Source organism: Numenius arquata, chromosome 1 (genome assembly GCF_964106895.1).
Source record: "Numenius arquata chromosome 1, bNumArq3.hap1.1, whole genome shotgun sequence".
NCBI lineage: Eukaryota > Metazoa > Chordata > Aves > Charadriiformes > Scolopacidae > Numenius > Numenius arquata.
The window spans coordinates 75,185,957-75,246,904 of NC_133576.1; the positions used below are offsets into that span (position 1 = coordinate 75,185,957).

General features: G+C 41.3%; 1 protein-coding gene across 1 annotated transcript; it reads left to right on the forward strand.

Annotated features, from left to right (window-relative positions):
- The first annotated feature begins 20,632 nt into the window (after positions 1-20,632).
- On the forward strand, positions 20,633-60,666 carry GRTP1 (growth hormone regulated TBC protein 1). The gene is made up of 8 exons (XM_074151737.1): positions 20,633-20,803; positions 23,098-23,249; positions 29,839-29,997; positions 38,217-38,341; positions 41,576-41,672; positions 57,638-57,810; positions 57,933-58,118; positions 60,164-60,666. Exons 1-8 carry the CDS (start codon positions 20,766-20,768, stop codon positions 60,251-60,253), a joined length of 1,020 nt encoding a protein of 339 aa, XP_074007838.1. The 5' UTR covers positions 20,633-20,765; the 3' UTR covers positions 60,254-60,666.
- Positions 60,667-60,948: the final 282 nt, after the last annotated feature.

The window sequence follows — 60,948 nt, forward strand, 5'->3', positions numbered from 1 at the left end:
GGGTGATTTGGATAGCCAAGCATGGCCCCGAACAAACTGCATAGTGGTCCCTTTCCTGCAGTTGAAGACGTGGCCATCATCTCCATCAGCCCCATTCATCCTCCCCCATTTCTGACTGAAGGACAAACCTCTGCCTTTGGTCCCCAAACTCAGCACTAGGTCAACTGCCCTGGGATGTGTCTCACTCTCCCTCCACGTCCTGCAGCAACACAGCCCTCGACTGAGGCACCTGAAGCCAAGTGGGATAAACCCGGGCCTCAGAGTCCCAGCTTTGTAAAGAGACTGCCACTTTCTCTAAAAGTTTCATAAAGCGAATATGATGCCCGTATTTCTCAGGCTTCAGGCACCGAGAGAGCTCAGAGGGAGCAGGGGAAGGGCCGAGAGCTCCCTCTCCCTCCTCAGCTCAGAAGGGGCTGCTAAACTGTGCTGGATGAGCCTTGTCTCTACGAAACTGTATACTGATTTCTTTTTTTTTTTATTTAATTGAAAGAGGGCGTATAAAGCATAGCTACTCTCAGCAAAAAGAGCCCAAGCCCTGAGAAGGTTTAGCCACTGGAATAACTCAGGCCAGTGCTATACCATGAGACACGACCGGTCCACATCAAAATGAGGAAATGTGTCACTACTTTTCTCCAGTCCTCAAAACCAGGAAGAAACAGTTGAGTTGTCCCAATAGTGCTGTCTGATTCCAAATTGTTCAAATGCAACTAAAAAAAAAATTAATGACTGCACAATTGTGGCTCTGAACTGTGAAATAACTTAGTAATTGATCAGCATCTTCTAGAGTTGTGTCTTGGACAACCTTTAACACATTGCACATTGAAAAAAAGATAGAGAACAAGACCTTAAATTGTACGATTTGTCTCAGATTTTTCCCTTTGTTCTTTTTTGGATGTCAGTGGAGCTGGTAATAGAAGAAAGCACTGAAGAGAATAGAAAAGATCTCAGATTAAAATGCAACTCCCCTCCCCCCCCCCCCCCCCCATTTTAGTTTCTTCATTTCCAGCTGCAGCCAGCAGATCCCAGCACACAGGGATTATTCAGCACTTGGGTAAAGCATCCCTCCCTGCCCTGAGATGCCGCAGATGAAATCTCTGGGCTACTGACAGTGGAAACGCTCCACCTAATGGCTGAATTTGTAAAGCAGGTTGCAAGGAAGCAGTGATGAAGGCAGAGTAGAAGTGGAAATAGTGGTGGGAATAGTAAGGAAATTTAGGGAACCACTTCTTCTCTTATTCCTGAACCTGTAATAATCCATAATCCAAAAATCCTTTTGGGCATAATCCAAAAGGAGCTTGTCTGTGTGACCAGAGTAACTTTACAAGTAAGGATCCTTACGGATTTTGGGTTGAGGGGTTGCTCGGGAACACTAAAGGAAATCTGTGTCACCTGTTACCTGAGAAAGAAGCACAGGGGTATTATCAGCTGTCAGCAGAAACAATTTTCTACTTCATTCACTATGTGGTTTCCAGAATGCATCATGTTCTCTAAGCTTTATTTCTCTTCTTCATTTCCATGAGCATCTTTTTATAGAAGGAAGCACTTTTCACTCCTTGATGAGAACTTTCAACACAGAAAAAAAAGTCTTGCTGGGTGTCTGCTTTCCTGCCAAGACTTTTTGTACACTGAATAGCCAAGGAATTACTGAATTATTTTGTACATTGAATAACCAAAAACAGTAGGTCAATATTTTACCTCTTACAACCTGAAGGACCTGAAACTTGTTTGGGAATGGCTACACACCTCCTGTTACTGTACTTGGTTTGCCCTTAACGTGCCTTCAGTTGCTTGTACTCTACCGAGCTGCAGGTGCGACAACTTTGTAAAATGGTGGGATTTTCACTTGGCAAGCAAAAGTTACAGCAGGCTTTCAATGATGCTTGTCATGCAACAGCAGAAAAGTACTGCCAGAGGGAAAACTTCCAGAGAAAATAAAGCCATAGAAATCTATACTGCGCTGAACTGGTTATCCTCAAAAAGCCGCCAAATAGGTGTTAGGTCCTATATTCAAAAAAATGGCTACTGACTGAATATCCAACATGACACACTTTATCAAAGGATCTGATTTGGGGGGGAAGTGCTCAGCACTTGCTCTCAGAAAATCAAGCTTCTTTAATAAGGTGCCTTGTGTGATGCAACCAAAGCCCCTTCTAAAAAAAAAATTACTCAGATTTCCAAAATACAGGAGAGTGTTAGAGCCACCTACTTGCCCCTGCATCTACAAAAAAAAATAAAAGGCTCTGGACAGAAGAACTGGCATGCAAGGACCAGCCAGCTCACCGCAGCCCTGTGGGTGAATGCAGCCGGAGCAGGTTGCTTTCACCACAAGGAATTGCAACCACTTTCTGCAGACCATACACCTTTTTGGCCTGCACCACAGCAGTTGCTAAGCCAGTCACTCCGACCCTTGCAAGGAGGTGAGAGAGATTTTTTATGGTTGAAAGGAACCTAAAAAGAAGGCAAGTCCTTCCCATTGCTGTGCTCCCCAAGGATTCTGGAAGGAATCAAAGCAAGAAAGGTCTCAGACAATGCAGAGCCAGTCCATCCTTACCAAGAAACAACCATGTTTAATGGAGTTAGGCCATCAGAGTGAAATGCTTGTGTCCCTTGGGATTTGTACCAATGCAATGGACTACCCAAAGGCAGCTCTGGATTGCTATCCCCAGTTACTGAGATTTCTCATTCTTCTGAAGAATGGGAACAGTGTAGGCAGCGGTGATTCAAGCGTTCAAACAAGGTCCCACCAAACGTGTCGCAGCTCTCACTATCTCCAGGCTCTGGGAAACTTATCGCAGAAGAACAGACATCCCCAAAAGACATCTTCTTTATTAACTCATTTAAATTACACCCATCATGTAACAAGAAAGTCTGTACCATTTTCATACCACACAGATTTCTTAATAAAACTGTTTTCCTTCTTAGATGGGTTACTTATTTGTACCACTGAGTCTTACTTGTGTGTTGAGAAGATGAAAATAATAAAAGAATACAAAATAATGATCTTGTAATCATTATGTCATTATCAAGGAAGGAGCATGAGAAACAAAGACAAACAGTGCCTGTAACTATCTCATCAGTATGCAAACTGTTTTCCTTATGCCCAAGAGAGCTGACACATGCTGAGTTTCATGGGACAGCTGGGAATAGGTAGAGAACGCGGAGCATTAATTATGCAAATGCTGTGGCTTTGAAAAGAGCACAACAAGCTGCATTTTCTCCAGCTCACTCCTGGCTGCTGTGTCCCTGACGGCTCCTCAAACTCGGGCAAAAAGTGGGCTGCGTGCCAGGGAGGTGACTCCAACTACCCAAATCAGAGCAGTGACGGGCTAAGGAGCAGGTTGTTGGGATAACCTCCTCCTCCCATGCTGCCCACAGAGTCAGGGTGGCCAGCCAGGGTGGCCAGCCAGGGCTGTATGACCTGACATGACTTCCTTGCTTTTGCTTGGTGATGGGAGTGATTAAATGCACACCTGTAACAAACCTGGCGCCGTGGCAGGGCTGGATCAGGTTTGGCTGTCCGTGATTCAAGGCTGGCAGTAGAAGCCAATATCCTGGTGACCACATTAGTGCTTTAGAGCTGCAGAAAGGCCTCAGGCAGCTACTCCTTCATATATAACCTTTAAGCAAAACAGCATTACTGTTGAGATTGCTGGATGCTGTCCCTTCCAGAACATGAAACTCTGGTAAGACTGATCCTTGGAAAACGTGGAAATACGGTTACACCCAGAGCAGTTCTGGGTGACCTGCAAGAACTCAAGCCTTGCCTACTGCAAACCTGGGGCTAGCTTGTGAGGAGAAAACCCTGGGGAGACCCCCCAGCTCTTGCCTGAGCTGGACCTTTCCTCTGCTCCTGCAAATGCTAGTGACAGGAAGAGAGGGATCTTGCTGAGGCTTCACCCTGCCCCATCTGAAGAAGTTTTGGAGGAGCCAAGTTCAGTTCAGTTCCTCTCCATCACAAACTGTCTGTGCAACTGTTGGCACTTCATCCATCTGTGCATCCCCCCTGCAAAACAGAGGACAGGCAGCGGGGAGCTCGGGTGCCAGCCGTGGCCAGGTTCCAGCAAGCACCCAGCCTAAAACCAGCAGCACCGGGAAACCAGGACAGAGGCTGTGCACCCACATTTGCCATTGTCTTGTGCATCTTCTTCCAAAATCACCACTGCTGATCCTCACCTCCCCTTCGGTTCTTCCAGTGTCTATTCTCCAGGGCACATGTGTAGGTGAGATGGCCACTGAGCAAAAGCGTGGTGGAGAGTGGGCAGAGCTGGGATGGGAGACAACCCATGCGAGCAGGTTATCAGACTGATCCCATACACAGGTAACGTTTCTTCAGCTCTATATTTAGTCAAGTTGCAACTCTCCTGTCATTACTCAAACTGATGCTAGCAGATGCTGGGGGACTTCTGATGTTCCTTTGGCATTTCTCGTCACCAGCTCATAAAACCCATATTTGAAAAAGGCACAAAGGGTGCGTGTAAATTGTGTGGTAGCAAAATTCCCAGCAGGAGCGAGCATGAAGCTGAATGTCACTAAGAATTAGAAGAAATAGACTTGTACAAATGCCGCATGGAAGCAAGCACTTAAGCACAGGTTGTTCCTAAGAAAATACAATGAAAACGCAGGTAAGTCTTGATTACCCCCCACCCCCAGTACAGTAAGACTTTCTGACATCAAAACAGTCAGCTTCTTTCTGTGCCTTTCTTCTCCATTTGTGTAATGGGAATGAGCGATTTTTCCCCTCGCCTTGGTGCTTGTCTTTGTACACGTGATATGTAAGTCTTTGGGTCGTGGAAGTCTGCAACAGGTATATGTATGTAGATGTACCACCTATCTGAGTGCACCAAGAGCTCACCTGAAGTTTCCAGGCAATGTGAAAACTCAGACTGAAGATTAAGTTTGTTGGTTTTGGTTAATTTCAGTCCCTCTTTTTCAGATTTCAGCTGAAAGCCACAGAAATATAGCACAGACACAAGCTCTGGGTGCTCCCTTTCAAACAAGCAAACACCGAGGCTTAGTTTCGTATTAAAAAATTGGCTCATTGACTTTTTAAACTATCTTTTTAAAATAAGCAGCCACTGCTCTCCAATGTACACCACTAGCACCCAACTCTAGGCAAACAGAAATGCAAAATCAGGTCTTTCTTTATGCTTTCTCCTTTAGAAGCCCAGGTTTAAATGAAAAATCAGCTGTTTGCAAATCTCAAGGACTGAACTACAATAAGCTCCCACTTCCTAGGGGCTGAAGCACAGCTCAGCTTCACTTCTGAAGGCCATAAAATCATGACAACCTCCATGGAGATCATTGAAATTCCTCTTTGAGTGCCCTGCTACTGATGAGGGATTCTAAGAGCATGTTAAGTCAACCAGCAGTGACAGGACCCCAAAGCTTTAACAGGTTCGCTGGGCAACCCCTCACCCGGTGGCTGCCTTCCTTGTAACCCTATGGCAGCAGAGCAGCTTCCTCCACAGCAGAAGCTCCAGGTGGGACAAGACCACCACCAAACCCCTGATAAGAGCCAGAGGAGGCCGTGGCAGACAGGCTTGGGGCTCACCCACAGTTGCTAGGACTAGTGGGGCCAAATGTGCAGTAAATTATGGGCAGGAGGCATAGCAGTAACAAGGTGCTGCTGTTTCTCATTAGCATGCTGCATGATGCTATTTAGGACATGGTTTACAGGGCTGGCACAGGCAGGGCTACAGATTCTCTGGTTCCTCTGTGGTGCTTACAAACCCTTCTGTTGCTTGGGGAGCTGGAGTGTGTTTTCTTTTTGGCAGTTTGACATAGCTTTTATTCAAAATGGGGGTAAAACAGAGGTTGCCTCAGTTTTCTCTTGATTTTTTTTTTTAAAGGGCTGAACGGAATCAATATAAAAATGAAATATTTCCTTTTGGTTTTGACTTTTTGCTGTTGATTGGAGGCAACTGTGATTCATGAAGCCACTGAAATAAGGTAGCATTTCTGCTTAAAATTTATTTCAAATAGAAAAATGCATTCCAATAACATTCCTCCAGCCCGATAAAGAAAGCTCGAACTTCCTGAAACACCGTGGTTTGGTATCTTTCAAAAATAAAACATGTTCTTGTGGAAAAAAATGTGCTTAAGAAACAGTATGTTCCAATCAAAACCATGATTCATGGGGAAAACATTGCTGATTTCTAGCACCAGAGGGAGGGTGTTAAGGCCTGGGCTGGGAAACCAAAAGGGGCAGGAGCCCTGCAGCTCATTCTCTCCTTGCAGCTGAGTTGCAGACCAGGCTTGAGGAGACTGCCAGCAAGGGTAGAAGCCACCTGTTGCAGAAGAGCATCAAGTCTATTTTATTTATTTATTACAGTTTTTAAACAATCCTCTGGGATAAGATTAAGCTCCATGGGCAGATACTCTAAACTTCTTTGAGACAACTTCCAAAGGGCAATTGCTTTTTGGTAACTGGTGCACAAAAGAAGAGGAAATCCTAAAACCACTGTAAGCAAGGTGTCCCTGCGCTTGTGGGGCTGTTTTGTTCCCCGGTCCTTGTGAGTGGTCCTGCTGACCTGCAGATGGCGAGTTTGCCTTTTGGAGACATGGCTGTTTGCTGACAAGATGAGGAAAAGCCTTGCAGCTTTAAGGGAATCTGAAAAATACCGTCTGAAGATGATAGCTAAAGGTTAACTCTTCACCCTCCCTAATGCCTCTCCCATAATACTTAATTTTGTGTGCATCACCAGCCGTTTACTAGGCATGAGGATAGTGCCCTGAAGATGCTTTGTATCAGTACTTTGGCTCATCATTAAACGTTATTATTTGCAATGGAAATAGAGAACTTCACCACCCGCTTTAGCAGCAGCCACAGTACAAAATCATTAAGACTGCTCTTCCAGGAGGCAAAGTAAAGGTATATGATCATGCTATAATTTTCTTGTCCCTGCCACAGTCTTTAGTAACACACAGACATGAATCAAGAGATACCTGTATTGGCTGATTGACTCCAAAGGTCCCACAGCAAGGTCCAAGACTAAAACTCAAGCAATGACTTGCAGCGTTACTGATCTGCACCACCATGAGCCAAATTCTCCAAGGAGGTCACAAATTTTGAGTCTGGGCCCCACTGAATCATCACATACTTTTAGGAAAATATGTTTTCCATATCTGTTTTTCAAAATCCATATCTGTGCTTTAAACTCACCTCACCTGGACTCCTTCACCAATTCACAAAAGCGAAAATATGAATACTTCACAAAAGTAAAAATATGATGTTGAAAAGAGTACTTTTAATAGGCACATGAATACATGTTTTTCCCTGACTGCCCACATGGAAACTCCACTAAGTTCATCCCGTGACACAGACATTTCCTATTGCTGGCTTCCTTCTCTTCCTTTCCACTTTCCTACCTTTCCTCTTACATTTCTGTCCTGTCCAAGGGCTACAAAATGAGGCTACAATGTGAATCATGTATTTCCAAGAAACATAGAGAACTTGCTTTTGGGTCAAATTTTCCATTTATTTTTCAATAAAGAGTTCTGAGTGCTCCCGAGAGCCGCATGAGTAGGAATGTCTTTCCAACATGCAGCTGTTCATTAATTCCTGGGAAAACCCTAAAACAAACAGAGTTTTTTCAGTAACATAGTAATCTGTCCATTCTGAAGCTTCACTGTTATTTTGTTAAATAAAGCACTCACAGCCATTCCAAAAAAAAAAAAAATTTCAATGCTCTATTTTGATCAGCTACACAAATGCGCACACATACCGCATTCTGGCTGCAAATCTCAAATTTGGTAACAATTTAGTGTCCAAATAACTAAAACATTGTGGGGGGTGGGTGAATTTTTCCACCCCTCCTGTTTTCCAGTGTGGTACCCACTCTTCCCTGGATAGTTTGGGTTTTTTGCTGTGCTACCACCCCAGGCTGCAGAAGGAGCCCTGCGGGGAGGAAGGTAGGATCCTCTGCATCTTGGAACCCTGGGCAGCACAAAGGGCAGGCAGCTGCTGCTGCTGCCAGTATTGGAGTACTGTGTCCAGCTCTGGAGTCCTCAACACAGGAAGGACACAGATCTGTTGGACCAGGTCCAGTGGAGGGCCACGAAAATGATCAGAGGGATGGAGCACCTCTCCTATGAAGACAGGCTGAGAGAGCTGGGGTTGTTCAGCCCGGAGAAGAGAAGGCTCGGGGGAGACCTTATAGTGGCCTTCCAGTACCTAAAGGGGGCCTACAGGAGAGATGGGGAGGGACTCTTTGTCAGGAAATGTAGTGATAGGATGAGGCGTAATGGTTTTAAATTGGAAGAGGGGAGATTTAGATTGGATACCAGAAAGAAATTCTTTACTGTGAGGGTGGTGAGGCACTGGAACAGGTTGCCCAGGGAAGTTGTGGATGCCCCATGCCTGGAAGTGTTTAAGGCCAGGCTGGATGGGGCTTTGAGCAACCTGGTCTGGTGGGAGGTGTCCCTGCCCATGGCAGGGGGGTTGGAACTAGATGATCGTTAAGGTCCCTTCCAACTCTAACAGTTCTATGATTCTATTGCTACAAAGCAGGTAGCAGCAGCCCCTCTGACATTTCTGGCATTGCAGAAGGACACTGTCTCAGCTATTGGACCATAAACACACAGCAAACAAGCCAAGCCTGTTATATTTGCACCAGGGCTGCCATCGTGTTCGTCTCTACAAGCCACAAGACAGGATGAGCTGTGTGCTGTAGTGCAGCACTGATTCAAGAACTCATGTAAACACCAGCCTCCCCTTGCTCTGCCACTGCCACCACTGTCCCCCACTCGCCCACAGGGAATGGGTGGGTTTTGCAAGAGCCTGGACACATATATGAGTGTATTTGCCCATGGCTTTTCCTCTGTACACTCAACACCCAGCACTGCAGCGTTGCTGCCATGACTGGAGCTGTTTCAGGGATGCTGTAGGGATGCTTTCTGAGCCAGCAAGTGGCTGTGGAGCGCAGCAGAGGGTGGAGGATTCCTACAGTACCAGGAAAGGAGAAATGCACAGCAAAGGCTGAGTGGTAATAAACAGGAAAACTTCCTTGATTTATGCTCAGAAGAGCATGTTGTTGGCAAAGAGCAGCACTTAGTACCTCATCCCTCCAGCAACCCAGAGGCTCTGCTTCATTTCTAGGTCTTCATGGCTTGTCTTTGACCCCACAACAGTTTGTGGGCCATGTGGGGAGAGCTAAGGGGAGCAGGGGCAATACCTCACTAGCATATTTTCACTAGCCTGGGGGCATTCCCTTTGCACATTTTGGCTGAAATTCCCCACAGCACTTTTTGGCTGAAAACTCCCAGCATTTTTGGCTGACTAAACCCTCTTGCCTTGCTGCAAGACTCTCTAAGCCGTTACCTCTGCCTTTCCCAATGCACACAGGGCATCCAGGCTCAGCTGAGAGTGAAGTTGCTACATGGTCTTAGGAGTACCGGAGCTCTGGGGTCTTAAAGACTCATTACCACTTGGCACAGAATGTACTTTTGTAGGATCAAAATCATTTGGCTGCTGACCCAGATTACTGCTGACAAAAATAATCCCAGGGTTTGCTGTCACATGGATGACGTGGTGGTGCAGGCCTGAGAGGAAGACTGCGCCTCTCTCAAACCCTCTCCAGCAAGACCACGGGCTCCCTTCACCCTACAAAAGTCATTTTGGAGGGCCCCCACCCACATCTCTGCAATGTCCTGCCACTTCAAGGTAAAGGTTTGGATGTCGTGTCTGCAGTGGGCTCAGTAGCTGTGCTGTGTTCAAACCAACAACAAAGTGGCTCTGCCTAACCAGAGCCCCTGTGCTTTGTAGGATCTGGCTCTTTCTTTCCAAAGAATGGAAAGACTTTTTAAAGTTCTCCAGACTTTAAAAGAACTGGAGGGTGTTTTGCTGAGATTGACAATCAAATCCTCCATGATTTGCTTCAAGGCCCTTTTGACATTGCCCATTAGCATTTGCACAGTGATTTCTTTGTCTGTTTTTCCACTGTAGGTGTAGATCAAAGTGCTCTCTCTGACCGCCCACCACCACCACCATTTGCCATTCAACTTGCATTCCCCAGCCACCACAGCTCATCAGAAGCTTTTATAACGAGGTTGTTCTATCACCTATGAATATCATCATTCAGCTCTGTGGGTAGATCTGTGAGCAAACAGCTTGCTAATAGTAAATGGTGATAAGAAAACTGCCCTTGGCAAAGGCAGAAGGAATATTGCCCTGCAACAGCTCCCTTATACTGGGCCAGCCCAGGACACCCCTCTGACAGCCTAATATGGGTTTATATGGCAAACGTGTTTGTGTGTCCCCTGCTAGGGATTGCAGGAGTCTTGTTCTCTGCTCTTCTCAGGATTACGTAATGAGGGAGACAAGTTTCTCGGTAGGGACTGTCTTGCTTTCCAAAACAATAGAAGCACCACAGAATAGCAATAACAAGAAAACAATAAGAAAACTCAGTAACCATTCATAACACGAAGACCCCCAGAGTTTTTTAGAAGAGCCATTCACTCCATTAAGTAGTTGCCCTGGTTTCAGCTGGGAAAGAGTTAATTTTCTTTCTAGTGATTGCTGTGAAAGGAATGTCAATAATTCATTTGTTTTAGTTCTTACTAGGCAATTTTTATAGTTTTCAAGAACTCTTTTCAGCTTCTTATAAAAGCTGAGAAGGAGCACAGACAGAGCCACGGAATGGCCAATGGAATATTGTGTACCATAGATGTCATGTTCAGTATATAAATGGGGGTTGGCCGGGGAGGAGAATCCACGATCACTGCTCGGAAAGGTACCAATTCACCGGGTGATGAGAGTGACTTGTGTCATTATTATTATTGTTATTGTTGTTATTGTTATTATTGTTGTTGTTATTTTCCTTTTCTGTTATTGTTCTATTAAACTGTCTTTAACTCAACCCACGAGGGTTTTTTTTTCCCTTTCCCTTTGCTTTTCCCTTTCCTTTTCCCTTCCCCTTTCCCCTCTTTTTCTCCCTCTTCTCCCTGCCCTTCTGGAGTGAAAGGGGGAGAACTGCTGTGTGGTCCTAGCTGCCGGCTGAGGTGTAACTGATCAGAATTCAGGTAATTCGGCTGCTTTCACTTCACACTTTAAAGCACAAACTCACCACCCAGGACAGCCTTTGGATATTCCAGTAGGGAACACTCGTGGGAAAGCAGTGCTCTGACTGGCGTCGTTGTGATACGCCTTCTTACCCTCCTCTATCAGATTTAAATGTTAATACTTGTAATTTCCCACCCATTCTGGGCAGTCAGATCTCGTACCCAGTCGAACTGGCCCAGCTTGATGCCCCCTGAGCTGCCCTTCCCCTCGCACTCCACACATGGTTGCTCCTGGCTTGGCTCCACATCACTCATTTATCTCAGGCTAATTTTGCCCATGGAAACCTCTCAGGCCTTACTTTGCAAGTCCTTTGTTACGTACAGTTTTACTTTTAAAAATGGCAACCCAAAGGGAAAGGGAGGTAAAAGAGAAGCATAACTCAATTTGATGGAAACAAAAAAAATGAATTACTTAATGCCTACTTGGCAAAAACATGGCTTTAGCTAAATCCTGAGAGCTGCACACGATGTCGCTGGCTCTAGGAACACGGTTGACTCTGCTGGCAGTCATTAGTGTTGTTGATATGTACAACAGGTCCTCTAAAAATAGCCATGTTCAAACTAGAGCTGCAAAAACTCTGATGCAGTGATTCTCTGTGGAGTCCTGCCTCATCTCTTCTCACACTCATCAAGGAGGGATTTTGCCTCACTTCTAAACTATTTTAAGCCATCTTTAATAGCACAGACCATTAACTCAATTACTGTGTTGAACTACATATGTTCAGGGAGGAGATCCCAGATGCCTTTGGTCAGCATAGCTTTTTAGTTTAATTAAAGGTAAGTGCAAAAACAGAAGTGGCAAGATATGCATCTCGCATGTCCTTATTATCAACATTTCAGTATTTGCAGCTCTGCTCTTTGCAATCATCTGCTGCAAATTTCTCAAATATTATTTGATGTTACTCCACTGGTTTTCAAAAGCGTTTAGTGAGAAATGTTAAATGCAGTTCAGACCCGAACATTTTAAGATATCTCTGTGGGCCAAGGAAGTGCAAGTCACAAAAGCCAGTTATGCACAGGAGGATGTATTTACAAAAGATACTGACAGGTGTTCAAGCAGAAAAATAGACCATTGAAAAGCTAAAACCAGCCATTGATTCTTATGTGTTACCTAATCGTTTTTTCTTCACAGAGAAGTCTATCAATCAGAGCTGTCTCTTGTTTCATTACAAGTGTCCCCTTTGCGAGGATCCTTGACAGAAACTGTGACGTTTTTAAGTACTGTTTATTATCACTACATAAGCTTGACTGCAAGGATCAGTGTTAGCTTTCTTCCCTGGGAATATAAATGGTATTGCCAGGGAGATGCTATCATTGCTTTGGGAAATGCAACACCTCGCTAATCTGGCATTTGTTTTATACTAGAAACTACACTGCAAACACTAACTATCCCTTGTAGTAACCACCCATCAGTATTCTGAAATACAGCCGCTGCAATCAAAAGAGCCACCAGTATTTTTCCACACAGAGTGGAATAGAATCAAAGAATCATTTAGGTTGGAAAAGACCCTCAAGATCATCGAGCGCAACCATAAACTTAACACTGCCAAGTCCCTAAGCACCACATCTACAATTCTTTTAAATACCTCCAGGGATGGTGACTCAACCGCTTCCCTGAGCAGCCTGTTCCAATGCTTGATAATCGTTTAAGTGAAGAAATTTTTCCTAATATCCAATCCAAAACTCCCCTAGCGCAACTTGACGCCATTTCCTCTTGTCCTATCACTTGTTACTTGGGAAAAGAGACTGATCCCCGCCTCACCACAAGCTCCTTTCAGGTAATTGTAGACAGTGATAACATCTCCTCCGTCTCCTTTTCTCCAGGCTAAACAGCCCCAGTTGCCTCAGCAGCTCCTCAGTCACACTGTCAAATACTGATGGTGCACTTTGAAAGGCTGAGTCCTCCCTATAGGAGGACATCCAAGAGTCCTTGTTGTGGAAGCGCGCTATTTTTTTTTAATTTTTTTTTTCCTGAAGCATGGGGTGGGTCTGAGGAAGTTCTCAGGCAGTTGTCCATCTTCCTGGTATCTAACTGTTTGATTCTCAGCTTGCATATAGGTGCTAGACTTGCCAACTTTCTGTGAGCTGCATTTGATCCTGTGATGTGCAGAGTAAGTACCCTGTGGTGTTCTGTGCAATATCCAATGCAGAAGCATTTTCTCTGCTGTATGGAAGACTGAACTTGCTTTCTCTCTACCTGCAGCTCCTTCATGTTTGCTTTCCCTGGCTACTCCAATGTGAAGTAAAATTGTAGCCGTACCTTCCCATTTAAGACCTGGCCTGTTTTAACATATAGCCCCTAGCCTCTGCTTTTTGGTGACACAGTCAAAAAACAGCCCATGTGAGAGAAAGAACAGACACATGTCATACATTTCATGAGGGCCAGCTGGTTCTTTCAGGCAGGGACTGGACATTTCTGGCTAAAGGAGTACTGAGCTTCCCAATGGCATTTTCCTCCTGGGTCAGCAACCCCGTGTTGAGCCTTGGCAGGCTCCAAGCCTTGGGTGGGCTTCGCAGCTGGGCACTGGAGCTGGAGAGAGAAATCACCTTTTTTTGCTTAGGTGAAGGCCTGAGTGAGAGTTTTTCATGCTGTGGGAGAATCATTTCCCCTGCTTAAGTGATTCGGACACTGGCTTCCTGCACTGCCACGGGTGTTTGAACACCAGGGACTGGGAGAGGCTGCAACAAAGAACTGAAAATGATTAAGAGAGTCATGACAAACAGTCAGCCCCTTCCCTCCCCATCCCAGTGACTGAATCTGAGCTTTCTCTGCTGAAAGTGGTTTCATTTATGCAAATTAACATGTTGCTCACATATAAAGAATCATTAAATACTTAAAGTCTGTAATTCTCAGCAAAGTTTATACAGCAAATTCTATACAATTTTTATACATATATTTATGCTACCATGGAAATGCAAAAAGCTATGTCTGGGAGATATTTCCAGAACAGTGTAGTTAAGAGAATTGCAACTGGGATTACTTATAGACTCATCCTTTAGAAAGCTAAATGGTTTCATCACACGTAGATATCATGGGCTAAACTGTGACTGAGCGGGGCAGAGCATCAGGGCCCCTACAAGGGGAAGGCTCAGCAGGCAAAAATGTAATAATCTAATGTCAATTCTAAGTATTACTTAGGTATTTTGATGGGTTGATTTGCATCTACGTATGGATTATGACTACGGTCAATTTTCCATCAACAATTTCCCATCAACATCTAATAAGAAGATGCTTACACGTTTGCAATCATGTTAAAAAAGGACTTTACATAGATCAGGAGAGATAATTATCATAAAGCTTACTTGACTGTGTTTAGAAGTTTATCAATTGCTCATGATGATGACTCAATGTCATGTAAAAGGAAACCATTATCAAAATAATACTATTGGAGTTTCTGAGAAGAAGGTCCTTGAAAAATATGTTGTTGAGAAATATGAAAATACAGAAATACAAGGCACCTGTTGCAGAAGCAATACAAATGTGCAGCATGGTCATATGTAGTGATTGCTATGTCTCACTGGATAATGACGGCAAATTGTGTAATTTTCATAAGTTCACACATAGCTAAAATAAAATTTCTTGGTCAAAAAAAATAATCTGGTGTATTGTTGACATGTGAGCTGCACTTCCAATGTAAATAAGAATCAAACAGCTCATTGAGAACATATTATTTTTGTAACCACTTACACAGCAAACCATAGAAATACCAAAATGTTGCTGATGATAGTTTTCAGTGCTACACATTCTTCCTCAATATGATTATGTTAAGACAGGAAAGAACAATGTCAGAAATTCCTGAAATATAAAAAGGAAATCTAAATTAAATAATTTCAATTTTGACAATGTATCAGCTAGTGCTAACATTAGTGTTTAGGCAACATTTATTTGTATATTAACATAAAATGAGAAGTGAATTTTTCCTCTAGTATTAGTTGTGTAATACAATCTGTAACCTGACAAAGCCAGAGAGAAGTCATAATTTGATCCTAGATGTTGCAGTCAAAAAGTTTCTTACCTTTCAAAGGAATTTAAAAATAACATGATACTTCAGCCAATACCTGGACTGCATGTAAATACTGATGCATATCTGTACAGATGGCTGTTGCTATAACCCTGCACTTCAAAGAAGCGTTAGCTGCTCCTGCTGTCAAACCCAAGTTTGGGTTTTCACAAACCTTCTTATTTTTCTTTCAGCCTGTGAGTTTGAAAAATGTGTAAGGAACAAACATGCAGAAAGCTATAGTGAAGAACAACCTCCTTGGGAGCGTATTAACTTTGCAGAGTTGAACGCTACAAAGCTGGAAACTTAGAGAAAGGGAATTTACTGATTTGACCTGCACTTGGTGCCCTTGTACCTATGCATTATGAAACAGAAATACAGAAACCTAAAATTATCTGTGCTCCTGGAAAACTCCTGCCTTATTCAACATACGGAATGCATGTCTCTTCCTGAATGGATAGCTATACCTTCTTCTTTTTACACCAAACTGTGTCACTGCTTTAAGGATTTTTTTCCTTAATGCGTGATTTTTAGAGAAACCCTTAACTCCATAGAGGCAATTAAGTGAAATAAGTAATGTTATTCAAAGCTAACACTATTTACATTGTATTTACATGGAATGATTGTATTTAAATACCTGCAATAATAACTCTGACTGCTTCCTATAGAATAGGATATAGCTTGAGAGTTGAAATGGGAGTTCTTGAAGGAGTCCTAATGCAGAGGCAACTGAAGGCCAGGAGAAGCTTTGCCTTTGCATTTCTCAACTAGGACCAAATGTAAAATCATAGCAGACAGCCAGAGAACATCCAGGTTAATCCCCGTCCCTAATCAATAGATCTTGGATTTGCTAGTCAAGAGACCTTTACAAATAATAACAAGAAAGAAAAAGGGAATGGGAGAAGTAAGGAGGAGTTAATAATCTCCAATCTTGTCTGTCATCTCTCCCTGTGAAATTTCAAAGTTCAGTTATAAGCCTTGTACTTCTGCAGCCAAGGAAGCAAACATCATCAGCATGAATTTAAAGTGCTTTCAACATATCCTCATGATCATTCAAGTAGATAAGGAAAAACAAAATAAACAGAATAAAGCCATCTAGAAAATACTTTGTCAGTTGAAATACCGAACATGTTTTTACAGAGTTGCAGCCTGACCTGAGCTAGATTCATCAAGTAATTAGCCACTATGAACTGCTCTTTTGTTTTACTTAGTTCCACACTGTTGGGTTACTGGTCTGTGATAGTTACTGACCTTTTTATAAGGACATCCTTGTCCCTGTCTTAGGAATCCTTCCTGCTAATAATGTTAGAGCATTTTTTCCATATCACTTTTGACACATAATTTTGCTGTGTTTTTCACACTGAAGGCACTACCATATCATTTATCTTTCCCTGCTGTTTCCAGCATTGGCACTTACAGCCCTGAGCCTTCTTTTCTGACACAGCTGGAGGATAGCAGCTGAGTGCAAAAACCTTTCTGCAGAGATTTCCATGGGTTATGTTGATTCTCCAGGCGGCTGCAGTGGTATGCAAGCAAGCTTTAGAGCTCCTTTTTATAGTTGCTCTTATCAGTATGCTTTGACTCCTGGGGTCACTGTCATACTGAGAATAATCAAAATACTGGCAATTCCCAGACTACACGTGGATTTGTAACTTGTCCTACCAGCTAATAGCCTTCATAGACATGAATCTGTGAAGCCTTCAGTGAATAGAGGAAATTATTTTTTGCAAATATATTTCTGTTCTTGCTATGCAGTCTGTTCTAAAGTTCAGTGACTGCTGTTGGAAAAATTCACGTGAACAGGTTTAATCAGGCCTGCAGGCTACAATTGTGTAAGCATGACGCAATTTTCTGGGACAAAAATATGGAGCAAGTTCAGCATTTCATTACCCATCAGGAAGCTCAATCCATACGTGGGCGAAGGTTGACTAAATTTGGTAGGTAGCTGGTTGTAACAGGAACCAAAGGTATCTGGATGTGATGGCAGCACTCCTTCACCTTGTTAGCTGGATGAGTTGTCTGATCCTGGAGCACATTGTGCCTAGGTTAGAATATACACTTGCAGTGATTCATAATATATATATATTAATATATATATATACGTGTGTGTGTGTGTTTGCTTCTTACTGGATATTTCTATACTGCCAAATCTTAACCTAAACTGTTTTCCCTGAGTATGGGGCAGCAGATTTTTTTCAGGTCATGGGAAAGCAGCTCAAGCCAAATGGATGCAGAGGAAGATCTCCAACAAAGCAGGGTATGCTTGTGTGGTGTGGTTTACTAAATACAGACACAAAAATGAGTGGCTGGATGACAAACCACATAAGCTAGGGAAGCCACGTATGCTGTGGGAATTTAATCACTTACTTGGGATACTACAGCACCCAGTCACTAGCAAGAATTATCTTTTTTGTCTCTTCTAAATGCTGCTGCATGCACATTTTCTAAACAGGGGGTATTAACCGTTTTGTGAGCAGTTAGGGGTCTTTTAAAACATTGTCTTGATCTGGAAAAACAGAGCTGCTAGCTTTGCTGGGAATGATGTTACTGGTATTTCTCAATAAACAGACTCACCTGTGCTATCTTAAAAATAGCCACACTATATCCACACACCTTCTATAGCCACGCACACCTTATCCCTTTCTTAGTCCTATTGTGCTTTGCTTCCCCCTAACAGTTTATTTTCACTGACCTCACTGCAGCCAATGAAAAGAATCTTGGGCAAGAAAACTGACACATTTATGATACACAAAATAATAAAGATATTTCTTCTATTCTTGGGTGGGTAAAGAATCCTTCTGGCCCCCACAGGCAGCTGAGAAAATACTTTCAGGCACAAATATTATCAAAGGCTATGCTCCTTCTCCAGTTCTAGCCTAGAAGTAACAACAAGCTTGGGGGTGGTATGTGAGGAGCTGGACCACGTTTCAGTGCTGTTGATACACCAAGCACACGTGGTGTAGTGCACATTTCACAGCTCAGGGAAGCATAAAGCCATCCCAGACTAATTCCTGATAAGGCTGAAAATTTTGCCAGTATTGTTATTTGACAACTGCCCTGCAAACACAAGTAGGGAAGCCTTCCTTAGTAAAATACAGGGTATAAGACAAGCAGAGCTTTGAATATCTCAGCCTGTGAAACACTTGTCTCCTGTCTTCATCTGCCTTTGCAGGGAACACATCTAAATGCCTACCCTTAAAGGGAAGTCACTATTTTAAGGACTTACCCTGGCAGCAGCGGGATGGGAATTTCTACCAAACATGCTCACCATGATGTAAAAAATACAGGGATAAGGTTCAGATGTAAAAGGGGGGGGGAAAAGTTACATAGGGTATATTTCCTTCGTGCCAGGTGGTAGGTAGGAAGGCTGTGAGCTTCACTGATCTGAACATCACCTAAGTCTGCCCTCCTGCACACTGCCACTAGTATCCTTTTCTGCTGATCGCTACACCAAGCACATACACTTTTCAGATTCAAGGGTTTATGCATTAGTTTCTTTGAATGTCTTTAAAAGCAGCATGATATAATCTGCCCAGAAGGGAGCAGCATTGATACCCAGTGAAGGACAACCAAGGTACTATCCATTGCCAGACAGTATACTGCTTCATACTATCGGCCACAATATGGGGATGCAGCTATTATTACAAATTAGGACAAAAATTTAGGAATTATTTCTATTAATTGATTAACATTCCAAGTAGCTTCCTTAACAGGAATTATGTCAAGTTTCTTCATAGGAGCCTTTGTGTGAAACAGACATAAATCTGAGTGAACCACAAAGTTATTATGCTAGTATTAGGGCAACAGAAACTGTATATAATATTTAAGGCTTGCTGACAGTAAAAATGCACCGCGGTATACACAAAGCTACCCTTGATGCACTGCAGATGTACCCTTAATTAATCACAGAAACAATCTGCTGTTTGCAGGAAACTTTTGATGGATCCATTTTAAAAGAAACATGCATAAAAGAGCCTGACCTTGTCAGGTGATGTATAACCCTGCTATCAAACAAGGCTTCAGAAATTGGGGGAGAAGAGGATATTCTGCCTAACTGAGGCTTCCTTCTTCTCTTCCGCGGGGCAGCATTGCCTCCTCCTATTCACAGCTCTGCCAAAGATTTTCTGTGCGACTTCAACCAAGTCACTGGGGCAGAGTTGTTTGCAGAGCGTGCCTCTGCCTATGCTCCACCAAGGCAACGCTGGCGGGATGTCAAAGCACAGGCTTGGCACAGGCACTGGGTGCTGGCTCTCCCCAGGCTGGTTTGTAATCAAGTTCCAGTCCTGCCAGTACCCGAGCGTGTTCGTGACGCTGCACAGTAATTTGAGCGGGACCATCCTCCTGCAAGAGAAGCCCTATGCCTGCTGAAGCACAGAATTTTCCCACCAAAAAAAAAAAAAATTAAAAAAAATTATAAGTTATGTTTTGCTGAACAATCACGAACTTTCACAACCCTGTGATGGCAGTTAAACCAAGTACAAATCTCTGTATTTTTCCCCTGCCGTTGGAGCTGAACTACTTCCACATTTCTGTGTGGGTGATTGCCTTTGATCCCACAGAGAGGAGGTAGCTTGCTCGAGGAGTGTGCTGGGAGGGAACAACTGTTGATCTCCCTTATGAAATCCCATCTGTTGTCTTCAGCAACTCTTACTCGCTGGCTGAACAAGATAATGTTTCTCCGGCAGTAGCTGTAATTTTCCAAGCACTTTGCTGGGTGCAAAGTCAGAACTTGATTCAAAAAGGACAAGCAGGGATATAATTTTGCTCTCTCCCTTCTGTTACGCAGTGTGTTACGAATTAGGCTGCTGGCAGTCAGGTAGGGCAGAGTCCATGTGGTTTTCAGGGATTGTTTGACACATCTGAAGACAAAGAGCCATGCGCTAATCTTAGAGGCGGGTTCTGGAAATGGGGAAGCCTTTTTTGGGTATTATTACTCCACGATTTTGACAACCTGCCATTTATTATTTAAATCATATTTAAATGATTGTTAGTTTAAGGTGGAAACTAAGTCAGCAGAAGCTAAAGTTGGTAACATTTCAATGTTACCAAGCATTGACTTTAATGAATTATTTGGAGAAATTAAAGGGAAGAGCGTGAGAATTTTGGGGGGAAAAAATCCCAAACCAACCAAGTGAACTTAAATACTAACACAACCACCTCTTCTGGTTGGTTATGGGAAAATTCTTTTGGTTTGAAAGGCTGTATCTGAAGCTACTCTTACCCTATGTTAGCGAGACATCTCCCTCGCAGTAAAATATTTGCATTTTTAGCAAGACGTTACAGGAGCGTGAAATACACAAATCTAAAGCAGTACCAGAACAGATCCACCTCTATTTGCTCCCCCCCGCCCCCTCCCCGCCTCCCGCAGGACCCCCGCCCGGCGGACAGGAGCAGAGCGGGGGCCGCGCAGGTTCCACCGAGCCCCGGCCGGGAAGGGGGGGGTTCGAGTGGGGAGGAAGCCGCCTCTCCGCCACCCGACTCCGCGGGCGCGGAGCTGCCCTGCCCGGCGCCCGGCCCCTGGCACGGGAGGCGGGACCCGGCGGCCGCCCCCGCCCCTCGGAGCGGGGCGGCAGGAGAGTTGAACTTGGGAAGCCGCTCCGTATGGGGCCGCGGCGCTGCTCGGCCTGAGGAGAGCCCACCATCGCGGCCGAGGCGCCGGCTCTCCCCGCCCGGGCGCGGGGGGGAAAGGCCGAGCGCGGACGGCCGATGGAGAAGCGAGAGGACGCGCGGGACTGGGCGTACAGGTAGGGCTGCCGCTGCTGCCGGCGGCGGCGCTTCGCTTCCCCCGCCCCGGGCCCGTGTGGCGGGCGCCGGCTCTGAGGCGGGCGCTATGGCAGCGAGCGGCGCCCGGAGGGTCCGGTGTGCCCGCACCCCTGCCGCCACCCACCGCGGCCTCCTGCCCGCTCCCACCTGGGCTCTCCCGGGGCGTGTGTGTGTGGGGGGGTCACATTTAAAAATACCGCTTTTACAACTTTCCTGTGAATCCGCGGCGCCCTGAGGGAGGGAACGAGAGAGCCGGGAGCGGTGACTCGCAGCGCCTCGCAGGGAGTTTGGGGTTTGGTGGTTTTTTTTTGGTAGTCCCTTACAAACAGCCTTTCTCCCTGTGCTGGTATGTTCCGAGGGGAGCCGTGCCGGAGGGTGAATTTGGAGCCGGTTGACCCGAGGAGAGCGAATGGTTGCTGCCGGAGCGCTGGGGGCTGTAGCCGAGGGGGGCGGCAGGAGGCCTGCGGGAAATGGCCGCCTCCCCAGGGGAGAGCCCCGGTGCGGCCGTTAATGTACCTGGGGGGTGACGAAAACCGCCACTACCAGCCGGCAGGTTAGGGAAGGTAACTTCCTTAAAAACCCTGCTTCCCGTCTCTCGGTTTTTCCCTGTCTACCTCAGGAGCGGAGTTCGGCATGACATTAATCTCTGCTTGCTGCCTGGACAGTCACCGTCATTAATAGGAGATGGGTTTTCGTGGCGGTGTTAGGATTTTTTTGAGCGTTTTCACGTTCCCCCTCTTCATAGAAACCCGTATCGGGTGGTTTGGTGTTTTTTACACCTGTGGTTTTTGTGTCAAATTTGAGTAGAACAGGAATACAAAAGTGATTCTTCGAACTGCCAATTAGGTAATACCAATTTGAGGTCTGAATATTAAAATGTTCCTCTTCTGATTCACGCTTTACTACCCGTGACGATCCCGTGAGCCGGAGTTTACCCAAGGCTGTGCCGGTGCCGCTCCATGGGCAAACTCCTTCTCCATAAATGAAATCATAGAATCATAAAATAGTTTGGGTTAGAAGGGATCTCTTAAAGATCATGGAGTTCCAAGCCCCCTGCCACGGGCAGGGACACCTCCCACTAGACCAGGTTGGATTTTAAGCCTCAATGTCTGTCTTGCAAACTTTTCTGCGTGGACAGACCCCTCTGCCTGTTTAACTTCTAGGAAGCCTATGAGCGCTCTGTACTTGAGTGATAATCAGCAGGTATAAAGTGTCCTGGGAGGTTGCCGTAAGTCCAGTTTAGCAAGGTGACTTGATGTATCAAGCTAAAACAGAATCTGAAACTCCATCTGTGCTGTGCTGCCCGAGATACTGCGATGTAACACTGAAAAATTGTTAAAGATAACAAAATAAGCATTTTTGCTACTACATAAGAAGGTGGCTGACAGAAGGATTTGTGTTTTTTCCTAACTCGTATACTTTCATTAGGATAATTTCAGACATAAACCCTTCTAAAAAGTAATCTTTGTAACTTGTTCTTTTTGTTGTCATTTTTCTGTGCAGAGCTGTGTGGAAAGTGAGTTCAGGCCACGTGAGCTGTTGTGCTATACCTTCATAGAATCATGGAATTGTCTAGGTTGGAAAGGGACCTTTAAGATCATCTAGTCCAATCATCAGCCTAACTGATAAAAAACCATCACTAAACCATGTCTCTACGCTCTATGTCAACCCGTCTTTTAAATACCTCCAGGGATGGTGCCTCAGCCACTTCCCTGGGCAGCCCATTCCAATGCTTAATGACCCTTTCAGTGTAAAAATTTTTCCTGATATCCAATCTGAACCTCCCCTGGCACAACTTGAGGCCATTTCCTCTTGTCCTATCCTCTGTGACTTGGGAGAATGGACCGACCCCCGCCTTTCTACAACCTCCTTTCAGGTAGTTGTAAAGAGCAATAAGGTCTCTCCTCAGCATCCATACTTTTCAACTATTTGTATTATAGAGGAAAATACCTCTCAGACTTCTGTGTGGTCATAATTTGGGTCAATTTTGCGCACAACGGATCCTTTGCTCCAAAAACTCCTTACTTCTGAAAGTAGTGAAATCTGTAAAACTGTCTGAACAGTGCATGTTTAAATTCATTTCCTTAAACAGCTTTGATATGCTAAATGGAGTGTAACAGTTTGTGTAAAGTAGGTTTTTGTTGGGAGGAGGGAGTTTTGAGCTGCTTTTAGAAATAGCAACTGGAAGTTATTTAAAGCATACTTGCATATTTATTTTTTTTCAGCGGTAGGTATGCAGAAGCATTTGTACAAGAATCCTTTTTTTATTTTGTAGGGTTGATCCATATGGGTTTGAAAGGCCAGAAGACTTTGATTATGCGTCCTATGAAGCATTCTTTTCCAGATACCTAGTGGTACTCACTAGAAGAGCAATAAAATGGTCCAAGCTCCTAAAGGGGAAGAACAGTATACAGAAGAGTTTAAAAGGTGAGCTGTGTGTCTATTTGTAGCTAAAAGTGGATTATGTTGGAACCAATATAAATTGTATTAAATTGGTTTGCATTTTTGAATGTTAAATACTATTTTTGTCTTCAAATGAAAACCAGTAGTATAAACAGTAATAATACATAAGCAAGTGTGATGTTGTTAGGGGGACCACTGACTTGATTTAAAGCTTGCAAAGGAGTAATCCTCCTTTGTCATACACTATAGTATCTTATTACATCTGTAACCCAGAGATTATGGCCACTGGCTCTTCAAGATGCTGTTTTACAGCTGTTTGTTGTATTGTACCCTGCTGTGTGCTCTTTAAAAAGACATGAGATTATGTAGAAGACTGTTTTGAACCGCAGGGGTCAAGATGTTAGGGCACTCAGTTGTTGACTCTCTGATATGTTTTCAGATTGCTGAGACTTTCTAGCTCTCCTTATCCTCCTTTTGTAAAATGACATTTACTGCACAGCCAAAAAGGTGTGTACTAAGAATTGATGCTAAATGCCTTATGAAATGAGGAAAGTAAAATTAATGTAGGAGCTAATGCAACATTGGATAAAATGCTCATGGAACTGTTAATGGCTGCATCAAAAAGCAAGAAAACCTCTACTAATATTTTTGTCTTGCAAGAGGGACAGGGAGAAGTAAATGGAGGGAGTCAGAAGGTGGCAGGGAATCCTTTGAGACTAAAGGGTGGGATTTTTTCCTTCTGCTCTTTCTCTGGATTATTTCATATAAGCATCTAAATTTTCCTCTCTGTTCTTAATGATGCTATTCAGCTTGCTTTCTCTTGGGAGTCTTTTGGAGCTGGGCACAGTTCTCTGTAACTATGTTAAAGCAAAAGTGAGTAAAACTAAGCAAAAGTTCATCAGGCACTGTAACATAGCTGAATATTTAAAGCTGTACTTCAGGTACAGACATGGACTGCTAATTCTGGTGATTTTATTGTTTTGGGGTGGGGTTTTTTCTTGGAATCAAGAATGGGGTGATAACTAGTGAGACATTTTAAGTATTACAGTGTATTTATTGTACGGATGTCCATTTTAAGGCTGAGGAATCCCAGAAAATGTAGGTTTGAGCTAAAGCTGCTAGATCATGTGCTGCGAACTATAAAGTAGCTACTTCTACTCTCTTCTTTTTCTTCCACACGTAAAGAAGCTTTTGTTTAGGGTGTCAAGTTTGAATGTAGTGATAGAAGTACAGTATTTTGAATTAGTGAGGATTTTGAGATTCTGTGGAACTTAGTCTTCTAGTTGTTGTGGAAAAGTAATCTCAGATTTTGATTCATCATCTCCTCTTAAAATGTGCAAACTGTGACAGTGGCAGCTTTTAGCAATCTGTGAGTTTGTTACATTTCTCTTCCCTTGAGCGGCCTGTTCCAGCATTGTAGACACAAAACACTGCTGTGATACAAACAGTGTGAATGACTTTTGGTCTTACTTTGGAGACAAAACTTTGACCAAATCTCTCAACTTGTACACCAAGCTTCTGAACCGATGATTGTGCTGCCCCTTTAGCCATGTAATGGCAATAACCATTAATGTGGTTTTAATTGTCTCCAACAGACTACTGTTTGTGAGAAATGGGATACCATAAATCTACCGAGTGGACACAGGCAATGGTTCTTGACACACTAGCCCACAAGGGCTTGCAACAGTCATCTTTGACTTTACTAACTTTGGCTAAAGATTCGTGGATTTGTAGACTATGCATTCTCATGTATATAAGTAATATGTAATTCTAAGGAGAGTGACTGGGATAAATAATGTTGAGGAAATGTAGTCTGAGTGTAAATTCAAAGTTGTTACAATAAGCCTCCGTCATTATGGTCAGCTGATACCTCAGAAGAGGAGAGCAACAAGTTCATCTGTACAATTACCCAGAGTCATGTAAGCAGTTGTTTAGGTGTGTGCTTTATCCTGCAAGATGATCCTGCAGTGATTTCATGAAATCACGGAATTATTGGAGTTGGAGGGGACCTTCTAGAGATCATCTAGTCCAACTCCCCTGCTGAAGCAGGATTGCCTAGAGCACATTACTCAGGACTGCGTCCAGGCAGGTCTTGAAAATCTCCAGAGAAGGGCACTCCATGACCTCCCTGGGCAGCCTGTTCCAGTGCTCTGTCACCCTCACCGTAAAGAAGTTTCTCCTCATATTTAAGAGGAACTTCCTATGTTCCAGCTTGTGCCCGTTGCCCCTCGTCCTGTCACTGGGAACCACTGAAAAGAGTCTGGCTCCATCCTCCCTCAACCCACCCTTTGGATACTTATAAGCGTTAATGAGGTCTCCCCTCAGCCTTCTCTTCTCCAGGCTAAAGAGTCCCAGCTCCCTCACTCAGCCTTTCTTCATAAGGGAGATGCTCCAATCCCTTAATCATCTCACAGGCAGTCAGAGAGCAGAAGGTCTGCCTGGTGATATGCTGAATTTCACTCCTTCAGGACCTGATTTCATTGCTCTGAAGCTTTGCTTAGGAGCTGCTGGTTCTGATTAACTTCCCCTCTGCTGCAAGTCAGCCATAAACTAGAACTGAGAAGAATATTTGATTTTCTGCTTCCCCCTGAATGCAATAGCTGTATTTGCAAACCCATATCCTTATTTTGAGTTCTGCTGAGGCCTTTTCTAAATGCATCCTGCTGTGAGTAGATGTGAGAGAGTCATTGTGCATGTGGTATCTCAGTAGCTCCACGCCTATTTGTCTTTACACATAGAGAAGCGCATAATTCCTGTCTGGGTGAACAGGAAGAAGTGATGACTTGTGTTAATTTTCCAATTTGGAAATGTGGCATGTTCACATGCTACTGTGTTTGCCTCACGTCCAGGGTGGTATGTATGCGTATAATTCTGTTCTACTGTAAAGAAAAATAATTAGACTACACTTTAACAATGGTAATTAAGCAGTGTATCCTGTTGTTCAGGATTACAGCCTTCCAGCAGGGCGGGTCATGGGAATTTTGGCTGATGGTTCCTTTTGCTCATTCTCCAGTCTCTTCCGTTTTGGTTTTTGTTTCCCTCTCTACCTTTATTATCTTCACTGTCTGCTCTGCACATGTGAATTTTCAGACAGCATTCAGTCATTTGCCTCGTCTCTCTCTGACACTACTGAGATCCTCTTGATTTTTGCTTTTCTCCATTCAAGCCTTTTGGTCTTTATGGGACCAAAAGACAGCTTTCTGCTCTGGCTTGTTTACAGGCAGGCAACAAACTGACATAATTACCCGAAGTAGCTTAATTCTAACCAAAAGTGTGCTGTGTAAAAGAATTTGGCTGTAAGTGGATTAGTCAAAGCTAACCAGTAGCAGAAGGTGCTTTCTAGTCTCTGAGGCTGATAAAAATACAGTGAAAGGTGGAAGTAATGGTATTGAACAGTGGCTATAACAGGAGCGCCTCTGTTTCAGCACAGGGGTTAAAGGAAGGAAGGAGCAGCTTAGAAAGTCAGATTTTGTTTTTGACTGGAACTTGAACATTTACGGCACAGATCTTTGTTTCTTCTTTGATGCAGTTGTAAAATAAACCTTTCAATTCCTTATTGGATGCTCTTTTTAGCTCTCTCATGGAATTTTTCCTGTAGGATCCAAATTAGTTTCCTCAGCGTTCAACAGTAATTATTAGTAACTGAAAAAGTAACTGGAAAGTTCAGAACACTTCTCAAAATTGCACTCTTTGTATTTTATATGAGATTATTTTTGTTTTCAAATGGGGTTTTCCTATATACACTTAGTCTGTCTGTGGTGTAGAGTGAAACAATGTCAATGGGAGGAAAATATAAATACAACTTTATCTAGAGGCAGAAACATCCAGAATTCTCATATTCTGCCATTACACAAGGACAGACAGGTTTAAAGTGTTCTACTTATTTTTAAATCTTGTTACTATAAGTAGTGGTCAATATTGGAAAATGTTTTTTTTCTGCATATTTTTCTCTTGAATTTTCTTTGGGTATTGTTAGCACTTCTAGGCTACTTCCCTTTCACGTAACTGCTTTTTCTGGTAACAAGAAAAACATATTAAAAAGTATGACTCTAAATCTCTGTAAACTGGCACTGGATATCAGAGGTAAAAGAGTTACTGAGGCTGCTTTTGTTTGCTTAAAAAGAATTGGCGGTGTTTCACATTTCATTAATGAAGAGGCAAAAATTTCACATAAATATATTTATTACGTGTGTTTTAAAGCTTAGACTGTTGTGTACACTGCAGTTTGTCCAGGCAATGATTCTGAATGCAGATACACAGGGCCTGATGGTATTTAGCAGTGCTACTTTTGAGATCAAGCCCTTGGTTTACAGCTGGAGTCAGATGTGTGATTGGAGACGTGCACAATCCAGCTTCATCTGTAAAAGCTTCTTAAATGTTACAGTGGGAGGATATTCTGCAGTGTGGATTGTTTTTATGGGCTTTTTAAAAGTTCCTGCGGATAATGTGGAAGAGGGCCTATAGAAAACAAAATAAATACATATCTGTATAAACCAGTATAATTCTATGTATATAATATGACACATGCATATATAAAACACTTAATTACAACCGTCCTTGTTTTCAAAACTGCTTTGCTGCTTCTCTATGCCACTTTGCAGATCCTGGTGAGTATGATAATGGTGTGAGGAAGAAAAGCACCATGTAAATGGCTTTTCCATTCCTCAGGGAGTAGGGAAACTGGGATAGGTAGTCACTTGGGGCAATCCAAGCCTCTGGCTGTCTATTACCATGAGAGTGATGACACTGAGGAATAATGAGCACATATTGTGCTGCAGGGCCGCTTTCCCCTTGTGCCAGTGTCAAAGGCTTGTCTCTGCTTCTCTTGAATTTAATGTGTATTGTTGAATGTGGATGTTGGCTATGCCTTCATAATTGACAGTTGTTCCAGAAAAAAAATGCCATTGGAATTATGTGCTAGAATATGATTATCCACTAGTTTGTCCAGTAAAGACGCTTTAGGGACGTTCACAGGCTCATCCAAACACTTCTTCTCATTGACCTAAATGGGACTGGTTTCTCATACTCATTCCTGCATTTGTTATGTCCATTTATAGGATTTCTTGAGCATTAGAGGTCAAAATATTGTAAAGAAAATGAAGTAGGGATTATTAAATAACCATGGAAACAAGTAAATTATTTCCAGCCTGTCTAAAAGAAGGTTGCAGTTAAAGTTACTTTACAGCTGCAACAGTAGAGTAACCCATAGTATAAATCCTCATGGAAAAGCTAAACAAAAACTGCCCCTGGAAGACCAGGTATTTATTGCAAATGTGAAGGGTAGGTGTGTTTCTTTCAGAGAAAGTACCAGAGTTTAGGTGAGTGAAACGCCCATTAGAGATGCATGGATCTCTCTGTTAACATTGGGAAAGCAACTTTGGCTCCTCAAGGATAGGTAGCTGCAGTTAGGTGCAATGTATTTAGAAGGTGGCTGACTCAGTTGTTGTAAAACCTTGTTTCACTCCACTGTTTTTAAGGCCTTTAATTCAGGCAGCATTCATCTTGGGTTACAGATTTTTGTGACTGGGTAAAACCAGATTACCTAATGATATTTTGTGTGCGTCTGTGTGTGTGGGCAGAATAAAAATGCCTATTCTTACTTGAGCCCTATAGAATTTAGGGACAGGAAGTTGATACTTTTGATTGATGCAGTCTCATTCACTTAGTAAGAAATAACTGATTTCTTTCTTAGTTTCTCTTCCCTGGAAAAAGCAGAAGGATCTCAAACATTCATCTGTGGTTTTGGCTCACAAGGGGTAATGCTGATTTAGGATTCTGTACCAATGAGCAGCATTGGCTCCTTATTAATATTTTTCATACCATTCCCAGGAGGAAGCTGCTTTGGCTGTCATTAGCCTGATGCTTCTTCCTGCAGTCTTGCATCCTAGTTATTTACACTGAATCATCTGCTTAAAAAAAAAACCCCAACAACCAAAGCACGCCCTGATAATAAATATGATGCAAGAGATTAAAGCTATTTTAGATTTGAAAAGATTTGAAAAGTTAGTCTAGCAAAAATCATCTGCTGTTCACTCACGTCTCCAGTTCTTCCAGAAGCTCATTTAGACAGTAGCCACGTATTTAATATTTTTCAGTTTCTGCTACAGTTTCAGTGGTTGGGTGCTAAACTGAAATCCTAGGGTTATGGTAACATAGCTATTTATGCTAGAGCATAACTAAGCAAACAGAAAGGGCTGTCATGTCAGAGGCTATTAGTCATGTAGGGAAAGAAAAAGTCCGTGCTTTTCTGAATGAAAAAGCACGAAGATCGAGGGGAAATTTTGCTGTTCATATCTCTGTCTGGAAAGGTGGGAAGAAGAGGAAAGGGTCCAAAATCCTGATGGGGGAATAGAGGAAGGAGGAAAGCCTGAGTCTGGAGATCAGTGTGGGGAAACTGAGTGGCAAGAATTTACAAGTGAATCTAGAGTATGCTCTGTGGTTGAGAAGGAAATGCTTATCCTAAACGGTAGCATAGGAGAGAAAGCATAATAATCTCTAGTCAATAGACTATGACTTCTCACCTTTCTGTTGCTCATTTCCAAAAGAAAAATATAGCTGGATTATTATTTTTGAAAGAAAAAAAACCAACACCACTAAACTTCTTGTTTTGCAGTGAAGAGGTATATCAGGAAAGGCATCCCCAATGAACACCGTGCATTGATTTGGATGATTGTAAGTGGGGCCCAAACCAACATGGAACAAAACCCTGGATATTACCACAGACTGCTTGAAGGAGAGAAGAATGACAAGCTGGTTGAAGCAATCAAAACAGGTTATTGTCTTGGTAACACTGATTATCTGTCCTATGTCCTTAAATGTTAAAGATCAAGTTATGTCATGGAAAACTTCTGTTTCTGTAGTAGTGGTTTAAGTGTTGAATTAACATGCAAATTAGATTAGCCATAAGCTCTTTAACAGCACAGATCTTTCTAGGTTCACCATGTGGTCAAAAGCATTAAGGAAGATTATAAATTATTTGGGAAGGAACAGAGAACAAACCAGACAACAGTATTTCGTCATCTCCTAAGTGAATGATGAGAGAGAACTTCGTACCGTGACACCTGCCTCTGGGTCTGTTTCTCCTTACTTCTGTCCCAATAGGACACTGGAAGAGCAACAGGGATGGTTGAAGGTGTGGTACAGTGTCCGTATGAGGCAGAAGAAGTATGCTAGGATTTCAGCTTGAGGAAGAAGCTGCTGATAGAGCTATATGAATTATAAATGGTGTAGAGAGGGTGAATGGGGAGCAATTGCTATTTCTTTCTTGTAATGTAAGAACTAAGGACACTGAATGAAATTTGCCATGCTGCAACTTCAGAAGAGCACATCACTGATGGCACTTGTTACTGGATGGTACTGATGAGGCCAGAAGTATGAACTAGTTTAAAAAGGAGTTTGACAAACTCCTTTTTATGGGGAAATCCATTTGATGCATGAAGTCCTAAACACTAAATGTGAATTCCTGAAAGAATGGAAGCGTAGGAGAAGTACCTCTCCTCTACTAATCCAGTTTTATATGGACTGTCTGTGAACATTGATCAGCGGCCAATATTGGTGACAGGGTATTAGGGCAACCAGACCTTAGACTGGCCTGCTGTGGTTTTAAAAGAGGCAATAGAGGAGCACAAGCAATGGATGTAACATATTTGTCCTGAAACTTTTCATCCTGCTGCAGTAGAGCTTTTGTAGAGAAGCCAATACTGGTTGAATTGCCCAGTTGATGAGTCAAGAGTTTGAGCTGTGCTCTGGACAAGCACAATGCTGAGGTTGTTTTATTAGAACGGCAGGTGCGGTTATCTTTTTGCCTCTTGAAAAAGTCAGTAGTTAAAGTTGGGGCTTTATGGATTTTTATTTGAGTTGGATAACCATTGGGCTCTTCTTGGTTTATGCTGAGTTTTCCCTCTGCCGTTCCCCACAACAGCACTATGGGCTTTTGGGACTACATGCCTTAGTAAGGTATTTTGGAGCATAAACTTTCGTGTTCCTATGAATATGAAGACTAGCCAGAAATCTTCAGGCTCGTATCCTGCTCAGAACTAGAAACAGTAGAGCTCTTAACTACGAACACAGAGGGAGCTACTAAGATGACTTTTCAAAGCCAGCCTTGGTAAGGGCCTGGAGAAGGATCAAACTGTATTCAGTTGGAGTACAATTGCTGCAAGAGGGAGTTGCAAACAATTTATTTTTCAGTACTAGACAATGATATGAAGGGTCATATCATGACAGTAGGTGGCTTTTCACACAGGTTATACCATGAAATAAAAATATTTCTGTGGGGGAGGAAAAATAATAGAATAAGATACAGATCTACTTGTGAATTATGGAGGAAATAAAGTTTTGAAAGAGCTACTGCATCTATTGGAAAACTGCAGAAAGAAAACTAACAAGTAGCGAGGGAAGGGATAAAGCAAAATGGATTGGAGAGTTTTATTAGAGGAAAAAAATAAAAAGAGGACCTTGGGCCCTAGGGTGATAGATTGCCCTTCAGAAAGGAAGAAACAATGTGAACATAGGAGAGGTGGAAGGAGCTAAATACTTAAGGTGAATGGAAACTCTGTTTTTAATAAACTTAGTGTTGCCCTTGACTGTGCAAATTGTATAATGGGCTTTAGCTGAGGGCTGTTTCAGTGTGAGTTGTTGTCTGACATTCAGTTTGTTTCTGCTTCTGTTGTTTTCCCCTCACTGTAGTTGTTTTTAACAGTAAACTAAATAAGATGTGGAATCTTGCTGCCATTCACTTTTCATATCTGCAGTTTCCAAAATTTTCAGGCAGTTGTGCTGTATTTAGTCCTGCGGTCTAGCTGTAAAGTTATAGCCCAGAACGATGCTGTGGTTTAAAAACAAGAAAACGGCAACTATGCTTGCTTTTTTTCAGGGGGAGGGGCAGGAGGACAAAGCCAACCAAAGACTATTTCAAATTCAATTTAAAACGTGTAAGAGCCAGTGTGTCCTGTTTATTTTACATACCCAAAAGCTCCAAACAATTTTCCTGTATGTTAGGAACTTATTTTCAATGTGGGAATGCCTTTAATCGGATATAATCAGGTTAGAAAGTGCAGATAGGCTGTAGAGAAATGTCTAATCTTTAAAGAAAAATCTGATTAGTAAGAGCAATAAAAAAACTTTCAGCTAAATAAATCTAAACTGTCCTATCACCATTTTTTGCCCTTTAATTTGCAGACTCTCAACTGACGGGCTTTATTGCTGATTTTGTTTTATATGACACTTTGTTTTATATGACACTTTTTTTTTTTTTTTAAGAGAAATGTAAGCGCGAAGACTCCTTGCTCTAAACATGAGAGTAAGGTCTTGAAGAATGCAGGTCTCTAAATTTTTAAGGAAATTTTCATGGTTTAGTTTACATGCACATTTAGAAGAGCATGCGTTCCTACGGAGCTTTGTTGTTCATGCCCTATTATAGTAAACTTTAGTAGGACAAATGATGTTGGCAAGATAAAATGTGGCTGTCCTGCTAATGCAAAGGCTACATGCTGGTTACAAAAAGGCAGGGGTTTAAGTTGACGCAGCTTCCTTGCAGTAAGTCCCTCTTAGGCCAAGCCATGAGTAAGTATGTCTGTGTCTGCAAGTCCTCTTGTGTGCATGTGCAGCTGATATCCACATTTCCACTTTTTGTTTTTTATGAGGAAGACTTGTGGGTGCTGATTGATGTTTATCAGTCAGTCCCCTGAGCCTGCGCTGCACCTCATGGCTGCTGGCAGAAGGATCTGGTTATGTGGATTGGGAAGTAGTTGGAGGAACTTAGTTTAGCTTATGATGGGTTCAGAAAAGTAATTCAAACAATAGTCATTGCCACATCACTGGAGACAGTGAATATTTTACTATCAAAGCACTAATAGCTTCTCTGAAAGGGGTTAAACTACTAGCGGAATCTTCACGTGAGTTTAGGGCATTTAACCATGCAAGAGCAAAGGGAGACAGCAGTGTCAGCTCTTCTGGCTCTATATAAGAGAAGCCATATCAGGTCATATCCAAATGGCTTCCTCATCTGGTCTTCTGTCTACCAGACCAGCTAAAGGAAGAAGTGGAGGAATAAAGTGTGTAGTGATGCTTCCTCAGAATGTCTTTCCTACTCTCCAATTATCTGTGGTTTGGGGAGTTCCTGAGTCATACTCTGCATGTTTGTAATTAGTAAGCTGGATGGGGAAAACATTTGCAAAACACCTCTGGTTGCACCTTTTTCATGTCTTCCACCTTGCTTGTGATTTTGCAGATTTTTGCTGTCTTGCTCATAAGCATCTCCCTCCAAACTAAGGAGCTCTAATCCACCTCGGATTATATATACATATAATATATATATTATAATATATATGGTAGCCATTTCATACCTGTGATCTTCCTTGTTTCCATTCTCTTCTGCAATTTCTCTGATTCTGATGCCACCTTTTGGAGATGAAGGGGGCTGGAATTTATGGGGGCGCTTCTCAGATTTATAAGGTGGCATTATTGTTCTTTTTGTAGGAAATCCTAACCCTGTTTTCTTTCTTGATTGCTGCAAGCTATCAAACTGTTACTTGCTCCTGCTGGTGGTGAGTGTCAGGCTCAGTTTCTCTAGTTTTAGTTGATAGAAAGCTTGAGCTTAACTTAAAACAAACAAACAAACAAAACCCCCAATCAGCCAAAACAATTTCTAATTCCAGGTGTTGGTACAGTAAAGCTTGAAGATGAGTCATAAATATCCAGTTATAATAAATTTAAAATACACTTTAAGTATATTGTTTTTACAAGTTGTAACTGATGACCGAACTTCATTATTCTGCAGGTTTGCAGTGGAGTTTTTGATTGATAGTAGTTGTCAGTTGAGGTAAATTTTTGTTCTGCTCTTTACTAAGAAAAAAATATTAAAAAATTACCTGCCTGGAAGCTATTCAGAGCAAATGCAAGTTACAGATGTAGCAGTAGCAAAGAAGTGACCGAAAGTGGAGTAAAGGATATTAGTTATAAAAATACTTGTGTAACTTACTGGCCACTGTGTCCGGGGATGGAAAGCACGTGGGTATGAAGGTAAGACCAGAAAGGATGGGACAGTAAGGTTGAGTTGTAGGTGCCTGACTGTTGAAGTACTCTAAATATGAAAAGCACAAGACTGGCACAAAAGCATTAGTTTTCTGGACTGCACATTGAAATCTCTTTGTTCCAGAAATAGCATCAACAATTGTGATTTCAGGTACCAAAATAGATGTCTGTTCTATAAACTGAGGCTAATGTGGCTTTCTGCCTATGTTTGTGTTACTGAATGAGAGATAGAAATACTGCAGAAACAAGCCAATGGTCTTTTTGTGGTTGCTGCAGAGATAAACCAACAGAAAAGGAAAGCTGTTGTTTTTGTTTCATGGCAACATAATGCCACCACCTCACTGCACTGAAAGATCATCTTAAAAAAATACTGTTGGAATTTAATCTGAACTTACTGCAAAGGAGTGAGTAGCTAGTCTTTTCTTTGTGGCCTTCTTCCTTGTCCTGTGCTGCTATACCTAGTTAGGTTATAGCTAGCCAATCTGTACATATGCACAAGATAATCATTGTTTTGGGGTTATCTAGTCTAAAGTTCTAATGTTCATTTCCCTGCTTGAAAACAATTGTGATGTTTTTCCTCAAACCGGACTAGTTTGAGGCTATGTTCCTTTGGATGCTAATGTCTATCAAGAATAAAGTAGGTTGATGGATAGCAGGTCAGAGGGTGGGCTGCAGGAGGTGAAGGTGGTGTTCGGACATCTCTGCTGGAACAGGTGTAGTTAGTGGGGGTAAGTGCTCAAGTCAAATGAACAGCTCTCACCTGCTCCTGCTGTTGTCTCAAGTCATCTCTGGCAATCATAAAATCATAGAATTGCCTAGGTTGGAAGGGACCTTTCAGATCATCTAGTTGAACCATCAACCTAACACTGACAAAAAAACATCACTAAACTAAACCCATCTTTTAAATACCTCCAGGGATGGTGACTCAACCACTTCCCTGGGCAGCCTGTTCCAGTGCTTAATAACCCTTTCAGTGTCAAACTTTTTCCTAATATCCAATGTAAACCTCACCTGTTGCAGCTTGAGGCCATTTTCTCTTGCTCTATCACCTGTTACTTGGGAGAAGAGACCAACTTTCACCTCTCTACAATCTCCTTTCAGGTAGTTGTTAGAGAGTGATAAGGTCTCCCCTCAGCCTCGTTTTCTCCAGGCTAAACAACCCCAGCTCCCTCAGCTCCTTCTCATAAGACTCGTTCTCCGGACACCTCACCAGCTTTGTTGCTCAGTCATTTTATACTATGGTAAAACATATCAGTTTTTGTGCGCTTGGGGAGCAGGTTGACTTCCCTCACCTTGCAGTCAGAGGAGACTCGGAGTTGGAGGAAGGGGGAGAGCATGCAAATGTAGCAGAAAGGGGAGGAGGGAGAGGAAGCAGGACACCCTGCTCTTGGTGTGGTCAAGAAAATAATCTGGCATAAGAAGTCCTGTAAGCCCATGCCCAGTATCTTCTATTAAGGGTAAATACTTCTAGCTCTTGAAGCTTGTTGTTTTTCCGTGTCTGTCCAGCCCGTCCCCCAAACTAAAGAAACTATTACTAAATATAAAGAGAAGTTTAAAATCCTTCATAAAATTAGGGAAGACTTCCCCAAGTCCTGTGGGGAAAAACATGCTCTGCACTCAGAAAGCAAATTGGAGCTGATTGTCTCAACTGCTGACCTTCCTCAGGTTGAGAAATTAAAGATGAGTTCAGTTTGAGTAGTCTCTGCTCTGTATGTGATGGACTTTTCCTACCCCCCCAAAGTTTATTCTAAATAGATAATGGGAAGAGCCATAACTGAAATATCAGCATTAATCTTTTCTCTGACATCTGGCATATACTTTAATAAACAACAAATTCTGATTGCGAATACTGTGCTGCTCTTCCTACAAAGAAGAAATAAAACAAATTTATTTATCCTATAACTAACTGCCTGTTGTTCAAGTCCTTTTAAAAAATTACTTTTTCCTTGTGTTTTCCTTTTCAGTCACATGAGAGGTGAAGTGAAATATTTTCCTGCCCTCGCATTTCTGTAAATTATTTGTTCATTTTTAAAAGGAAGAAATAGTGATTGGTGTGATAACTTTTTAACGCTTCTGACTTCCATGACACAAGCGATTTTAAGGGGCTTTCTTCCTTGAATTGCTTATAGCTCAACTTTGTGTCAAAGCTGTAACAGACTTCTTCCTTTATGCAGCAAAAGCTGAGGAGAAAGATCTAGGAGTCCTGGTGGACCATAGGATGACCATGAGCCGACAATGTGCCCTTGTGGCCAAGAAGGCCAGTGGCATCCCGGGGTGCATCAGGAAGAGTGTGACCAGCAGGCCGAGAGAGGTTATCCTCCCCCTCTACGCTGCCCTGGTGAGGCCCCATCTGGAGTATTGTGTCCAGTTCTGGGCTCCCCAGTTCAAGAAGGACAGACAACTGCTGGAGAGGGTACAGCAAAGGGCTGCAAAGATGATTAGGGGCCTGGAGCATCTCTCTTATGAGGAGAGGCTGAGGGACTCGGGTCTTTTTAGTCTAGAGAAGAGAAGGCTGAGGGGGGATCTGATCAATGCTTATAAATACTTAAAGGGTGGGTGTCAAGAGGACAGGGCTGGTATTTTTTCAGTGGTGCCCAGGGATAGGACAAGAGGAAATGGGCACAAACTTGAATATAAGAGGTTCCACTTAAACATGAGGAGGAACTTCTTCACTTTGAGGGTGGCAGAGCACTGGAACAGGCTGCCTAAGGAGGTGGTGGACTCTCCTTCTCTGGAGACATTCAAAACCCGCCTGGACAAGTTCCTGGGCAACCTGCTCTAGGTGGACCTGTTTTGGCGGGGGTTTTGGACTAGATGATCTCCAGAGGTTCCTTCCAACCCCATATGATTCTGTGATAAGAAGTGATAACTCTTAGGGCATAAATATCTGTATGGTAGGGCTGTTACTGAATTATTTTATTATTATTTTTTTTTATTTAACTCAATTTCTTGTTGTTAAATATAACCAAAACAGCTCTTCGTATTTTAATAATGTCTTGGGTTTTCAAAATCTTCAAAGTTACTTTTGAATAGGTTTTTTTTCCCCATCTTAAACTTCTAAAAATCAGATGCACAAGTCTGGGCTAGTGACCTTGGGTTCTTTCTTTATAGAGTGAAGCAGGCCAAAAATTAACTCTGCTTGTTTCTTTCCAACAACTAAAGAAGAGTTTTGAATGACTAGCTCAAACTTGCATGTCTAATTTTGAGACCTTTGTAAGGAGAGATGAGTCCTACTATTCATGTTTGGTCTGGAAGAAATGAATGTTTTGAAATGTCAGTAATTGCATAGTCCTTACTTGGTTTAGGATTGGGTTTGAAGCATGTGGGATGTGCTCTGCTGCTTGGATATCAAAAATAACTCTCCTTCTTGATGATCTAGCACCAATGAAGAAATAACTTTTCTCATGGTCACATCATGGAGAAACGTAAAACTTTTAAAATATTTTAAATGGAAGTCACCAGTTGCAAGAACAGGACTTTTTTTTTTTTTTTTTAGGTTGTTTGGGACTGTTTGGTAGAGGTTCACTGAGCAAGTCAGTTGAAAGTTCATCTGGTTTGTTATGAGAATATGCTTTCCTAGAGGTGCAGCTCATTTCATGCCACTTGGTTAGATAAATTTGGTATGTGTTGTTTCTGTCAGTCTAGATGTCTGGTTTGCTTTCATTTAAGCCCTTGCAGTCAGACATTGAGAGAGTCCACTCCACAGGAGAATTTCTTTGGTCCTGCTTGAAATTGATTTCTGTACAGTAATAGGATTAATCTTTCTAGGAATAGATTATCCTTGAATGCAGATGGTCTTTTAGCCAAGATGGACAAAAAGCTGTTTCTTAGTATTTATTTACCAAAACTACAGTTTCAGTGAGCCAGGTGAAGTTTCAGTTGTACTTCAGAAAATTGTTTGGCAAGTGAAGGAGGGAACAGCTCTTAATTTTGGTCTTTTTTTTCCCTTTTGTTTAGACATGAACAGAACATTTCCAGATAATGTAAAATTCCGCAAAACTGCTGATCCCTGTTTGCAGCATACCCTCTACAACGTATTGGTAGCATATGGGCATCATAATAAAGCAGTAGGATATTGTCAGGTAAGTAATTACTAGTTTTTAAACCGTGCTGAATTTCACCAATGGCAATTGTTCTTGTCCACTTGAATGTGCATGTTTAGAAGCAGATCCGCAAACTTTCTGTTTTTAAAATGGCCTTGGGGATGGAAGAAATGGATTGCTTCAGGCAAGTTCAAATGTCCTTGCGTGTTTCTCTGTGGCCTTTTATGTAGCTTACTCAATCATGTTTGGTTCTATTCATTAGCTGCAAAATAAATATTTTATCACACATGGTTATATCAAGATTAGTTGCTTTGGAGAGGAAGAGAAAGCGAGCCTGCCTTTCCCTCTTCCTCCCTCCTGCCATCTTTCCCAGAATAGTCCTTAGTATGTACTAGGCATGTGAGATCTCAATTTCCTTTGTTTTCACTGTCACGTTTTTTTCAAAATACAGGAAGACCAGTGTTCATTGAGACATAACAAGGTTGGGGGGTGGTGGTAACATTTATTTGGTGCCATTTCCCAGTACAGACAGGCAAGTAGGAGGAGAACATGTTTGAAATTCAACCTGATACTGCTTAAATGGCAGCTCAAAAAGCTGTTGTCACTGCCAAGTACTGTAAAGTTTCCTGTGGGACACAAAGATAAAAGTTGATTCATGACAGTCAAGAACAAAGAGGCCATCATTAAGGATCATAAAGAAGCAGGAACTGCCATGAGCAAAATATATTTTCAGTTCACTTATTAAGTCCTCTCATCTCTCCTCCCTTTCCTTACCAAGGATACGTGTGCTAATCTGTACTTCATGTGAGTTGAGGAAGTTTGTACAGTAAATACAACTGTGTCAAAGTTGAAAGAGTATGAATTATGTTTATTGAAACCTGGAGAGGAGAAGACTTAGAGGGACTTAAACCTAGATTGATGTCACTAAAACAAATTATTTTTGTGTATCCCAACCAGTTTTGTAGTACAGAAAATATTTGAAAAATGGGAGCAAAAGAATGATTTTTATTATTTTCATTTTTATGTATTTATTAAAATAGGATGTTTAATAGTTTGAGAGTAACAAAAGGGGTAGAATGGTGAATATTCTCTTTTGCAAGTGTCAGGCTCCTATATAGAGGTAGTTATACCCACAAACATGTACAACTTCTAAACCATGCTAGCTTCTACCCAATGTGTATGTCTCATTGTTACTGGAAAGTTTTGGTATGCTGTTTAATCAGTGGGCTACTCTTTTCATTTTAACTTGTCATTATAAATACTGGAGATTAAATAAGACTTAAAAAGCCTTATATGATTCCTTTTCACCTTTGGTCTCCACACAGAGTTAATGTTCTCTAGTCTGTCTAAATAATTAGAACATAAACCAAAGGTCAGCAGCTACCTCCCAAGGCATGTCATAAGTCAAGCAAAGTTTTAGAAAACCACCTTTTCTGCTAGGGAAACAGCAGACTTCACCAGAATAGATATAGTGATACCTACTGCATGATAGGAGAGATTTTGTAAACGCTAGAAAATTCAGAGTAAAAAAAATGAAATTTTTGAAGTGTCTTGCAGAGCTTTTACTGACTGAAAGTTCTTCAGGGGATGTTTCCATAATGCTGATGCATTTGTGGTACTTTCTGGCATTTTAAGTCTCCCATCTGGGATCATATTAGGCTTTGCGTTGTCATGCTGTGACAGTGGTACAGCATTGCCCACCCTGGTGTGACCAGGGAAATTCAGTGTCCTGTGAGCATATGCTCCAGAGCAGCTTTTTGTGCATGCCATGTTAAATACCAAACAGTCTCTTGTCACCACAGATGCAATTACTAAGCTGTCAGCATGGAAACAAATAGTTCCCTTCCTGAGTAGAAGGCCAAGCACCGTGTAAGGCCATGCAAGGTCTATCCAAGCCATTTGTGTAGCAACTGCTGTAGTGACTCAAAACTTGTAAATGAAACACTGGAGAAGATGCAGTGTCCTAATATTTCTGTGGTTTTGAGAATGATTCTTCTAAGATGGGACAGGTGAATCAAATCTGTTGAATGCAAAAAATGAGATCTCAGTTCAGAGAGGAAGTTGTAGCTTCCAGAGGCTGTGAGGGGATGTTCTTTTTGGTGGCTTTTCTGGCTCACAGCCATAACTGGCAGCACTGCAGGATACCCACAGACTGTGGTGCTGCCTGTGGTGACAGATGTGCTGGAGAAGTCCAGCTAGGAGGGAGAGAGAACAGGGAGAAGGCCAAAGAAAGGGATGAAACCTAAGAACGCAATGTAACCAACACCAGCCTTCATAGCCTGTAAATATTTAAAGATAATTTTCTGTTAGACTAGGAAGACTTGGGGTTTGGGGGGGGGGGGAGACTTGCACCTCAGAGGCAGCTTTTGTATATTGTCATACTGATGTGCTGACTTTGTTATTATGGTTGTTAGCTTGTTTACAATAGAAAAGACATACTTAAAAAACACTTAAAGTGGGCTACTGCGCCTATAAGTAGGTAATATTGCCATAACTTAGCAGTGTTATGGTGGATACAAGAAAAAAGTGCCTGAGACAGAGGCGATGTGTTTACACGGAATACCAGTTCATGACCTGTATGTTCTATATGTCACTTCTCCAGTCAGAGAGTGTCAGTAATGGTTATGAAAATAGCATAGTTGGAGTTTGGCCAGTCATGACTTGACTACTTTTCACAATTTTTCTGATAGCTCTTCCAATCCCCCCACCCACCAGTGTTTACCTTCTGTTTGCATGTTGAAAGGCAGGAGCTACAGTGGCCAGTTGTTGACTAGTTCACAGAGTATTAGAGGCATTATGGAAGCCAAAGATTCGTATGCAGTCATTTGATGAGTTAAGCAGCGACAGCTTGTAAAAAGCTGCTGGAGCTGGAACTTTTTAGTAAAGACTGTTTGGGTCTGGCATTCTCCTTGTGTTGTGTTTGTACTGTACATCTAAGACAGCTGTGTTTCGGTTCTGGTCAAAGCAGTCTTCAGTTACATTGGGACAGGGTTTGGGGATTTAAGGAAAAAAAAAAAGGAAAAATTAGAGGTAAATTATAGGCTACTAAGTTTTTTTTCTTCTAATTTTGCTCTCCTTGATCTTTATTAATAATTCTTGTTAGCTGTTGTAATGCAGGTTTAACGGCTTACTCGACCGGTGGCTATTATTACTAGATTTTACTTAATGTGTCCGCTTTATAGAATGGTAGTAATTTAGCCCTTAATCAAAAGAAATAAACTAGAAACTCTTAAGATAAGTGTATGCCTCTTAAACCCCTTCTTTCTATTTCAGGGCATGAACTTCATAGCTGGATACCTGATTCTTATTACAAAGAATGAAGAGGAGTCCTTTTGGTTGCTAGATGCTCTTATTGGAAGAATATTGCCTGGTATGCTAAATACATACATAGCTATATTTGTATATTGGAGCTTGGCTTTTATTTTAACTTTGCTTTCTTCTATTTTTAGAGGTTTTAGATGTTAAAATGGATTTGCATGGACTGAAGATTTTCTAGGGTCCTGGAAACACAGGACAAAGACACAACACACAGGCAAAACTTGTCTGGTTTATAGTCAGATTTTAGTCTTGATGCAGTGGTTTATGTGTATGTTAATTTGCAGTCTTACTTCTTGCACCCTACTTATAGGAAGACATCTACCTAACAGGTATATCAGTATGAAGCTGGGGAACAGGACTTGGCGAAGGTATCTGGAAATTGGCCATTTTGGTTGCAGGAATATGATATGAGACGCAGATGAAGCAGTGATTGCAGAGCGAAGATGGGAGATGTGCACAGTTTGAGCACTGAGTTTAAAGTAGGAATTCCCTTGGCAAGAGGCAGCATGAGCTTTCTTAAGAGGTATTTGGCAAGGTGGTGATCGTTTCTGCTGTCCCCTGCTTCTGAGCAGGGATACCCTGGGTACTTTGCGCATCGTGATTTTGGAACAAAGCAAACAAATGTCAAAATCCCTGTCTGTGTCTGTATAGGAAGTGCTTATCAAAGCTCTGTTTTAATCAATGGTGATGTACCCAGGCTGGTCAAAAGAGTCGAGAGGGGAAATTCAGCACACTTTAAGCTTTAGACAATACCTACAGTACCTACAGGTCAGTTCAGTAGCTCTCTAGGTTCCCTTGCCTGGGTTTGCAGAAGGTGTTTACACAATGAATTTTGCCCCATGTATAAGCTGAATCTCACAGTCTGTGTGAAGTAGTTTAAAACCAGAGGCAGAAATCAGGCACAATGATGTCTTATACTGCTGTGAAATACATTTGGGAATGTTCTTTCTTGGGATTTAATTATAGAGGAAGAATGGTTTCATTGTGAATTCCTATTAGCATTGCACAGGACTGACTACAGCTACACCCTTAATGTAAATCCATACTCAAAATGGAAGACTAATTTTTCTATAAGGGGGCTTTGACATTCCCTATTGGCCCAGTTTTGCTTTTGAACAGATCTTTATCCCAAATGGTTGGAGGCTGAATTCGATATTACCGTCAACTAAGTGCTGGACAAGGATGTCAAAGTTGATGCTTTCATTTCTGTTTCATTTTCTTGTTTGTTTGTTTGTTTAATCTCAAGTGAGAACGTAAAAGTATTTGGTTCCTTATTGAATAGAGGGGAAAGACTTTGAGAAAGAAGGAAAAAGGCTAAAGGGGTGTTTTAACGCTTTTGAATGACTGTGAAAAAATACATTTTGTGCTGAATACACCATGTAAGAATTCAGGTTTTCCTTGAATATGAGCAGAGTGGTTGGGCTTTGCAGATTGAGAGTAGAGACAGGCAGGGAGCCCTATGACTTGTTGAATCAATCTACAAATATTTGAGGTTTTGCAGCCTTGAAGTTTACTTTCGAGCTATAAAAGTAGTCTAAAGAAATCAACTGTCTGTTGTGTTTGTTCAGCCTTGAGGGCTATAAGCTGTGCAAACAGGTATGAGACTTGAGGGCTGCTGTCTGTCCCATGACCTGCCACTGGCTGACATGGGTGGATCACACACTGTGTTAAGGGGTAAGGCCCTCAGTAAAAGGCAAGTTTCACTGCAAAGTGATGTGTGGCAACTTTTGCTGTTAACCTTTTTGATGATGTTATATATTCTTATTTGGGTCAAGGCAGTAGATTCAGAATTTTTTATTTGTTATTTTTGGTATGGAACTTTGGTTTGTCATAAAACCTTCAGTTCTTCTTGTATATCCTTCTTTTACGCTTTGCCAATATCTAAATGACTGAAGTTGCTCTTATTTTTCCCCTCTTAGTTACTGAATTTATCTTATGTCAATAGCATTGGTGATGAGAAGAAACTCGTAATGTGAAAGGCAATTGGTGTGTATAAAGAAGATATACATTTACTTAAGTTATATTTAAAGACATATTTTTACTACCCTGTACCAAGCGTCTTCTTACAGACTTTGGCTTGAGTTCAGCACATCCACTACAGGCATCCATCTGAGGTGCTGAAACTAGAAACGTGTGTGCTTATGTTTCTTTGCTCAATGGGGAAGGGGATATCTGATCAGAATTGCTGGTTTGAGCGTGCCCCTTTCCCTTCCACAGTCAGTTTTAAGAGAACTCAAGGCATCCCTTCCAGTTTGGGTGCCTTAACAGGAGCCCAAGTTAGGTAGTATGAATCTTTTATGTAGTAAAATATTTATGTTGGGTAATACAAGGCTTTATTGTCAGTAAAGTTGTTGCTGATGCTTTTTTCCCCAAAAAAATAATTGGCGTAATTTCAGTGAAATACTGTGTATGTATTTGTGAGAGAATCAGACAGGCAGATGTATCCATAAAGAAATTTACTTAAGTACTGCCCTTCTGTTAACAGTGCAAAGTATAGCAGGTTTCCTTTTAAAGCCCTATAATTATTTGTTGGGGAAGCAGAGAAACATTTTGTATTCTCCAGATCTTCAGAGGGAAAAGTAGCAATCAGTTTGATTATCCAACAGTTTTCGTTTAGTTTTGTTGCTGATCTGTTTCCATTATCATCTAAATGTTTTCCCCTTTCATTGCAACCGAGATGCCTCCAGGCCATGTCCTCATTTTCGAGTGTGTCCTGTCACTGCCAGTTAAATTGGTGGTGATTTAGGACAACTTAGAAATCCCTTCCCTGCCCTCTGCAGTGTCCCTGTGAATGCTTCCTTCCCTCTGCCCACAGGCGCTTAATTACATTAAATAGCTGCTCCAGTACCTTGATGCTGACAGCATTTTTATGGTCAGCAGATGAACTGAGGCCAGCCGCAGATCAATGTCATTGATTGAAAAATGTAAAATGTGACAGATGGGAGCATTAGTGGCAGCTTTCTGGGGAAGTGACAGAGAAGGGCTCCCTAAGCTATGGCTCACTTCCCCGCTTGTACTACTTTTTAGGTCTGGGTGGAAGTAGGTACCATAGGGTATGATGAAGGTGTGACTGCTCCACCCACTGACAGGAGGGGGATGGCATGGGAATGGGGACCCCATCAGTAGAAGTTTTCTGGCTGAATTGTTGTGTTACACCCAAATGGAATTAGCACAGCTGGAAGAGAGAGCCAGCAAAAATTACTACTTGGTCTGTTGGCATGTGGAGTTGTGTGCATGCCATTCATCTGGTTGAACGTAGCACTGCTGGGTGCGGCCAGAAAGATCCTGCTTCTGCTGAAGGCAAGCCTATAGTCCACTGCCTGTTGTGTCTGTCAGCTGCTCAACCAGGGATTTGGAGGCATTAGGAGCATATCTCATGCAAGGGGGAAGAGAATTATTTGTTTAACTGAAGTTTTGGGTGTTACCAAGATCTTTTATTCCCAGGTTCATTTAAAACAGATGGCTGGAGCAGACAGTATCACCCACAAGAAACAGTATGGACTCCATTCAAGCTCAGAGTGGATGTATCTGCAATTTCTGTTCAGCGTAGCTTTAGTGTTTCTGTTCTGTACATTAGCTCTGGTTATTGTCAAGAATATTTTTTTTTTGTTCTGTTGAGGAAATATTGGGGAGGTTGCTTTAGAAAGCATCGGTTAGGTGGGAACTTTTAACTCTGGTACTTTGATACATAATTTAAGGAGCATATTTGTTGTGTTTTACATATTTGTGATTAAACGGTGAGTTTAAGAGAAGAAAAACTTGACAACCTGAGCTCACTTTAGCATGAAAGTTATGCTTATATATAGCAGAACAATTATTATTTCTTCCTCTGCTTCAATGGTTGTCAGTCTGAAAGCAGCAGTGTTTATCAAGCTGTACTCTAATCAGTCTACTTGACTATTATACTGGAGTTATTTACTCTTACTGAAAACCAGTTGTAGAATGACTCCTCCAATGGTTAAGAGAGGTCTCATGATTTCTGCACTAGCCTGTTCATGGCCAATTTTATATCCTTTTATTCTTGTGCCAATGTTGACTTTTGAGGGTAAAAAAAGTCCTTCTCTCTTGTGCACCTTTAATGTATTTGTAGCATACAGTCAACTCATTTTACAGTTCTTCTGTATCACTAAGCTGCTTCAGTCAAACTGTTTTGCATGAAACTCTTCTCTGTTCCTATTTTAGCCTAATAATTATTTGGTGTGCTCGTTTCACTTTGAATTGATCCTTTTTTTTTTCAACTTGATCACAATGGCACCCTTTTTTTTCCAGTGGGAAATATGCTAGTGCCTTGTGCAGTGGCATTATTTCTCTCTCTTCACAGCTGGAAGTGTTTTATTTGAGAGAGGAAAAACTGTAAGATCTCCCTTGTCTTTTTTCCTTGTGGCACTCTGGTTTTGATTTGTGATCTCAGTAATAGTGCATGTGCTATTGCTCCTCTGTCACTGTCAACAGATGTTTTTTCTGCATCTTATAGGAATTCATAACACCTTTTTGCTGAACTTGATTTGCACATTCTTGTCCTTGTCATTTTAAATATCATCCTGTCTCTCTCTCACAAATCTTTTCACTATGTTACTCTGTTGTGCCTTGTGTGTTGACATGGGACAGTATTTCTCAGTTTAGGATTGTAGCAGCTTTTTCTTTTTTTTCAACATTGTTAATAAAAATCTTACATTAGGTGTAGCCTGCAAGCATTCTTCAAGGATCAATCTACCAACTTTCCTTCAGCCTAGTGCTTTTTAGCCTTTTGTTTTTTAACATTTTTTTACCCATGTGTAGTGCCTGGTTGTTTATCAAAAAATAAAAATTGAAACAGAGTTTTGAATGATGAAATAGTCACAAAAGTAGCGGACTACACAGAACTAACTTGCATTATCTGCAAGGACATAAGGTTTGCAAAATACCACTTTGGTGGGAAGCTTAGCAACTGCCAGTTAAGGCAAAGGTCTGCACGTTGAGATAATAGATAATCTAACACACTTCTGTTTTCAGCTTTCTGTGGTTCTTGGTTGTACCAGCCATAGACTTGCAGGTACTGCTGTGTAAGAGATTAGGCATAGTAAAAGACGTGAATATTTGAACTGAATAATAACATAGTTACATATCAAACACTTGTATATCCTCCTCTTTTGAGTGATTCATGCTATAACGTTCTTTAAAGTCCCATCATACAGACTTCCAGGTTTGAAGGGAAGGAGCACTTGAGAAATGCAGAATGCTATACTACCTTTACAGTGCTTCTATTTGGACCGCTTGCTTTTAGTTGCATTTAAGCATGTATTGGTTTCGTTCTTATGGCTGAATTGATTTTAATAACCCTGATTGGGTATTGCCAAGGAACCTCTGAATGCAGAACTGGCTGGGCAGCTGAGTCTTTTAAGACCCGCTTCTCCAAAGGAGAGCGGAACTTTTATTTCACATGAAACGTGACATGAAGCTGTGCAGATAAGAGACTTGCTAAACCTGAATAGTAGTAATGTTGAGCTGAATTTGCAGCCTGTGAAGGAGACCATCGTGGTGAAAAGCATGTCCTTTCACGGAGAAGACTCAAGCACCACAGGCATGTGCCTTTGGTGTGGAAAGCGCCTTGCAAAGTTATGCATAGCATATGTGAGCTCATGTTTGCAGGGTAATTTTTGATAACCAGGCTTTTTTATAGCACCATCAGCCCAGGAAGTTTCAGCAGATCAATCATTTCTGGGCTGTTTGCTTATCTTCCTCCTCTGGCAGCACCCAGCTACAGGGCCATGAGCTGGCTGAGTTCTCACTCATCCTTAGAGGGTTCCTCTGTGATCGTGTGTGAAGCCATAGCAGTACGCACCTCTGAAGAACGACATCGATTCTACCACTAGGAGAGAGGAACGCTTGGCTGGTAGGCTGGATAATTAGGAGTTTTGAAATACAGGATTCTGACATGTTTTACTGTTAAACAGCAGCCATGATGAAAGCATGCATCTGTGAACATTAGAGGGCAGTTGTATTTACCTAGGAATTAAGCATGCAGTGTCCTGTTAAGCTGAAGGTGGAACATAGGAGTCATCATGTGCCTGTATTTAGAACCCATGATAAGCCTGAAATGCTTATTACTTACAAATCTGAACTGCTGGGGGATTTGGGAGACTTGAGTAAGAGGGAAATGGGTAACATGACAATGAGTTTTTCTTGAAAAACAAAGAATTTTTCTTTAAAATTATACACATATTTATAGTTGTGGAATAATTTATTTCCTGTATATATTGTATGCTTCTCCCTCACCCTCTTCCAAATCACAAGCCTCATCAATAAGAGAACAATCTCAACATTTAGTAGCTGTACTTTAGGTAGCTGGGTAGAAACCTTACAAGAAACTTCTGTTTTAGGCACAACTGTATATGACAAGAATATACATGTTGTCAGCCTTACTTTTGTGAGGAAACATGCCAAGTTTCATCTATACAGCAAAAAGACCCATAGCGTTTAAAAATGCTGAATAACACTGTGTTCCTTGATACGGCTGTATTTACACTGGAAGCAGGACCTAAATGACTTATTCCACCCAAGAGAGTCAAGTATGTCTCTTTCCTTCTGGCAAGTAAGCCTTGTATTAATCTAATTTCATTATGTTGGACTTGTGATATCTTCAGTAGGCCTTCTGTGATACTACTCTGGATGGCACTGCAGCCTTTGGCTATCTGTGCAGGCAGTGGTATTTGCCTGTTTTTCTCCCCAGTAAATCAAAGTTTCATCCCTTTCAAAAGCCACCAGCAAAATAAAGTTTTCAAATGAAATCTTAGTTCAGTTAGGACTGATCAAGGGTCAGATTCCCTGGCTGCGTACAAAGGAGGAAGGTAAGTAGAGTGGTGGAAACACAAAAGTGTGGGTTTGGGGAAAGAGGTCCTTTTTTTTTTTTTTTTTTTTTTGAACATGTAAAAACCAATTAGTGGCCAAGCCTTAGCATGCAGCACAAGGCTTACTTAGTTTGTGCTTTATATTTTGTTGGAATAGTCATGTTGGAGGGATGTTTACTTGGTTTGGGTTTTTTGTTTGTGGGGTTTTTTTAATTTTAGCTAATGTCTCTAGTTGTGAAAGCACTAATGCACACATGTGGTATTGCAACGATAGTTTTGACAGAGCTGTCCCCGTGTTAAAGGGATTGTGCTGTTTTAACTGTGGAATTAAAGCAGCAGAGGCACAAAGCCAAAGTGAGTAGCTTATTTCATTCCTCGTAGCATATATTTTTTGGCCTTCTAATGGTCAACCAGGGTTCTGCATGTGCAATTGCAATTTTAGTAATATAACCTTCCTGAATATGTTGGCTAGAAGCATAACATAATTCCTGACAAATACATAATGGGGTTATAGCTGCTCAATGCAGATCCTAATATACAGTTTTGTATTTTAACCCGTAAATCCCCATAAGATTTATTCATGTGCTTGAAGTAATCCATGTGTTAAATATCAAGACTCATAAAACTGGAAATGTAACTGGATTTGCCAGTGAGGAAACACTAGTATTTCCTCCCATTCCCTCTGCAGCAGACTCTTTTGGCTTAGAGCTCGTCTTTGTGAAAGGTCCAAAACTTGAGACCTTACCACTACTCCTAGTAGTGTATTCCAACTACAAATCACTCTTACTAAAAATGTTTGCTATACTTTTTATTGGAATTTGCCTGTTCTAACTTGTAGCTACTGCTTCTTTTTAAAACTTTCTCTTACTATATTGAAAAGAACATAATGCCTAGAGTGTTTTCTCTGTGAAGTGGTCAGCTTGCTTTTCGCTTTCCTTGCATAAATTCTACAAATAAGAGAAGTTCCTTACAGAGCTCAATCTTTGTAAGTAGTGTTTATAACCCTTTCTCTCATGTCCTTTCCAGTTCAACTTCCTGCCTTCAATTTGAATATCAGAGCTCGATGCAGTTTTCTAACCTCAGTTTTGCTAATGTCATATACAGAGATGACATACTCTCTCCTTCAGTAGTAAATATATCCAAGGATTACTTTGGCTTTTCCTGAGCTAAGACGTGCTTACTCTGGATTAATCATATTTGCAACTAAAGATACTGCAAAATTGTTTATTTTAAATTGCTCAACTGTATCATCAAGTTGTTTGCTGCTTTTTTTTTTCTTTTTTTTTTTTAAATATAGCATAGTATGAAGAGACAGTGACAGGAGGCTTTGATATTGTTTCAGAATATAGCATAATGCATACGCAGCATAGGTGGCTACATGAATAATGTGTTTGTGGAAGGAGATGTGCTTTGGGAGTAAAGGAAATTATGTGAAGAAAATCATGTGCAGTGCACAATGGTAACTTTTGTTTACCTAAATGTACAAGAAGCGACTCTTTAGTTTCAGAGAGATCCTTGGGACATAGAACCTTGGTTGAGTCATGTGTTTTATGCTCGGAAGACTTGAATGCTTTACTAAGCTTTCAAGTTATGGCTAGTAGAGAAGTCTCATTTGTTCCTCTTCTAGTTTTAAAACCTGTTGCTTCAAGATTAAAATTAATTCTCATTAGCTTCCTCAAGCCTGAAGTAAGAGGATTGTAGCTTTCATTTCCCTTCCCTTCAGATTGAAGGGTTGGATTGGTTTCCCTCTCCAAACATCAGGCTAGAACCCTACCTGTTTGTCCAGCTTTCTGGACAGAAAGCCTCTGGATTTTTTTAAGTCTCCTGCTTCTGTCCTACTCTTTTAATAATGTGCTCAGTAGTTCCCATGGCGTGACTGTAGCATTCCTGTAAAGAGCTGAAAAAAATGTAACACTGGGGTTCTTCTTAAGTGTGAGAGAATAAACGCTGTGTTTTGTGCTGAGGTGTTAAGAATAATCTTGTCAGTGCAGTGAACTGATAAAACAGCTATTCTTCCTAATCCCATAGAGGAATTAAAATAGCTACAGATCCAGGAATCCTTATTCAGCAGAAGTCATCAATCATTAAGACTCACTGTACAATTGTAAACTCTTTTTTTTTTTTTTTTTTTTAAAAAAAAAAAAGTTTGTTTCCTCTATGGGTATGATAAGCAGTTGAGGTAGTCTTCAATGCTTGTTCATGAATTTCCCCTCCATTTGAGGAAATCGGTGTTAAAAGTCTGTCAAAGGGTTTTGTGAATTAAAAGCCTTGGCTCCTGGGACCATCATCAACCCAGTAAGCTGCAGCCTTCTCCAAAAACTCTTTAGACTGGTGCAGCTCACAAGAGTGCAATGTCTGGAGTCAGGCCAGGCCGTTTGGAAACAGCCGAGTGGTGAATAACCTGTGCCCAATAGCAGTTTGCTCAGTTATATGTAATCTGTACGAGTGCGCTCTGGTTGCTATAACTTTAATCTAGACTAATTTTAAATGATGCAAATGTCTCTACTGAGCAGCACATAACAGAAAGTTAGTATTTAAAAAAAAAATAAAATAAAAACATCAGCCATTTTCATTGTCCATAACTAGGATGTCTGAAAGTTGCATTCGTGCTTTCTAATGTGCCGCCAACTTCAATTTGTTTCTCTGAGAAGTCTTCGGACTCATGGCGTCTTTGTTTCTTTGTATTTCATCTCTGCCTTCTGTAATGTCTGGAAGGATATAATCTTTGCCTTTCTTTCCATTGTCTTTATAATTAACAAGCATCCTTTGTCAGTTTCTAACCGGTAGCTACTACATCTGCTCAGAATCCCACTGTGCTGTGTGAAATGCGAATAGGAAACCAAAGGGCTCTTTCTGCTCCACGTGATCCGTTTTCGAAGTACAGGATCAGAAGCAAGAGGTGAATACAGGAAGATGGGATTGTGTAGAAACACGGCCTTTCTGTGCTTGCTGAAAAGGTGTTAATAGTAAATTACTTCTCAGAATAATATTATTCTAAATTTTGTGTAATTCCAGCATCACAACCAATAAGCAAACATCCATAAAATGCTTGCATTTTCTTTTTCTTTTTTTTTTCTTTTTAAAGGTAGTTCTGCCATCCAAAATGAATTGGGCTTGCTCATGGTTTTTTTTTTTAAAGCTAATGTTCAGTTGTGAATGATACAGCTGCTGCTGGTTCTGATGTGAGTTCAGTAACTCAGGACAGAAGTTTGGTTCAGTTTGGTTTGATGAAGGAAGAATAAAATATGGCTTGAGCCCGTTTTGGTTGGTAGGTTTGTTGGATTTTTATTTTTTTTTCTTTCAGTTCCCTGGAGGATTAGGAACTTATGTTTTAAAAATAACATCATTAAGAGTTCAGCTTGTCATTTAACCACGTATCTGCAGGATATCACTTTGGCCAGGACATCTGCAGGGGGTCACTTTGGCCTGATATTGCAAAAAGAATTGGCAGTACTTTTGTTTTCCTGCTCTTCCTGTTGTGACTTTCTGATTTCCTCCCAAATATAGGTTGTCCAGCTTTCTATGCCAGGCTCGTGATGTAGATTCTTAGAAGATCTATTGCATCTCTTTGGACCATGCCATGGTAGAAATAAAACAGCAGAACATTGCCCTGCCTTCTTGGACAAGTCAGGCTGAGATTTGCCAACAGGGAGAACGAGCGAGTTAGTAAAGTGTGTAGGAATAGCATAAATGGCATTTAGATGCTCTGAAGGTGAGAAGGGACTGCTATCAGAATCTAGTTTGACCTCTTTGTAACTGAAGTGATGAAACTCATTCCATGTGTGTTGCTTTAAGTTCATAAACTCGGCTACGATAGCATATCTTTTTGGAAAGGAAAACTTTGTACTGCCAAGGTTATTTAAAATAACCCCTGTTTTCAGTAACATGCAAATAGCCGAGTTTTTATAGTGAAGGATTACTGGAAGGGATTTTTTTTTCCACAAAGGCACATGGTGGAATCTGTTTCTGTTTTTACTTGAAATATAGAACCAAGTGCTTTTCATAAAGTTGGCCAGTTCTGTCCATGGCAACCTCTGCTTTTGCCTGCCAACATTGAGTTCTGCTCTGTTTGTCTCTTCTGGATTCCAGTGAAGTCTGGTAGCAAATGGTAATGGGATACAGCAAGATGTTTTTGAATATTGCACACTGGTATAACAAATGAGCCATTTTGGCTTGTTTGGGGGAGGAGAGAGAACTTTAATGCCCTGCCCTGGCTCCCATGGACATTATAAACATATTCTTGTGAATAAAATACTTAACTTTTCTCAGTCATAAGCAATGTAAAACCAGCTTATTTTTAATTTTTCAGTTTGGTTAAATAAATTGGATTGCCAAGACAAATCAGTCAGTTTGTCCCAGGCTGGGTTATTTAGGCTCTTGAAATAATAGTTTGAAATGCTGGAAGATAAGTAGCAGAGCTGAGGTCTTGTCTTGGGTATTTCTATAACACTAAGAATTCATATCATGTTAGTTCCAGTAGGAGTATTTATATTTAACTTGACATATGCACAACAGACTTAAAGGATTCTTTTTTAACTTCTGCAGCTCTGACTTGTAGAGGTAATTTAAGGTTATAAGAGTACTGCTTCTTAAACTTTTATTTTTGGAACCTCTTAATCTATTTGTAACGGAGAACAAGGTCATAGAGTTCCTACAAGCTTTATCCTTATTTCCTGCAAATCTCATTACTGCTCTGGAGCACAAGCAGGCAGTTATGTCTTAGTCCTGGGCATCCTGGTAGGATTCAGAGAGGTGCTAATCATTGTGACAGGGAGACAGTGAAATGTAGTTTAAAGACCATCTCTGTCAGATGCTGAACTAGGATACGTTTCAAGCGAAGTGACAGCATGCAACAGTCAGTGCAGTGTTAATAACAAAAAGCCCTTTAAACAAGGGAAAAAGTTCCTTCATCTAGTCACCTGTGTTGTACAGTAGCAATAAAATACCTGGCAGTTGGTGAAGCTGGCTTTTCCTTTTTGCTGCGCAACTCCAAGAGGAAGAGAAGCCAACGATCCTGGCAGAGCCATGGGGCGCTACTTTTTGGGGTTGGAACTTTGATGAGGAAGAGGCACTTGGTGGGGTGAATTCCACGTGGGGTGCTGCCTGCATTGCCCTCTGCTACGCTCTTGGGCACTCCTAAACTTAGCAAGGCATCCAAAATCCATAGGCAGGCACCAGGAATGACAGAATGAGCAAAGAAGGTGCATGTGGGTAAGCAACAAACAAAGGAAAGCTGAGAGGAAAGTAAGGAAAGCCTAGGGCCAGGTTAGAAAAGAGCATGGAAACAAGGAGTTTCATATTGGGAAACTTAATTTTCATCTAGACGTTTTTCTGGAATTCAATAATAATGATTTGATAATAGAATGTAATAATAGTTTGTAATACAATATTTCATGTATTGTATTGCCTTCCAGAAGAAAATGTGATGAAAAGCAATGTAGTGTGTGATCACCTAAATGTTAACATTATCGCTTCCGTTTGACAATTTGAGGACTAAAAGGAAGCAACCTGACTATGTGTTTTTTCAGGAGGATGATGCATTGTCAGAGGACATTCCTGTCAACCAATTTAGATCAATAGATATACAATATAATTAGCCTACATTTGTGTTATGGTTTTGGTTTTTTGATTAGTAAGTGGCAGATTAGTAGTGGTTACTGACTCAAGTCCATTCTGGGTCATCAACTGCTCAGTATTTTGCCAGTTTATTGAGAGGGAAAAATAATTAATACGCTAATTAAATGTGGATTGTGCAAATCTAGAAACTTCAAATAATTTGTAAGATGGAACATAAAGCTAATGTATTTTGGTGGTAGATGAGTAAAAATAACTTGTACAGTATCTTGTGAAAAGCAGCTTTGTGGTGTGGGGGAGGGTTAGGCTTGTGTAGACTTCTTTCTAAACAAGGATATCTTGACTTTAGGGAGAGATTCTGGGCAGAGCAGCCAATTATAGAAGATTAGGAAAATAGGGCACACAGTGAAACGTTTGCAGCAAGGGAGAGCTGCAGGATTTTTGCTGAGGGGACGTTTCCAGAAGGCTTAGGGACTGCACATCCCTAGCAAATAAGAACAGAAGAGCCATGTAGGTTAAATGTTACCAAGCACCTAGGCACCGAACCGAGTTACAAAATCATTTTTGTTAGTCAGACCAGACATGGACCCTGAAAGGTGGCTCGAGCGTGACGCTGGATCCTCTTCTGCCTCGCCTGTGTAGTTGTGGCTAACCCTGAGTAGCCCTGAAGACTTGGCGGGCCCTTGGCCAGAGTGCCAGGCGTGGGTGCTGCTGGCAGTGCTCCAGGGTGGCTGGAACCCTCAGGGGGTAATGCTGCCCTCAGAAGATCCATGTTAGAGCCCTAAGGTTAGATCTGTGCTAGCCCCTGGGCTACTGCAGTGCTCTTGTGTTCTTGGTAAATGATCTGTGGGTAAGTTTTCCACAAATACAGGGTCCTGTAGGAATGTTTCTGGAGGACTGGAAGTGAGGCTTTCCTAATTTGAGGAGCTAATTTTGTATACATACATTTATTTATAAAACTGTATATATAAAAATTATATTAAATGATAATTATATCAATTATGTGTAATAATTATAACTAATACCCAAATGAACTATAATTAATGTACAACAATTACATATAAAGAAGTCTTAGATGCAGATTGTTCTAATGTAACTTCTTTCTGTTGTGAACTGGCAGCTAATATCCTGGAAAAGAGCTGCTACTCAGTTATTGGCATTTGCATAAAATCGTTAATCACTCCCGCTTGTGCAGTGGCGCTGGGCTGAATGGTGCAGTGCTGTGTACCAGGACACATGGGAGCCCCCCGTGCTCCACGAGGAACAGCAGGAGGCTGCCCCAGATAAATGAATAGTTCCTCTTTTCCTTTCTGTCCAGCAGTACAATCTAACAAACTTGAACAAAATTTTAATTTACACCGAGGCTTCCCGGCTGCTTGCTGCTTCAGTAATTCAAGAAGTGATGTATCCAAGTTGCCCAGCTATTAACTTTTTACTCGCCAGCTCTCAAAAAGCTGGGTGGGTGTCTGGTTGCGTTCTCACTGAGATCCTGACATTTACTTTGCCGTACAAATTAAAAATAGCAGCTGCTGTTGATTGCAGCATATTGGATGATTGCAGTAGTGCAAAGGAGAGAGCGTGTGGGCTGCTTTCCTTCCTCCTGAGGACACTTGCCGGTGGTAACCTGAAGAAGTTTTAAGTACTTGCATGTCTCAGCAGCACAAAAAAGTAAAAAAAAAAAAAATTAGTTTGTGGATGTGTGAGAGGAGGAGGAAGGGTAGGAAAGGGAAGAAGGCTTGTTCTGTTATGTGAAATGCGATTCTTGGTTTTTCATTGACATTAAAGCAGCATTTAAAAAAAGGATTACTCAGGCAGTTACCATTACCTTCATTCCAATTCACAGATGAGCACAACACTAACACAAAACGTGGAAAAAGAAGTTTCTGTGTTGGCTTTGAGGTCATGCTGTGATTCTGTTTGGTTTAGTACACTTTTTCATGGAGTTACCTGTGCTTTAGGTCTCAGAGCTTTCCCTCAAGCAACTGAAAGGCAAATGGTTACAAGAATGTATATAGTGGCAGCGACTCTTATGTCTGTAGAGGAGTTTTAACAACTATCATTCTTCAATGGAAACAAATTAAATAAGAATCACAGACAAAAAGGTAAAGGTTGAATCTGATGCTCCTTAGAACCATAAAAATGCCTGTAGATGTTCCTGCAGTTTGAACAGGACAAATGAAGAGCAAATAGTTCCTGGGGTGGGAAGTCTGTTCATGGAAATCATTGACACAGAAAAGAATGGAATATTAAACTGCTCTTTGTGATTTCATTAGAGAAATTAAAGTGGCTATAAATGTACTGCATACCTTGGGCATCTTCTTAAACTTATTTGTGGCACTGGGAGGTTTTATTAAAATTATTTCAGACAAATGGACTTCGCTCTGATTCCTTCATCTTCATGTGAACAATCAGTCTATGCTGTGTGTCTGGGAACCTTGGTAGACACCAGCTAAGTTAGAGAAACCTGAATTGCAGCTTTCCAGAATTGGTGAAGGAAAGAAACATAGAGAAAGGTGCTTGTGTTAGCAGTTATTTCTTTCAATAAATAATGTTAATAACATAGGTCTTGTCAGCAAAGCAGTAGCGAACCATCCATGGTTAATTCCTAGGGCTGGAGCCATCAAGTCCAGCTTAAATGTTTCTGTCAACATCTAAACCCAGAATATGAATTCCTTAAAATTCTGTGTAACTCTTGTCCCATGCTGGACCATCTGAACTCATACGAACTAAAATAATCTTTTTCTTCCCTTCCTTAACTATACCCAGAACGTCTTGGTTATAGAACAGAGCTGCTCGGTACTCATCCTGCACCTTGGTACTGAAAATACTTACCCTGTCTAACAGGATGTGGAATAACAGTCGAAGCATGCTCCATTTTTCTTAATTTTGGATTTAACAATTTAGTGCAATGACCAGCAGCGTAGGAGATATAGGTCTAATTTCAACCTGTCTCTCAGATAAATTAAGAAGGAAGAGATGTTACCTGGGGGAACTTTGTCATTCACTTCTTCCTAGTATTATTCTATGAAAAGTGGGATTTCTTTGGCTCAGAGAAAAACACTTAACAGTTAGGTCATACCCTAGGAGTGGTATTTGGCCTCCAGCACCACTGCACAGCTGACACTCTCAGAAATTCACATTTCCAGTTTGTGACCGGACCCAGTCTAAAGTCTATCAGTTTTGCATTTTTTTTTTGTTACTTGTCTGGGTATTATATGGGCTGGGAGGTATGCAGCCCCCACGTACGGGAAGGAAGGGGTGGTTATATTGAACTGTTTAAATATTAGTAAGCCTTCTGTAGTTTAAGCGAGTAGTTAAAGACTACCTAGATTACCCTTGCTTGGGAAGGAAGAATGAATTGCCACAAAACATCGGAGAAAAAGAAGATACTTTAGTAGGCATGAACGAAGTGCTTGTGCAGAGGGCTCAGCCATGGCTAAAGAGAATTCCTGTATGACCACACTGCAGACATTTTCATTGCATGGTTTAATTTACTCCAACTTGGGATTCATAGCCTCAACATGCTTTTATGTGCTCAGCTGTACAGGAAATTCTCTTCACTTTTGTGGAAAAATCACATCCACAGACTCTTGAATTTTGGTTTCTTCTCTCTAAGATTATTACAGTCCTGCAATGTTGGGCCTGAAAACTGATCAGGAAGTCCTTGGAGAACTTGTGAAAATGAAAGTTCCAGCTGTGGCAGAGCTGATGGAAAGACATGGAGTCATGTGGACCCTAGTGGTGTCACGTTGGTTTATCTGCTTGTTCATTGACATTCTTCCAGTAGAGGTAATCGGTAACATAAAGTTCTCAATATATACTCATGATTATTATTTCATTTGTAGTGCTTAAATAATAATTACCTACTGGAAATCAAGAAGCTATAATCTGAATTTTCTCTTTTCCTGCAGACTGTGCTCCGAATATGGGATTGTTTATTCTATGAAGGGTCAAAGATCATCTTCCGCGTGGCCTTAACCTTAATTAAGCAACACCAAGCTTTTATTTTGGAAGCCACGACTTTCCCTGACATTTGTGATAAATTTAAGGAGATCACCAAAGGAACATTTGTAACAGAGTGTCACAGCTTCATGCAGGTAAATTCTCTGCAGCTTTTAGTTGCTACAAACTAAAACCAAGACTGACTTAGAAATGCTTTGCTCAATCAAAAAGATGGATACAGTTAGGAGAAATGTATCTGTAAGAATTGCCAAGAGGATGAAGAATGTTTTTATATAAGAAATGTAAACCTTTTGAAGATTTAAAAGAAAAAAAAAAAAATATTAGCTTCTAAATCCCTACACAGCAAGACATTCTGTCATACAGGGAAAAAATTCTTTTTGCCCTTTTAACTAGTTAAGGCAGGATGTCTGACCAGACAATAACTTTAGTTCATTCTTTCAGTGAACTACGCATTGTGTTCCTGTATTTTTTTAAGATTAATTGTAATAGAATATTGTAGAATAGACACAAAGTTAATTTTGAGCTTGCATTGATAAATCTTCAGTGCCAGAATATAAGCATTATGTTTAATCAAAGAACAGAATGGTAGCACCAAGTTCTTTTTTTCCAGACAAAATCCATGAAGTTGAGTGCTCAAGTCTTATGATAACCTGAAAACTAAGAATTATTTTTTATGCCAGATCTATATAAAACACTAAATTCACTGCTTAACTCAGATTGAAATGTGAAAGATATTAATTGCAAAAAATATAACAGAAGCACATCTGTCATAAATCACTTGACCAATTCTGCTATCATTGTTTGCTAAGTGCGTACAAAACTACATCTCAATAGGTGGCTTCTACTCCCAGGAGAGTCTTGTGCTCATGTCAGAGCTCTGTGCATAAGTTAGTTATAGCAGGATATAATTTATGTTAGGTTTCATCTTTGCTCACAAAGAATAAAAATACCCTTAACTTACTAGTGTTTGCGAGCCTTTCAATGAAAGGAGCAAGAGAAAATAAATCACAGGTACAGCTTAATTTAGAAGGGAAATGGTTGAGGGATTTTCCCATTCCATAAAGGGTTTATAATAAAAGTTTTGTTTAACGTTAGCTGCCATGAAAATACCAGTTCAGAGGCCAATATAAACACTTGACCTTGAAGGACTTCCCCCTCCTGCTTAATTACATTACATTTTACAGCAGCTGGTTTTAGAAAAATCACGTACCTTTTTCTTGCAGTTACTCTGAATAAAATGTTTATTTTAACTGTGTTGGTTACTGTAGTGAGGGGGCTTTCAAGGCAACTAAATAAACAATTTAGGTCAGGTTCTTAAATTTATCTTTGAAACACATACTTTGGGGTTTGGTTCTGTTGGTTTGTTTTTTTCCAAGCAGTATAGATAGTGGAGGTGATGACAGTTGAATATTATATGCCTCCCCCCACCCCTGAACAAAATCTTAGTTTTCAGTTTAATGCAAATGCAGACTTCTGTACCAGAACGCTGTTCAAAACTGGCTGAATTATAATCTCATGTCCAGAGCTGTCACGTTACAACTACAGAGAACTGAGGGGCTCACACATCTTAACTGTAGATTAAAGTACATAAACTTCCAGCTTGCTTTGTAGTTCTGTTCAGTCAGAAGTTTTAGATGAAATAGCAAAAACAAATGTATTGTTCTTGAGCAACAAGTCAAAGCAAAAAAATACTACAGATGTGTGACAGCATTTGAAATGCCTCACTATCTTACATCCATATATATTGCAAGAAGAGCAAAGGTAATATAGCAAGGGATTAAGAGTGATTTTTTTTTTTTTGCAGTAGGAATGTATTAGTTTATGTATGTATACGTTCCAGAGCTTGGCACTGATGCTTTGTAGCATTACCCAGGATAGTTTACTATGTTCTAAATATGCCTGCCATCCACCAGCACAAATGCCTTCTAAAATAATTGTAACTGGATGCTTATATTCAAACTAGTTTTTGTGTCACTTACAGCACTTGTTTTGAGCTGCAAGTTTACTGTAATGTTGTTACAGCAGAGTAGGTAAAGATGCTATGCTGTTACAAGGAGGAAGCGTTTTCACAGTGTGGATATCAAAGCAGGGATTTCACACTTCAGAGAGTCACACAAGAATTCCAGCATGTTGGCCAAAGCCAGAATTTTAAGAAAGAATTTTTTCCTTTTGCCCCCAGAAAATATTCACAGACCCTGGAAGCTTGTCCATGGCAACAATCAACAAACTCCGAGAGACTTGCAGAGAGAAGTTGCTTTCTCAGGGATAACTCACCGTATTTAACCAGGTGGCCAGACACTACAGCAATTGACACATTCCTCTATTTGCACTGACTAAGGCACACTTTAAGCTTTCCACGAGTTAACTGACACTTGACCAATTGTTCCTGCCTTTCAAGTAAGTGTTGTTAACACTTTGTACTGTATGTCAGACTTCATAACTGGAACTGGTGGTTCTGTTGTTTTTTGTTTGTTTTTTTTTTTAAGAGGATTAAAGCGTTTTCAGAGTAGAATGTGACCAGTGTCAGGACGCTCCTTTTGAAAAAAGCAGTCACCATACTTGTCTCTTCAGGGCATTTTGTAATGTTAAAACAAACAGGTGTATAAAATTACATATCCTTCCTACTGTATTAACTGTGACACTGCTATCATTTGTACAAAATAAATTTATTTAATTTGTCAGAACCCGTTTCTTGGTGTGAAGAGAACAACATACCTGATCTCTTTCCTGGCTGCCAGCGGCTGGCTAGAATATAAGCTTCTTCCTTTTTCCTCACTGCTATCACTTAAGGAACTCAGTAAATAGGGCAGAGTGCAGGGCAAGACAGCAATGAAGAAGGTGATCTTTAGCTTCACTAGCAGTTACTCTCTGCGGTGTATAAAAGCTCTTCAAGTAAAGGCAGCAAGGAACACGTACAAGGTCCAGGTTACAGAAAGCAGCCGGAAAACTTACTCTGTAACCACT

Bases quoted from the DNA above. Each gene is read 5' to 3' on its own strand.
- GRTP1 (XM_074151737.1), top strand. From the start codon at position 20,766: ATGGAGAAGCGAGAGGACGCGCGGGACTGGGCGTACAG. The intron at 29,998-38,216 runs GTTATTGTCTTG...CCTTTTGTTTAG, and splicing joins GGTTGAAGCAATCAAAACAG to ACATGAACAGAACATTTCCA. The intron at 41,673-57,637 runs GTATGCTAAATA...CTTCTCTCTAAG, and splicing joins TATTGGAAGAATATTGCCTG to ATTATTACAGTCCTGCAATG.